Genomic DNA, 72,089 nt, shown 5'->3' with positions numbered 1-72,089 from the left:
GGGTTTTTTTCCCTATTTTTTTTACAAAAAATTCCATTATGATTTTGATAGGGATTGCATTGAATCTGTAGACCACTTTGGGCAATATGTATATTTTAACAACAGTAACTCTTAATCCATAAGTGCAACATGTCTTTCCATTTATTTATATCTTCTATTTCTTTCAGCAAAATTGTAGTTTTCCATGTACAAGTCTTTCACCTTCTTGGTTAAGTGTATTCTCAAGTATTTTAACCTTTTTGATGCTATAGAAAATGGGATTTCTTAATTTCCTTTTTGAATTGTTCTCTTCTGAATTCTTAAGTGGGGAACTTAATGGTCTAATATGAAAACAAGCAACTAACCATCTTAAGTTCTTTACCATGAAGGCAAGAAATCAGAACAAAGGGCATTATTTTATCACCAGTTGGCCTCCTGCTCCTACAGTACTGAATGGTTTGATTTAAACATGGGGAAGACATTTAAAAAAATACTCCCTGGTAGTTGCTGCATACTGGAAGAGAAATACTTTATCATCTTTTTCAAGTAAAAACTGTATTAGGAATCTAATTAAAAATCATTTTTCATTATAACATGGTAAAAATCATACTTTCTAAAAAATATCATATTTAATTTACCATGCTACAACAGCAAAAATTATAAATTAATATGTAAAATAGTGCAACATATAGAAGTGTGCTTTATACTCATTGCATCTATACATGTCAAACTGTTATGTTGTTTTTTTCTGAATTAAGTCTGTCTGCAAACTTGCTTTAATGGCATAAAGACATTTTTAACAAGAGAAATATTCCAGGACTTTATCATACTTATATAAATTATTATTGAGTTTCTATTGCATGCCATTGAATAAGACAGACTAAGCACAATTTGTTTCTAGTGAAGGCAGAGACAGAAAGAACCAGCAAACAAAATATCTGAATAAGACAGATTATAAATTCAGATTGTAAATTCCATGAAAGAAACAATGAAGAGGTGGGGAAAGAGTCATTAGGAGGGGAAAGTAAACAGTTTGGATGGGTAGAAACAGATTTTCTGAGAGTATTCTAGAGGAGACAGAGGGGGGAAAAAAAAAAAAGAAATGGCCATGTCAAGATTTGGGGACAAGATTCTTTCCTGCCCAATGAATAATAAAAGTGTAGATCTCTAGGCTCAAATTACTTGGCATGTTCAATAAATGAGTTGTGTTGCTAAAGTTGAATAAGGAAAAACAATGGTAGGAGTTGAGATCAGAGTGATAAGCAGGGGTCAGTTTATTCAGGGCTTTGTAGACCGTGGTAAGAAATTTGAATTTTATTTTACATGTAATCAGAAGCCACTGAAGGGTTCCTTTCCTTTAGATATGAAGTTATTTGTTCAAAAGATAATGCTGGCTCTAGAACAGAGAAGGAATGCAGGGGAGTAAGAGTGGAAGCAGTTAGGCTGTTATAATAATTCAGGCAAGAGCCAATGGTGGCTTGGATAAAGCTAGGCTATACATCTTACAAGGTGGCAGATTGCCCAAATAACATACAGCAAAATCAATGCACAGAAAAACTAAAGAACATCTGTGACTTATTGGGCATACCAGGACTTTACTAAATGAACTTCATGACTTCCCTTTGAGTTCAGCTTTTATACATTCCATCCTGAAGGTGCTTTATAAATAATTATCAAATTTGTTTTTACAGGAAGACAAGGGAAGGAAAAATCCATTTTAGACAGACCAATTAAAAATATATTTTCTACTTAATGAATAGGAGTTGTATTTTTCACCTGAAATGACTGAAAAAATATTTTTATATGAAATTGATTTAATTGGAGCTATTGTCAAGCACTGCAAATATGTTTGGTTCCCGCCACAGTTCCCAAGAATTTATAAATGGGTTCAGAATGTTGTTCAGGCACCAGAAAATAAACCTCCAAGCTATTTACTACCTCCATGATATATAAAGTTTGCAGTTTTGATTTTGTGTGATTATGTTCAGCAATGGTGACCTTTAGAGGCAACAATATTGAAGTGTAATGAGGAGATGTTTGATCACTGGTATACAATGAAGAGTTGGTGCTACTTCCCCATTTCTTCCTGGAATTCATGAAATTCAACTGACAGGCTTTAACCTTTAGACTGCTGAAGTTATAAAATGTATGGGGATTTAGGCTGTTTATACAACACGTTAGATATATGAAATTTTTAGACACTCTAGCTTCTTTTATCATCTGGTAAAATGATTTTGTATATTTAATAATATCAGTCACTGGTAACCACGACAGGCTACACGCGGGTATATCAGAAAGTATATGGAGTGTAGGCTGATAAGAGTCAAAGTGGGGGCCATCAAGTCAAATAAATAGAAAGTGGGTTTTCTCCCCAGACCAAGTGTTTTCAAAACAGATGAACAAGGCTCCTCTACTGCTTCCTTCCCTTCTAGGCTAGCAAAGAAGCTAGTAGGAGATAACCCCTGGGCTTGGCTGGCTAAAAAAAATTTTTGAACTCAAGAATGCTTTAAATAAAAGAAAGTATGAGGTGTTAATAGATGAGAGGCTCAATTACCAGAAGGAATCTCCTTTGGAGATGTAATCAGTGATGCAAATATTAGTGGGGAAGAAAGGAAACCAATGAGATGCTCAGGATCTGGGGCCCCAACACTGAATTAATTCACAATAACTCAAGCAGGATCCATCCCTCAAATACATTATTCCTAATTCTTGCTTGGTGGTGGTGGTTTAGTTGCTAAGTCGTGTCCAACTCTTGCAATCCCATGGCCTGTAGCCCGCCAGGACATGGGATTCTCTAAGCAAGAATACTGGAGTGGGTTGCCATTTCCTTCTCCAGGAGATCTTCCTGACCCAGGAATCGAACCCAGGTCTCTTGCATTGCAGGCAGATTCTTTACCAACTGAGCTACAAGGGAAGCCTCAATTCTTGCTTAGTAGACATTTTACTAATTCTTGGCTAATGCTATAAACATTAAGTGATAATACAATCAGCATTTCATGTGTAACTACAGTAAATCCCCTACATATGAATGAGTTCTATTCTGAGAGCACATTTGTAAGTTCAATTTGTTTCTAAACTCAACAAAGTTAGTCTAGGTACCCAACTAACACAATCAGCTATAGAGAACTGTATTATAATAAGTTTATAATACTTTTCACACAAACACATAAAAAACAAACACAAAAAATAATGAAAACATTTTAAATCTTGAAGTACAGTACCTTGAAAAGTACAGTAGTACAGTACAACAGCTGGAATATAGGGGCTGACATCAAGTGAACAGGCAGGAAGAGTTACTGACTCTTGCTTGGAGAGAGATGAAGTGGGAAACGGTAGAGTTAAAGGACTGTCAGGAATAGGAGATGGAAGGCAAGCTGCAATTTCACTTATCCCTAATGCTGATGAACACACATTTGTATCTTTGAGAGTTTGCAACTTGATGGTTTGTATGTAAGGGAATTACTGTATAGGATTTTGGTGCTCCAATTAGGAATTTATAGAATATTAAATAAGTATGTGTAATTTCTTTTTTTTTTTAAGTATGTGTAATTTCTAAGTAAGCTCATGATTAGAAACATATCTAATACTGGTAGCAACTTAATCTGTATGAATGAAATAACTTATCCCAGATATTAGATTAACAACACACATATAAAAGAAGCAAATGATTAGAAAATGAAATATAGAACCTATTTCTGAGCATTCAGGGAAATATGAAATTTCCACAAATGCAAGGTCTATGCATCTTGCTTAGATGGTTACTTCAAGGCAACAGAATACATTTATTAAATACCTAGCTACATAAGAAGATTCCAGAGATGAATCAACCAGCATGATCATTGACCACTAGAACCCAGTGCTTTTGAGGACAAGTTCTAATTCTATTTCTCTTTGTACTCCTAGTTTCTTATTCAGAATCTGGCAGACAGACACAATAAATTTTTGCTGAGTGAATAGAGGAATGATTGAAGGTTAAGACTACCATGAAGAATTAAACAAGGTACAAATGACATGATTAAAGAATTGATGGTTTAAAAGGAGAGCATCGTGACATTAAAAGGAGAGCAATGTGACTAATGTAATGTTTCCTAAAGAAAATCAAGTTCATTGGATGTTTAGAAGAACTAGAACCAAGAAGATACCTTTGAAATCTCATTTGTTTGCATCACGAAATGTTTGTAAAGGGAGTGAAATTTAAAATGTAATTAGAAGAAAGTCTCAGTGATATGAAGGGCATGAAGGGTATTTTCTTAGTGTTTTGAACTTGGATTCAAGGCCTTTTAAAAGGCACAGGTTTTTAGAGTCCCATAGGGGAAAAAAAAAAGAATTCACCTGCTAAAACATGAACTATGCTTCTGTGTATTTCCTATACCTTGTAGTTGTCAACATTAATCTTTGACCATTTAGAATATAAACATCTCTGAAAGAAATTATTCTTGTATTATCCTAAGACAGCTGAGAATCAACTGAAAAGAAAGAGCCTTGAAAATTCACCTTGCACAGTGCTCCATGACTCGAGAAATAAATGTATCTCACCCATGAAAGAGATGCTTGTTTGTCCTGTGGGGATTGGTGAATATCTTACAGTCTTACTTGGTAGATTTTTCTACAATAATGCACTTACACACTGCAAAAAAAAAAAATTCACACAGGCCATCCATTCTCTGGTCCCCAGTCATATATCCACTGTGTATTCCCATCTAGATTAGTGATTTTCAAACTGGTGTGGAGAGAGAATCCATCCAGTTCTCTAGCAGTGCTTCAGTGTTTGGGTTGAAGGGGTGGTAAGTGAGCAGGCTCTTCTTGACTATCTTAGGCTAGAGAAGTTCCACTACATAAAACTGCCTTTGATAAAATATTTCTGGTGCTAAAATAAAGTTATGATCCATCAAGATGCACAGAAATACCTGCTTTGGTTCGATCTGGAGGCTGAGAACTATATACAGAGTTATTTTGCTACAGACTACTCTCCATAGCCTGATTTCTTTTAAACTGGAATTGCTTTTAAATTTTGCATGTTACTTTAAATATTAAAGATTTTGAAAGCTTGGAAGATACAGCAACAGCAAGATTTGATCCTGGTTTGGGGGACTGTATACAATTGGAAGCCCTCTTTAAGTGATGTAATACAGAATTATGAATACAAAATTCCCAGAGCGTCTTTCAGATCCTTGGAAGGGGCCTTGTAACTGAAGGGTGTGGAGTCTTCATTAGCCTTATAATAAAGCCTCTTCTGACTAAGATATGTGGGAAGAAAGAACATTAAAGTGAGTCTGTGCTTTTTCACATGCACATGATTTTTGACAACTCCAAGAAAAAGGACAGTGCTGTGCAAAAACAAGCAGGTTCAATTTTTTTTTTAATCTGAAGATTACAAAAGGAAATTGACTAAAGGTGAAATATATTTTTAAATGACCACAAGTCATAGCTATTTATTAAATAACTACATGAAAGAGGTAGAGAAATGTCTGAATTACAGCACATACTAAGGTAGACTTCAGGGCTTCATTGTGGTATGATGATATCTTGAGGAGTGTCTCATGGTCTGAGACTGTTAGAATTCACTGAAGTAAGAGTCAGAATTGTGATGCTGTCAAATTGTGGTGCTGGAGAAGACTCTTGAGAGTCCCTTGGACTGCAAGGAGATCAAATCAGTCAATCCTAAAGGAAATCAACCCAGAATACTCATTAGAAGGACTAATGCTGAAGCTCCAATAATTTGGCCACCTGAGGCAAACAGTCTACTCATTGGAAAAGACCCTGATGCCAGGAAAGATTGAGGGCAGGAAGAGAAGGGGGCAACAGAGGATGAGATGGTTGGATAGCATCACCAGCTCAATGGATATGAGTTTGAGAAAACTCTGGGAGATACTGAAGGACAGGAAAACCTGGCATGCTGCAGTCCACGGGGTTACAAAGAGTTGGACATGACTTAGCAACTGAACAACAACAATAACAAAAGCAAGAATAAAAGCTGTTCACTCTGTGACACTCTGATATGATGAAGGGATCCAAATTCAGTATCTTTGGAGCTTTTAACTTCTGAGCCCTCTATAATATTACTAGAAATTAATTTATAAATTCAGATTTTTGTTATCCAAATGCAATATAACCTAGGAATGCTAAAAGTGACATCACAATTATTTTACAGCTCAAGGTGGTTTATCTTACTCATAATCATGGTAGGTGAAAAAACCCTTATTCCTTTATTATTTTTAATTAATATTTATTGACTACTTAGTTATGTACAAGTACTTTACACATAAATTTCAATTCATCCTCACATTAGCCAATGAGATCGGTACTTCTATTGTCTCACTTTACAAAGAAGAACTATATTAGTCACCTAGGGCTGCCATAACAAAATACTACAGACTAACTGGCTTAAACAATATGTTTATTTTCTCATGTTTTTCAAGACAGGAAGTCTAGGATCAAGGTGTTGGTAGGGTGGACTAAGGTGTCTGGTAGAGCTCCTCTTGGGTTGCAGGTAGTTGCCTTCTTACTGTGCTCACATGACCTCTTTGTGTCTGCAAGAAAAGAGAGCAAGCTCCTTGGCCTCTCTTTTTACAAGGACACTAATCCTATAAGGTCAGGACCCCTTTCTTTCTTTCTTTCTTTTTTTTTCTTTCCTTCACATCATTGCTAAATCAGAAGCAGTTTCCCTCTGGCAGTGTTCCAGTTTGCCTTAGAACGTGTCCATGTGGTGGTGAAGTGAATACCCTCAAGTTGCATCAGGTTCGAAAAATTTGAGCTGGACCAATAGCAATTGCGAACTGCCAGAGACCTCATAAGCTCAGGCGGCCAGGAGGTCCTAGACGGGATCAAGATCCAGCAACACGGTTCATAGGGATACTGTCCTCCCAGGCTAGGGGCCACCAACCTACACGGGTTTTCCCAGAGCAGAAAGCTGGACAGGAAAGGAGGTGCTTATGGGGCGAAGTCCAGCTGCACTGCCTGAGCGACTCGAGGATGGGGCGGGGGTGGGCGCATGCGCAGCCTCAGAAAGGAGGCTACACTAAAGGAGGAGGCGCAAGGCACACTTATGCACTGCACGTATGGATGTTGCTGGAGCTGTGGTCGGCCTGGCTTCCATCACGTCACTGTGGTTCAAGAGACTGAGGTTGAGCAGCACAGAGTCGGTGGAGGCGTTACGTTGGTGTAGGACGGTGGGATGCGTGGCCCATCCTGGAGAACTGGTAGTAGCTGGTGGATGCACCCTGGTGGAGGTGGTTGGATGGCGAGCTGCCCAGGAAGGGGTGTTCCTGCGCCTGTGACTAGCCTGGGGAGGGTAGGTACGTGTGATCTCGCAAGTCCGATCTATTGATGTCTCAGGTACCGGACATGACGAGCCGGGGCGTAGGTGAAGGCACCAGTGTAGCGCAGGCAGTGTGATCTGAGATGGAGCGGCAGCATGGTGAATTGGCACGTGTTGCCGAAGGTCGTCAGGTCTGGCCGGGGCCTCATTCTTATAAGCACTTTAAACATATATTACTTCCTCGAAGCTCCCATCTCCAGATACAGCCACAACGATGGTTAGAGCTTTAACAGACACGTTTTGATGGAACTCAAACCTTTGGTCCATAACAGTATCACCTTGCGTGCTAAGTCGCTTCAGTCTTGTCTGACTCTTAGCGGCACTATGGACTGTATAGGGTTCCTCTGCTCCATGGGATTCTTCAGGCAAGAATACTGGAGTGGGTTGCCACTTCCTTCTCCAGAGGATCTTCTCGACCCACGGATTATCTCTTGTGTCTCCTGCATTGGCAGGCAGGCTCTTTACCACTAACACCACCTGGGAAGCCCCGTATCACCTCAATTTCCTCAAAATAGCTGCTCTCGAAATTAATTACATCTTTGTCAGTTGTGTAAGAGTGACCGTTTGCACGCTATTTTTTTTTTTCCCCTCCAACTCATATGGAGACTGCTTCCAACTTCCATCCAACCGTTTTCTTCGTATATCATTTCCATGGTCCTGTGTACAGGGCCCTCCCTGCTGACTGCTGGGGACACTGTGACCCCGTGATCTTCTCAACCAGCTTCTTGTATCTTTTCCTTCATGAAACAGGAGAAAATAGAGAGCCCTTAAGGGTGCTCTTTTCTGCTGTCTTCCTTCTTGTTTCACTTCTCATAGTTCAGCTAGTTCTGTCAGATGTTTTTGATGTGTACTCACCCACTACCCCATTTTTTCCTTCCTGATATTCTTTCTTATCTGTTTAGCTTTTCTTTTAAAGAGAAATATCATTTCCAATGTTCATTTTTACCTGTGAACTATAAAACAAGCAAAACAAATAAAAATAAAACCTGGATACTATGATGATGGACAAGGAGGTAGTCTTTACTAAAGATAAGCCTACTTCAAGGAAAAGAAGGCTTTAGATCCAGAAAAAATGCTTAAAAGAGAATGACTCAGAATTCTACCTCATACATTCAGTGGTGTTTTCCATGGTTCTAATCTTCTTAGAGGAAACTAGCTAAGATTGGTATCAGTGGAGATGTGGACTAGATAAGCACTAAGGGATGTTCCAGGGGGACTGAGATTTTGGAGCCCTGAGCAAGTCATATAGTCTGGTGGCAGCCTTACATTTATTTTTTGTATATGAAACGAAAGTTTACATAACTGACCTTGAAGTCCTTCTAGGTTTAAGATGCACTGTTTCTCAGCTAAATAAATCTCAGGGCAGGTTTTTGTTATTTTATTCTTTCTCTCCTCTCACACATTCGTTTGTATAGGGGATATTTTGGGGACAAGTGTTATAGCTTCAAAGGCTGGGAGTGGGACAGAGAGGCAGGAGTGAAGCTAAAACCCTCAACATTCTTTCCCTGTCCCCTAGGAGCATCTTGACTGTGCTGCCCTTTATTTTCCATTTGAAATATTCTCCCCTTCTTGTCTCCTGTGAAAGGAAACATCTTGGTTGTATTTGAACTTTCCTCTGCTTCCTCAAGGGCTTGTCTTTCTCCTCTTGCCCCTGAAATAAGAAATCCTCCAGAATTTTGTCCTTAGCTTTGTATTTTCTGCCCTGCATACATGCATAGCAAACTCAGTTCTTTCACATTCTCAAGTCAGAGCATTAATACGAGGTTTTAACTAGTGGGCTGACGTCAGGCTCTGACAGTTGACGCTTCTTCTGCACAACGAGCTGTTAAACCCTGGTAGTCTTCCTAGAGCCCACCCTCACCACATGTCTTCAGAGCCAGTCAGTAGCAAATCCTTGTAATTTTAGCTCTGAAAAGCCTTCAGATCTCTTGCTGCCTAACCTAACTCTTATTAGAACCTCTCAAGGAAAGTTTGCAAAAACTTTCTGAGAAATTTCCCTGCTTTCAGTTAGCATCATAAGCTACCAGAAGGAGATCCCCTCCAAATTTCTATACTCATGTGAGTCCCTTTTTCAAGGGCTGTCAGTATTCTCTGCCCCTGCCCCTCTGTCACTCTGGTCAAAGTAGAGTCCTTAGCATGGCTAAGGTTACCCATAACCTGAATCCAAACCAACTTTCTGCAGTCCCATGTCACACTTAACCCTGAACCAGTCCACATGCCAGCAACATGAACTCTGTGCTGTTGCTTTCCACCTAGGTGCCATTTATGCTATTCCTGGCACCCAGAAAAACTTTCACCTGTTCATCGAAGTTCAGATTAAATCATACTTCTCGTGTTTTTTCTTCAACTACCAAATTTTCTGTCCATCTTTTGAATTTACTGCATCCCTTAACATTTTCCCTCACTTAAGAGAGTATGTGCCATGCAGTGTTTCTAGAAAATATAGATGAACAATTGTTAAGACCAAAAGCTTATTAAAGAAAACACTGTTAGCATTTGATATGTGTATATATATATATATATTTCCAGTGTTTTCCCCTGCATATTGGTATGCGAAAGCAACGTAATAGAATTCCAATTTTTAGTCTGCTTTGATTACTTTTGTGTCTATCTGGAACATTGTTTTTTAGCCGTTTGTTAATGATATGATACTTAATAATCCTTTAATCTTTAAAAATCCTCAAGTTAGCATTTACAGCTTTCTGCTTAGAACTCTTACTTGGTATCAAATCTGTTTTCTGTACTAATATTTTATTTTTTTATGTTAGAAATCATACATCAGGTTATCCCCAAAGCTGTACTGTTATGTGTGCATGGGATGTTGATTAAATAGACTGGTTCAGTCATACCCAGAAAGAGAAAATGGGGTGTTCACCCTTATTATCAGTAAGTGAGAATAGCCACCCTTTTAAAAATTTAAGTTTTTAAAAATTTAAAAATCTAAGATCTGCCCTGCCATGTTCCTTACTTTTCTCTCTGATAGAAATATTTTGGTCATTACATTATGCTAAGGCCTTTTTCCATAACTTTCTCAGTTTAGAGTTTTTATAGAGTCAAATGGCACAGAGGAGAGCCAAAATATAAACAAAGTCTTCTGACAAAGAATGGAAAATTTTCATATTTATTTGAACAAAGATTTTCTTTCATTTTTATACATATTTGGCCTATTTTTTAAGTAGAAATGCATAATGATTATGTAATAACTTGGATAAGAACTGAGACTTCATAAACTTAAAGTTTTGGTTTAAACTAGTTTAAAACTAGATTGCTTCATTTCTGCTTTTAACAACCAATGTGTTCGAAGAAAAAAGTTACCTTAATAAGGTTAAGTTGAATATTATAATCTGGCCCTTAATATTGCTGATTTCTGCTGCTGGTGGGAGCTTTTTAATGTTTCATCAGCTAAGAGTTTGCATTTTGGTTTTGTGCTATTTTAAGGAAGGAAAAAACTTTTCTTCATTGTGACAGATTAACTTATCTATTAATACTCTAACTGGGACATTTTTCAACTGAAGTGACTTTAAATGAGATGGACTTTGGTTTGGGGAGGTTTAAATTAATGTCTTATAAAATTTAATGAAGAATAAACCCAAACATTTGCATATATTTGAAACAAAAACTTACCTGTGCAGGTGACATTTTTTTTTTTTTAGCACTTACAAATTCTGCCATATTTGACGTGTATTATGTGTTATGTGTTATGTATATGCTATTATGCATTTGAAGTCATGCAACTATTCAAATATTAGAATATCTTTATTTTTAGTTAGCAAAAATGTAATTGGTAAATTTCTAAGGAACTCAGCCCTGGCTGAATGGATTTTTTAAATTCCCCAAATTTTCTTCAAACTCAGATATATTTAAGTAAACAGAAATAAAACAGGATGGAGAAAATCAATGGAAATCAAGATAAATCTATTTCAAACTGTTCCAATAAGATATTGGACATTATAATTTCCCAATATTAGACATTATAATACAAACTATTCCAATAAGATATTGGACACTTGACACCATATTTTTACCAGATTAGGGGAAAAAAAAGATATTTATGTTTGTCATTGTGATTCATTTATTTTACTCATTCAACAAATATTTATTATATATCCATTAAGCACTAGATACTACATTGAGTTCTAGGAATATATAACTAAGAACCAGACATATATAGTTTTTCTCATCACAGAACATAAAATCAAAAGTGACAGATGTTGTTTGTACCACTAACAGGAGAGACAAAATCAAACAAAACAAAACATAACAAAAAACTAAACAGCTGTAGCCTAGCTTGGACTGCCCTCACAGAGAGAAAGCAGTGGGCTTAGACATTTTAGAAAATCACTTGTGATTTCATTATTGTTTTCATTTCACCTCAAGCTAATTCTCATGGATGATGTGAAAAGAGACCAATACAACTTGTCAAAATTTTTTGTCTTTGATATACAGATGTTTTTGCTTCTGGATAAGCTTTATACTTGTTTTTATTTTCCTCAACGTTTCATAACTTTTAGGAAATAAAAGAAATTATTTATTTATTTTTATTTTCATTTAATTATTATTTTACTTATTTATTTTTATTTAGGAAATTAAAGAAATGATTTATTCCAAATCTCTCACTTATATGTTTGGAGCAAGTGAGGTTCAGTGGGGCAATATGACTGACCAAATCATTTGGTTTTGATTATTACTAGCAGGGGTCAAGGTTGAAATATTACTTTATATAATAAATCTGGGGTCACTGTTTCAGACTTCTCTCAGCAATCACTTTCTGCTGCTTGAGGTTGCTGGAAATGGAGAGCATCTCCTCCTGTATCCATTGCATCATTATTGTTTCCTGTTTCATCTAGTGGTTGTCCTTCTTTTGCTTCAATACAGACCCTAACTTTTTCTTGATCTAATAACCATCTGATAGCAAAGCTTGTTCAGTCAGTCACATCATCCCTCAGCTTAGTTCAATCATGAAATCCTATTGGTTGGACAAAAAAGATGCCAGGACATGTGAAGAAAATAGGTCTAGCTATTTTACATATGGTAGTGTATATGTTTCAAAGCTACATGTTGATTTATGGCAGAGGCCATCACAATATTGTAAAGTAATTATCCTCCAGTTAAAATAAATAAATTTAAAAAATAAAGATAAAACTCTTTGTGCTCTAACAGAGAAATTAATCTTTGATCATTTGAAAGATGGACAAATATTAATTTTGCAGAAATGGACATATTTTTCTTTCATCTATATTAACAAAAGATGTAACCTTACATATCTTTACATAAATTAAATATTTTGTTTTTTATATAGTGTCTTTAATTTTTGAATTAAGAAGAGAAATCTATCCATGACATAATAGTCATCTTGCGTAAACTCTTTTGAATCATGTTCAGGGTTTTAAAATATTGAGCCAAGATCGTATTTAATCAGAAGAAAAGCCTACCTGAAAGAGACTACTCTTTCTTTTTTCTCATTTAGAGGGAAAATGTATTAATTATGCTTTTATAGGCCAATAACTATATCCTTGGCCTTTTTTGTTTGACCTACATTACCATTTGAAAATCTCCATGTTCAGTAAAAGGAAGAATAAGCAGTGTACTGAAATGCAGATCTGATTTAAGTACTATAATTGTTCTGTGTTATTTTATTTAAAAAAAACATCTGGAAGCATAAGGTTAGTATTCTTGTTTTAGAGAAGATTGCCAAACCTCATGCTCATATATTATTACATGATTGTTCTAGCACTTGAGTGGTAAGAATAGCTTTTGGCTGCTAGTAGTAACCTCTGTAACTATCAGGGGAAAAAAAAAATCACCATTAATTTCCTCCCTTCCACTTCATCCCCACCTAAGATGTTACCTTAAGTTATTCTACAAAGACTTCAAATGCAAACAAGGAAATCAGAAGTTTCAACTGTCAACTTCTCCTGCTTAGAAGATCCTTAATAAAAGCTTCATGTCAAGATTTGTGAAACATCTGCCAAAATCACTGGTCTGAAGTTGCAAACAAAGTGTTAATCAAGGCAGCCCCACTGTGGCTTAATAATCTCAATGACAGACACTTCTTGGCAATCAAGGTTCCTCTGATGATCGTCTAATCAAACAGTACTGATTCTGTTTCACCATCACTTTGGTTGAGGACACATTCATCACCAAACAGATTCAACAGCACCCTGAAAATCAAAGGAATGAGTACAACACAGTGCTTTTAACTTTGAATTATGGTATCCTGTAGCAGTAAATAAAATAAATTCAATAACAACTTCTGTGGGGGCTGAAAGTCTCAGATTTTCCTTGGTCGGAGTATACAGTAAAATGACAACATTGACAGAGTCCAGCTTGTTGGAGTCCAACTTCACCTTCATGTGAAGGTGTGGGTATTAATTTGGTTAATTTCTAATGATCATCCATAATAACTTACAACAGAGTTTGAATAATGAAATAATGTAAAAAGAAATTGGGTTCCAAAAATAAGCTTTTCTAAGACAGAAAATGTCTTAAAAACCTGCAGTATTTAGAGACTTAATTAGTATACTGGGTCATTATGACATCTAGCTCGTTTCATTACCCTCCTAATGTATTATTAGTTGGCAGTTAAATACTGTCTGCTGGGACCTAAGAGTTTTTCCTCTTGTCTTTCTGGTCATACTTATTGCCTAGGCCGACAGCTTACCTGTAGTGAGGAAGAAATGGAACACCAATTAGAAAGCTTTCAGCCCAGCACCCATGGAAAAGCCAAAAGCTGATAAAGGTCAGCGTGAAATTTGAATGACAGGGCTAAAGTCTTTTACTCATAATTTTGTGTTTGCAATAGAATTCAGAGCAATTCACAGCCTTAAAGGCCTTAAGTGAGAACAGCAATTAATTGTAATGAATAATCTGACAAATCTGGTTGACATATGGCTGCTAATGCCCTCCTTTCTAGTGGGAGCAGTGGAGGGATTAGATTAACTCAAATGAAATCTGGGACCGCCATGCCATCTGCATGTTCAGTAGGAAACGGTACACGTTAAATGGTGAGTGGGTAGATATCTGTCTTGTACTCATCTCTCTCTGAGCCCTTGGCAGATCTGGGAATAGCAGTTTTATTACTGCACCAGCTGCCTGTCAATAGAGTAATATGGAAAGGAAGAGAGTACAACCTAGAAAGCTAATATACCAAGAAGCTGTTAAAAATTAACTAGATACAATTAACATGGCTTTCTAAATTTCTCTGTTTATACAATGCATATTTATATTTTGATTTTTGGTTCACCCTGTTGAACATTCACTAACTAAACAATATCATTTCCATCTGCACTGTTTGTATGCCCTTCATAGAGATGTAAGTGGCAAGTAGAGACTGAATTTCACATATTCATATAGGTGAATAAAGCCCAACTTTTACTTTTTCCATTATATTGAGGGTGAGATACAGAATGTTTAAATGAAATCCACAGATAATCCCCCAAACCTCATTTGGTAAGTCCTTCCTCCTTGCCCACCTCTGCCTCCCTCCTTTTTTTTAAACTCCATTGTTAACAAGTAGTGAATTGGGGTGCATCACTCTTTCCCTTCTTTGGCCTCCATGCCTCCTCTGATGAAAGAGGCAATAATCAAAGAGGTAGCTGAAAGCAAAGAAAGGTTCACAAGCATTAGGACTGACTTCTGCAAATTCCATTGTTGTCCATCTTTGTTAAGAGAGGAAGATTGAGGTGCACGCTTATTTCCTCTCACCAGCTTTTCATGTGTGTCTGTCGTAAAGCCAGGCTCCTCCTTGAGCTTGCTGCCTCGCTGAGTGGGGTTTACTTTTTATTTTACTTGAATACCTTGTATTAAACTCCAAGGCTAAACTGTTATTTGAACAAACAACCCATATACAAACCTTCCCTTCGGGGTGTGAGTTAAATCCCTGCCCAACTTGCTCACTTCCACTTCAGCCCCGGTTGCCCCTGCCAGTTATTAGTCCTTGGAGAATATAGATCTTGAAACCTCATTCCACCTCTTTCTCTTTATAGGCTTTTCACTTGATCAAATGAAATCCATACAAACCTTGTGTGTTTGAAAAAGAAAACAAACGGAAATTCTCTCCCCAATCTCTTGTCACTCACAGTTTCTTGGAGGCATTTATGGAACACAGCACTCTCAGATACAAGCTGGCTAGTTCGCCTTCCTGAGAGGACTACTGGTATACCTCTGGTTTATAGGGGACTAAAACTAAAGCATCCACGATCCACTAGCTGGTCTACTTTTTTTTTTTTTTTGCTTTGGTCTCTAACTTGTCTTCTTCTTTTTTTTTTAATTTTATTTTTAAACTTTACATAATTGTATTAATTTTGCCAAATATCAAAATGAATCCGCCACAGGTATACATGTGTTCCCCATCCTGAACCCTCCTCCCTCCTCCCTCCCCATTCCATCCCTCTGGGTCGTCCCAGTGCACCAGCCCCAAGCATCCAGTATCGTGCATCGGACCTGGACTGGCAACTCGTTTCATACATGATATTTTACAAGTTTCAATGCCATTCTCCTAGCTGGTCTACTTTTAATCTCTCAACAGTCCGCACGACTTGACAACAATCATATTTGGACCTAGTAGTTTGTCCAAAATGAGCATTTCTAATCAAGATAAAACAAAGGACCTACCTTCCTGTAGGTACTTACCGAGAAGAGTCAGAACATTAAGAAAGATGAAATTCCCACTGTAAAAAAAAAAACAAACTTGATGTTCAGTTTTAAAGAATTATCGTTGGTGGTTAAGTACAGAGACAGTGAGATGACAGTGGAGAAACCTTTGCTCCCTTTTAGGAAAACTTAATCTTGACTTAGTGTTGTGTGGTCTCAGGCAAGACATTTAATCTCTTTGAGCTTTAGTTTCCTCCTTTGAATATTAAATTGGTTCAACAATGTGATATTGGTGTAGGGATGTGTTCTTTCTATTCCTACTTAGTGTGAACTGGGTGATGTTGGGTTACCTACAACTAATACAGGGTTGCCACTTCCTCTTTCTCTAAGGGGTCCAGTGCCTCAACTGTAAAATGAAATATTTAGATTAAGCCTAAAATTTTTAGAGTTTTCTTCTCAGCAAGAATAATTTTGGTATAGAATTTGAAATGTAAGACATTTCATGGACAGTGTTCAGGTCATGTTTAAAACATTTAATTTGGCTTGGGCATAGAACAATTGAAACAGCCACCATCTGGAAAAAAAATGGTATGGTCATCTAGATGTTTACTGGCTGAATATTCATAATAGTTTATGTAAAGATTGCATTTGTTCAAACCAGTGATTTCATTTGTGGTTTCTGTTTGCAGACTGTGTACTTTTGAATTTTGGGCAGAGCAATGGTTCTCAAAATTGTGATCCAGAATGAGCTGCTTCAACAGTATCTGAGAATCTGTTGAAAACGCAAATTCTCAGCCTCCACCCACTCGGTAGTGGGTCTGTTCAGTGAATCAGAAATTCTGGGTGTGGGCCCAGCAACCTGTGTTTTAATTAGCTTTTCAGGGGGTTCTGCCGTAAGCCCAACTTGAGAACCACTGCTCTGGATGATAAATATTTGGTTACCTACTTCAGTATAGACCAGCTCCCACAGTTAGGCCATTCACTTGTATTAAAAAAGAAGGAACAAAAAAGAGAGGCCAACAAATAAATAAATAAAAGAAGAAAGGAAATGATGGTAAAGTTAAGGAAACTTGACCTTTGCTGGCTGGTACGACTGCCTATTTTATAGGGCTTCTTGCTAACAGGGAAGTCACACATTACCCACCCTAGCTTACAATTTACCTTCTAGATGGTAAGCAAATGACTTCGATGGTTCTTTTCTGGTCTATTTTATTTTCTCACCTAAATCTCCAGGGGATCTTCCTGACCCAGGGATCAAACCCAGATCTCCTACATTGCAGGCAGGTTCTTTATCGTCTGAGTCACCAGGGAAGCCCAAATCTCTGCTAGTGATTATTTTTTCCCCTTCAAAGTGTTTGTAGAGCTCAGCTGGTCCACCTTCTGTGTGAGGATGCTTACAAAGTCATACCACTGTTCATTTCCTACATTCTTATCTGTTGATCATCTCGGGCAAGAACTGTCCCCATCCTCCCAACCCACACTTAGACTCTGTGCCAATCCCATAGTCCATTTGCCTATATCCATGACATATTCTTTGGAAGGACTGATGCTAAAGCTGAAACTCCAATACTTTGGCCACCTCATGCGAAGAGTTGACTCATAGTAAAGACTCTGATGCTGGGAGGGATTGGGGGCAGGAGGAGAAGGGGATGACAGAGGATGAGATGGCTGGATGGCATCACCGACTCGATGGACATGAGTTTGGGTGAACTCCGGGAGTCGGTGATGGACAAGGAGGCCTGGCGTGCGGCAATTCATGAGGTCGCAAAGAGTCAGACATGACTGAACGACTGAACTGAACTGAACTGATGACATATTTCTCTCACCACACTTGCAGATCCTGAACATTCTGCCCTTGTTTTCAGAAGGAACCTCTGTGATTTGTCGTTTAATTTTTTGTCTGATTTTCAGAGACCTCTGAATAACAAATAAAAAGAAATTACTAAAATGGGAAGCTATGATTGTGTGTCCCCTTAGTGGTCCTCAATGGCCTTGAGAAGACACTTGATAATTCTTTGTGAAATTGAATCGCATCATTTAACCCTTCCTCACTAGTTATTTCCCCATCTCTCTCTGACTACACTGACTATACTTTTATTTGAAGAAAGGATTGCTTCATGATTCTCATACAAAAAAGGTCTATCTATGTAGCATGTGTATATATAAATATATAGACACAAGGTCATGCTGAATTTAGGAGTTTTAAGAAAATCTGCTAACCGGATGGATCATGATCAAACTTTTATTAAAACTCCTTAAATCTTTTTTAATGTTTTGGCTTGTAGTTTTTTTTTTTCCCACTAGTTTTGGCTATTAGAAGTATTTCCAGTAAGCTTTATTCTGTTAGCCATTGATTTGGATACTTGCTCACTGGTGTTAAAATGATACACCACTCACTCTGTGTCATTTGCCAATTTAATGAGTCCACCTACTCTGCTACATCCAGTTAATTGATAAAGAAGTTAGAATAGCTGTATCTTTCACTGCCTGGGTGTAGCCTGCTTGACATTTCAGTACTGCTCTTGGAATTGTAGGATGGGTTACATTTTGTAAGGCAGTTTTGTGTAGAATGTGACTGAGCTTTCTAGATTTATGCATGTCACTTTATACTCTCAGGTTTGTCTCACAGAATCATTAGAGACAGTTCAGTCTGTTATTTGTTGCTCTTTATGGTATCATATTGCTCTCATGGGAGTTTAATAGAGGCTTTTAAAATTTATAACTGTGTATTTGATAGAAATTTAGAGAGATTCTCAATTTCCCTACATAGTAAGATATAGAATTTCTTCCTCAGTTTCAGTGATTGTCAACCCATCAGTATTCAAAGATAGGACTTTATACAAAACTTCTGTTTGTTTTTCTGCACAGCTGGATAAAAGCCAGTCGACTATATTTTTAATGCTCTCAGCCTTTTAAGTAGTTACCTACCTCTGAGTTTCCTGCCCTGAATTTTGCATTCACTATATTTGTAAAGATGAAAGAGAAAGAGGCTTTTAAATCTTCTATTGGTAACATCTATTATCAATCTCCTTTACCTGTTTAATAAAGGAGTCATATTTTCTTTCTTTCTACCCATTTGCTTCTTCAAACCTCCAACTTCACTTGACCCTTCCATATAGTCCTAGAAATAGTGTATATAGGAGTTTGAAAGGCTAGCAGTTCTTACAGCATTTTAATACATTTCAATTTTGCAGCACAATGAATACTGACAATATAATTGGGATTTTAAAAATAAAGAAAAGCAAACTATGAATGCAGTAAGAATTTTTAATTTCACAAAACTCAACGGGGTAAGAAAGCATTTTTTAAAAAAATTTTGCATACTAGGTCTAAAAATTTAATTTGCTTGTACAATACGTTGAGTCTGTATTAGATTTTTAAAACGTTTTTTAAAAAACTGATTTTTAAAATAAAATACTGTTTCAGGTGTCTGTGTTCCTTAGAAGACATCTATATATTTAAGTAATATTTGAGTAATATGCTTTGGACTAGTCAAGTTTATTTAAAAATAAAACTGACTGAAACTTATAAAATTAAGTTTTTTCTTAGATGGCTACAATAAATTTACCAGATCCAGGAATTGCATTCTTTTATTTTAATAACTGTCACCTGGATTAAGAATTACGCTTAGTTTTAAAAATGCAAACAATACTACTACTTCTAAATTTATTTTGTTAATGAAGCCACTACATAAATTTAGCACTTTTTTTTTTTATTAATTGCTTACACTGAAAAGGGCTAAATTCAGAATAACTCTCTGTTTCAAAGACCTAATTGCCAAGGACCTAGTCTTAATATTAACTAGGATAATTATTATGCAAAGCATACCCACCCAGAATGTTTGCATAGCTATCACAAGCGCTTTCATAAATGATGCTTTAATTAGTCTTAATTAGAATTTGTTTAAGTCAGCAGGGAATGCAGGGCCCGTGAAATGATGTATGTAATAAGCATCAGGCTCACTTTTTACTTGGGGAATAGAGCTGACAAAATCACATCACGTTAAATTGATTCAGTCAGAATTAAAATTCTTATGGTATTAATTAAATGGGGGATCTCATTAGCAGGCTACAGGGTGACGGAACGACTCTTTGGCGACCAGATGTGAGGAAAGAAGCACGGAAGGAGAGAGTACCATTAGACCCAAAAGTCATCTAATTCTTAAATATAGACACAATGACATTCAACCTGGTTCGAAGTTGTCCAACTATGTATATAAGATTAAGATACCAGGAACTCAGAACAATTTTTTTGTTTGTTTGTTTTTGGTTATTTGATGTCTTTAATCTTCTTCATCCTTCACCTCAGTTTAAAAAAAAAAAAATTCAGAGTATTCAGAAACATCATTTTTATTTGACAAATTAGCTCAGTACCCCTGGGAATCAATAAGTAATTAAAATGGATAAATGTGAGTTTTGTTATTTAAATACATGTTTTTTCTTTTTGGACATGAAATTCATTGAGAAATTTTATCTAAGATTCTTTCTTCATTTCTTACCTACATTTCTTCTCATTGTATAATCACATAAATAATAGGATATCAATCAAAGCATTCACAGAGCTATGGGTGACTTTCCTTCTCTCTGCTGTTTGGTAAGGAAAGAAGGCACACCTTGTTATTTGTAAAGCAGTTCTGAGTTTGCAAGTCTAGTCATGGATGGATGATATTTACTTCCAATTAGCATATGTTTTGTGAATGGCAAGGGGCATATGCTGCGGCTGTGTACATTTTTGGTCAATATTAACAATTTAAGCTTTTGGCTTCATTCCTTCAGGCACGTATGAAAAAGGAATATTTTTCTTATAAATGCTGAACTAGTAGAAAAGGTACGGAGGCTAAACCTTCCTACTGAAAGACATTGAATTAGACAGCTGATATTTAACTACAGAGGAAGTGAGTCTTAATTGTTATTCATAGGAAAACATGAGTCTTTTGAAAACACAGTCACCTCTTTAAAGTAAAAATCAGAAAGTTAATAGTTGGTGGAATTTAAAAATTGTCTCCACTCACATTTTGTTATGTATTAGTAAATAAAAGTGCAATATCTACTGTAGACTACCATCTATTTGGGAAAATGGTTTTGATTTCTTTTTAATTTAAAATGAATAGATTTCTTTGGTATTTGAGTGGTAGAAAATACTCTAAGACTATCAAGGAGAAGGTAGGCTCTGGGTAAACTGTTTCTTGGGAAGAGATATATCTTAGCTTCCAAATAGGACAGTAGGTTTTAGCCTCAAACATCAGTTTCCTCTTTCCAGTACTTTTTATTTTTATGGAAGTAATCTTATGTTGTCATTTCCTGTTCCATTTAGATTCTTTTCCCCCCAAAATGAGGTATCAAGATTTAAAGGCACAATATAGATGATTAAAAAACAGCTTAAGTGTGTTTCACTCTACTTTGAAATGTTTTGTATATTTTATATCTTGACTGTTTCACCCCTTTCTGACAGGTTGTTGAGAGTTTAAGTAAAACATAACAACAATGACCAGCCTTTCAAATCCTGAGAACATTTTAAAAAGTCAAAACACACTATGCCAATGCCTTTTTAGCAGAGTGTAACAAATGAAAATATACTTGTGTAGGCATCCACTTTTAAAAGCCTCATTCTGGAATTAGTTTAACAAGGACAAAAACTGATCTAACATTGGGCCATTTCCTTGACAACACAAAGAAAGAAAATGCAAGTTCATTCTGAGCTGATCCTTTTTGCAAAGATGCTGCAATGCAGAATAAACATTATGGAGTATACTTCTTTTTTAACATTTCCAGACACAAAGTCAAGTGCCTTGTTCTTCCATGGTGTTATATAGCATATGCCAGATAAACCAACAATTATATTGGTGACAAGGTATTTTGCATATCAGTAACTGAGTAATTAAACATACATACTAAGATGGTCAGCCTTGAAATGAATTCTGTGTTGGCTCCTAGGAATTTATATGAGATCTGCTTGCTTCCATGTTCCTCTATAATATATTTCAGACTTTTTTTTTTTTAAGTTTAAGATGTCTAAAACAATAATCCTAGTTTGTTGCCACACTCAATCATGAGTGGAAAAAAAAATTCCCAACACATCCTGTTTAGGAAACTGCCTTTCTCATGGCTATTTTTCTTCTTGGGAAAAAAAAAAATACCATATTTATTTTATAACTGTGCCTGGAGCCAACTCCTGTGTTCCTTGCCTTTAGCAACAGACAAACCTCTACTGAGGCTTTTTTTACAGCCTAAAGGAATATAGTAAAAGGTTACATAAACATTCAGAAAAATAAATTAATAACCCCAAGCCTTCTGAATGTACTGAAGAGGGACAGGCTATGTAGTATGCAATGGTTTTGATTTAGGTAAGGTCTGCTGTCCAATATTCAATTCCATTTGTAAAATTAATAGCTCCTCCATGAATTGAATGCATTTAAGCTTAGAAACATCTCCTTGCTACCTCATAATGAAGGGTATGGGATTTAGAATAACAGAGGCATATATTTGCATATTGCCTCTTCCATGTCCTGGTTTAAGACATTTGGGAGATTACAAAAATTCTGTCTACCTTACATGAAGGATGAATGCTTGCCCCATATCCTAAGCTGTACTCCATGAGAGCAGAAGACTAGGTCTGTCTTGCTTTGCCCAAGCCCAAAATATCATATCACTCAATATACTTTTGTTGAATGAAAAAAAGAATAAGTCAAATCACCTTACTTCCCTAGTGATAAAAGAAAGTTTTATATTTAGCAGTTATCAGATCATTTCTTAAGAGCAGTTTGTGATACATGAGGAGAGAGGAGAAACACAGGCACTGAAACAGTAGGAAGTATTCATCTGCAGCCATGGGTGAACCAGAACAGGATACCAAGAATGGATGTATAAGCCTGGAGAGAAATGTTCCCTGCTACATAATACTGTCTAACTTGAACCTAAAAACAACATCAGAGCTCCTGTTATAACATGAGGAAACAACAAGAAGCTTAGAGTATTGAGAAATTTGTTTTGTTCATGGAATGTTTGTTGGGAACATTTCATTAATTCAAGCAATAACTTCAAAATTTTCCTTTGTATAGCTTTAAACTTTTAAGATGACATGGCTAAACTCTTTTTACCCCTTTTTAATTTAGATTAAATTGTACAACAAAATTAAGACCACACAACATGGTTTTTAGAAAGCTTGAAGGGAAAGGAATATCATACATTTATGATTCTTGAGATTATGACAAATAATGGGAAGAGACATTCTGCTTTGGTGGATTAATGCTAAATCAGAAGTCATATGGTCTTTGTGACCCTGGGTTAAGTCCTTTAGTTGCTACCACTTTCACTATTGTTAAATGGTCAGAAAGAGTAATACCATGATATTTTAAATGGCAAAGATAGAATTAGGGCCAAAAAAGAAGGCCAGGAATACAAGGAATCCACAGAGGAGCCTGACCACATTTCATTACCATTTATCAGAAGAGGTGCCTTTTAATTCCTGGTACCACAGGCCCTACCAACTGTTACTGACTGTGCTTATAACATCTCAGTAAAAAATCTTAAAGACATTGAATTATTTATTTATATTATATCTCCCCAAGTGCTCCCTTAACATGTAATTCTTTCATAGAGTAATATGCATACAACATCTTTGTGCGATCTGGAATTTTATGCAGTGTTGAGTAATAAAGAGTGACTGATTTTTTTTTTTTTTAAGAGTGAGGAAGTTTTGGTGTTTGAGTGCTGACAGCTTTCCTGCCTCACCTCTACATCTTTCCCTCGGCTTTAAGAATGCCCTCACTTCTTTGACCGTGGTGTGAAGAAAGTTCAAACCATGCCAGCCCCCATCAGTGCCTGTGGGACCCTCACCTCAGTCTTACTCCTTAGCCACGTTTAATAAACTCCCATGGCAGACACCTTTCCTTGCTCTCATAAGTCATTTTTGGACCAGCTTGGGAGCCAGCCCTGCTCTTTCCGGGGGTATTCACTGTGATGAATAAACCTTCGTTATATTCTCTTGTGTATATCATCAGTCTCAACATGTGAACCAGATTGCGAGCATATGAGTCCATCCTGCCTCTGAAAGGTGATCACAACACCCATTCAATATGTGACCTTCCCACAGACAGAAGTTAACTGCTGAACGTAGAAGGATCTGTTTGTTTGTTTGTTTTAATACAGTGTACATTTTGTCTGTGATTTCTTTAAGACCCTGGATGCCCTGTGGACCAACAGCTCTGTAATAGGCCAAAAAGAACTAGATATTGATATGATTAAGAATATCAACAGCAGGGACAGAGGTTAGGATGAGAACTTGAAGGGCTATTAAGTCTCATTTCTTCAGGGCACAAGTTGGTCTCCAGCTGGGATCAGAAATTTTCCCTAGTGGTGTAGCACTGCCTAATTAGCTGCATTAGGGAAGATTCTGCCTTTCTCTGAGCACTGGCCTCAGTTGGAGACAGGAAACTCACCTACTTCAGTGGTAAGGCTGGAATACTTAATTAATTAATGATTGCAGCATATTTATGATTTTGGGATGAAAGGGCTTTAGGAGTGAAAATATTACTATATTTCTTCCTATTGCTACTGGGAAACATGGGTCACTTTTGGCAAATTAATGAATCCAAATTAAATACATTTTTTTTTACCCAAAGATTGGTAAATTGTGAATACCTTCAGAATCTCTTTCCTCTCTGTTAATCTTAAAAGCTTGGATCAGTTTTGTAAAGTATGACATTTTTACTATAGAATTTGATGCTCTTGGAATAAAGCTTCACTGTAAGAGTACATGCTTGTCTTACAGTAAGCACTGTTATTTACTATAAGTGAATGTGGAGAGGAAAATGGAGAAAGAGCCTGGATCCAATAATAAAAATCCTCTGTTCCTATAGATAAAGGCTCAAAGTAATGATGACTTGACAGATCGACATTAGGAGATAAGTCTAACTGGTATTAAGTCAGAAAATCTCTCTCTTGGTTTTCTATAAAGTAAGTGTGGTGATAGTAGGAAAGAGCTCAACTAAATCACTGAAGAAATAAAGGTGAGCAGGGATAGATCCAATACAAGCTCTGGATTCATAACAAAGGCAGGTAGGGAAATAAGTCCTTAGGAAACAATGAAGGAAGAAATCAGGCAGTAGTTCTAGCACATGGAAGTATTAGCAGGATGGCAATAAGAATCATGCATACTCTTTGAAAAGGTGGACCACTTATATTGTCTTTCTTAATACTTCATAATGATCTTAAATAGAAAACAAAAAGAGTGTTAAAGTTTTTTTCTCCTTTTAAATTTTCTCTTAAGTGTCTCATCTCTGGTATATAAACTGATCTTCAAATCTCAACTACTTTATGACTGCACCAAACTGCAGAAAAAGAATTAAGTGTTCTACTCACTGCTTTCTCACGGAAATCTAGCATAGAAAATATTAGTGTATTTGCACTAGGCTACTTCAGTGAGTTTTAAATCATGAAATTAAAAGACACTTGCTCCTTGGAAGGAAAGTTATGACCAACCAAGATAGCATATTCAAAAGCAGAGACATTATTTTGCCAACAAAGGTCCGTCTAGTCAAGGCTATGGTTTTTCCAGTGGTCATATATGGATGTGAAAGTTGGACTGTGAAGAAAGCTGAGCGCCGAAGAATTGATGCTTTTGAACTGTGGTGTTGGAGAAGACTCTTGAGAGTCCCTTGGACTGCAAGGAGATCCAACCAGTCCATTCTAAAGGAGATCAGTCCTGGGTGTTCTTTGGAAGGACTGATGCTAAAGCTGAAACTCCAGTACTTTGGCCACCTCATTCAAAGAGTTGACTCATTGGAAAAGACCCTGATGCTGGGAGGGATTGAAGGCAGGAGGAAAAGGGGATGACAGAGGATGAGATGGCTGGATGGCATCACTGACTCGATGGACGTGAGTCTCAGTGAACTCCGGGAGTTGGTGATGGACAGGGAGGCCTGGCATGCTGCAATTCATGGGATCGCAAAGAGTCGGACACGACTGAGCGACTGAACTGAACTGAACTGAATACAAGAAAGGGACTTAGCAGGCAGAGGGCTCCAAATGTGTTGATCTACAGTGTGAAGCACAATTGATAAAAGACCCAGCAGAAGACAGCTTTAGAGAAAATGATAAGTACAGAAAGAAGACCATTTTCTAAAGTGCCAAAAGCAATTACCACTTTCACTTTGACCTTTGCAATTTTTGTAAACACTAATAGGAAGGAAATGCATGAACAAAAGCTTGCAGAGTAAGACTTGGGTCAGATAGGGAATTCAGTTAGAGAATAATCAACTATCAAGATGCTTTCTGGGTATTAGGAAATAGGATATTTCTTCTGAGATGGTTTTGTAATGCTCACTATCACTTGGCAGTTTAGGAGGCAGTTAGAGCCTATGTAAGAAAATGCTACTCATTTAAAAAAGGAGATTTCTTGCTCTTCTGCATTACTAAGACTCTGCCTCCATAAAACATGAAAAAGGTGGTACAATAATCTGGCTTATCCAATCAAAACCCTCCTTTAAGTATAAAGGAAATCTTCCCTGTGTAGAGGGCATTGTTATCAAGCAAAGTATTGACCCTTAAAAGCCCCAAGCATTTCTTTCTCCACAGAAATGATTTAGAATCCTCTCATATTTATGTTTGTACTTGTCTTAGTTTCTGTGTTGTCTACATATTTTCATTATGAAAAAGTATGAAACACTTGTATATGTAACATATTATGTATTTATGAGACTATCATGGATATGCATACACATATGTCTCTTTGGCCCAGTTAAAATTCAGGAAGTGATTCCCACATCTTGAACAAAGTATGTATGTTGGAGGTCATTTTTGAAGTTTAGCATTGAGCAGACTTTGTAGAGTGAGAATTTTCTATGTTTGGGAAAGAGAACAAGAAAATACTGTGAAAGAACCAACTAACCTACCATCCCATGAGTAATCCATAAAATCCTCTCAGACTCATTGGTTTACCTCACCTTCATTCTCAGTGTTTGAAAATATTTAGAAATGTACCAACTAATGCTTTATCAGTATTCAGTTTTATAGCCAGAACATGTGGGAGAAAGAATAGAAATCTAAGAGCCTAAGGAAAGAAGATTAAAAAGTAGCCTAGGCCAGGGTCTCTGTTTAACTCACTTTCTTATCTGTGGTTCAGGTCTGTCTTGTATGTTAGTCTCTCAGGCGTGTCCAACTCTTCGTGACATAGTGCATAGGGGCCTGACGGTCTCTTCTATCCATGGGATTTCCTAGGCAAGAATATTGGAGTGGGTTGCCATTCCCTATTCCAGGGGATCTTCCAGACTCAGGGATTGAACCCAGGTCTCCTGCATTGCAGGTGGATTCTTTACTATCTGAGCTACCAAGGAAGCTCTCAGATCTATTAAACACCTTTATATTTGGATAATGTCACCAGCATCTAAGAAAGCTGTGATCCTAAATTTCATGTAAGTCTTGGTGGGGGAATGGAACAGCGCCATCATGAAGGAATCTCCCATGATGGGAAGAAGTGAAAATAGGAATATGAGACATTTGGAAGAAGACAGTTAAGGATATAGGGACTCTAATATTAATAAAAGAAAAAAAGCTGATAGAAAAGACATTAATCACTGTTGAGAAAGCACTCCTTTATAATTATGATTATTTGCTTATTAAGCCCAGTCCATGAGATGGAATAAATAATAAATAGCATCCTTTAGAACCCTAGGAGAACTTTAGCCATCAATCTATGAATTAATCATCAAATATTTGTGAAGGAAACACATGGTCCTGCAAGGATTTTATAGTCTAGTTAGAAGAGATACACAAATAGTTATAGGCATTATGTGATAACTTCTAGGGGAAACTGAGTTTTTCAAATTAGCTCATACTACAATCCATGATGAATTTCATTAATTCAGCAGTTTTACTCCTTCCTACCTCTGCGTCATGACTCAGGGCATAAAACCAGTCATCTCTTCCATACACGAATGTCTGTAGACAGTTACTCATGGTGCTCACAAGTTGTTCATTCATGTTTTCTCTCCAGCTTCCTCAGTGATGCCTATGAGACTCTTGAAAAATACTCACCTCTTCAGTGGCTGCCAGTGTCCTCTATGAGATTGCTCGAACTTTGGATAACCACCATCCCTCCTTGTTCGAGTGCACAGGCTGCACAGTGTTTTGTAAAACAGTTGAGAAGAAGACACATTCCATGATTTGTGTCACTGGTGTTGCATTAGCCCCAGAAGCAGCGCTACTTGAATTGTAAGTATCATAAAACCATTCTTGAAAATGTTGCTTTCAAATTTTTGTTCTAACTGCTGTAAAGGTTTAGGGGGTTTCTGGTACCACTCGAGAACAGAATCAGTGTCACTACCTTTCTGGCTTATTGTTTTTCGTGTATTTTTATGTCCTAGATACTGTGTACCCTCCCTTCTTTTTTGATGCAAAATGAAACCCCCATGCGTCATGCAAAAAAAAAAATAAATATTGACTAAGTTGAATGGGATTGTGTCTCAACATCTACTCTCCCTCTGCCGTGCTTGGAAACAGCTGTTTCCTGAGTTGTCATGATACTAGCAAGGAGTTCAGGGGTGTGGAAACTTTTCTCTGGCCAGGGTAGTCAGAACAGGAAAGAAATAACAGGTGGCACTTGACCTCTGCTGTAAGAATAGTTAGAGTCCTATGGGGGTGGCTTTCCAAGTAGAAGAGTGGTATGGGGAGTGCTGTTGTGCCGTGCATCTCCCTGCTTCAGACCTGGGCACTCATGTCCTCACCACTAGGAGTGATTGACTGCTGAAACTCACAGCTGAGTCCAGGTCCAGGAATAGCCCTCAGCCCAAGGGACCTGTATCACCCAAGGTTATGGCCCCTTTCATGGGGCAGCCGCACCCAATGCCTGGTTAACGTGAAGGTACAAAGCCCAGTCAGTGTGACACCTCTCCAGGTCAGCCAGCTCTGAAGTTCCTCATGGATTTCATGGTGGGCGCTGTTGCAACAATGCCAGAGTTCACATTCTGCTTTTGCCAAGTCCTTCTCCCATCACTTTCTTACAGGTGTTCCACAGATCACTTCCATTAAAAATCCTGTAAGTAAAGCTCCGTGTCACAGTCACTTTTGTAAGAAACCCATCTAAGAAATGTGAGGAATAAAACAATGTTTTAGGGGACTCTGAATGTACCTGCTTGGCTAGAGTGGAAATTTCATGATGGGTGTTTTTTGGGGACATAATGCTCGGAAACAAAGTTTCCAGAGAGGTCCTTGAATGCTAGATTGTAGTGCTGGGACTTTAACAGACCAAAATCAGTAAACACCTGGCACGTGAGCTCACAGCAGCTTCTGCATCTCACATCTGGAGTGGACATCGGCAGCCAATGACCACTCTCTTCCCTACAGAATTCCAGTTGGATTGGAGAATCCTCCTCTAGACTGAGAATCAGTCTGAATCGTGTGTGAAGAAGCCTGCACCCGACATAGCAATACATTTTTAGGAGCAACTTAAGCGTCTGCCTCCCATGCGGGAGACCTGGGTTCGATCCCTGGGTCGGGAAGATCCCCTGGAGAAGGAAATGGTAACCCACTCCAGTATTCTTGCCTGGAGAATCCCATGGATGGAAAAGCCTGGTAGGCTACAGTCCACGGGGTTGCAAAGAGTCAGACATGACTGAGCGACTTCACTTCATTTTCACTAGTATCTCTCTAACTTCTAAAAAGGACTCCTTACTCTAGTCTTGAGGCCTGTTTATTAGTCAAGAGTATTTATCTAATAGTAATTTTTTTCCAAAATATTGGGATACAGTTGCTTTACAGTGTTAGTTTCTGCTGTGCAATGAAGTGAACCAGCTATATGTATACACATATCCCATCACTCTTGAGCCTCCTCCCTCCCTCCCCACCCCTCCCTCCTCCTCACCCCTCCCCTCTAGATCACCACAAACCACGGAGCTGAGCTCCCTGTGTTATACAGCAGCTTCTTGCTAGCTATCTATTTTACACATAGTGGTGTATACATGTCAATACCCATCTCCCAGTTCATCCCACCACTCCTTCCCCCTGACCCCATGGCCACACATCTGTTCACATATCTGCATCTCACTCCTACCCTGAAAAAAGGTCATCTGTATCATTTTTCTAGATTTCACATGCAAGCATGCTAGGTTGCTTCAGTCACGTCAGACTAACTTTGGGACCCTCTAGACTATAGTCCGGCAGACTCCTCTGTCCATGAGCTTCTCCAGGCAACAATAGTGGAGTGGGTTGTCATGCCCTCCTCCAGGGGATCTTCCTGACCCTGGGATCTTCCCCACCCAGGGATCTATATGCATTAACATACGATGTTTGTTTTTCTGATGTTCTTCAGTCTGTATGACAGTCTTTAGGTCCATCCATGTCTCTATAAATGACCCAGTTATGTTCCTTTTAATGGCTTAGTAGTATTCCATTGCGACACATGAGTGGATAAAGATGTGGTATATATATCCAGTCGTCATTTAATTCACTTGATTCACTTGACATGTCAAATAGTCATTTGATTGACAAACTTTAATGCTACCCTGAGATGGAAGTTAGAGGCACAAAGAACAAAAGAATGCATCTAAGTATTGAATATATATCCACCATTAGGGAAGAAATTTATTTTTGAGGACCATATCTCTGGGAATGTATTAAAATAGGCAGCTTTCTTATTATTAATATGCTAATTTTTAAAATAATCCTATCAGATAGGATAACATACATTCAAGGTAAATAAATAGAATTTTTTAAATGTACCAAATAATGATATATGGTCAAACAAAATACCACATTTTCAATTTTGAATTTTCTCCAATATTTCTGCCACACTTAACTCTGATGTTTTAGATAGTCTTGCTAAGCATGTCTTCAAAGTGGTCAGTGAGGGTCTGTGCCTTGACTCAGTATCATATGTTACTTGAGTAGGATGATCACACACCCTCTGTCCAGGACTCGTCGTTATTATGAGTAGTTCCCCCTTTCACTGTGAAAAAGGGTAGAGGGACTTCCCTGGCAGTTCAGTGGTTAAGATACTGTGCTTCCACTTCAGGGGGTGATAGTTTGATCTCTGGTTGGGGAAAAAATAAATAAAAATGAAAAAGAGATAGTCTATTTTAAATAAATTTGCACTGATATTTCTGATATAAGTTGGATTTCAACCAAAGAAATGAAGCAAACATTTATAATTGCATTCAAATTTCCATGGCCTAAATGAGATTTTCTGCTTAGTGAATTTTCATCCTTCTCTGTCATGGAACTCTAGCTGGAGGAGAAAGTGGTAAAAGGGTCAGCAGCTTCAGTTTATTCAGAACATCTGTCATGATTTTATCTCTATTGCTTCATATTGTACACGTGGCCTGACATGTAGAAGGAATCTGGGCAGACCATCAAGAAAAATTACTATTAAAAAAAACAAATAAACATAGAAAGAACATTCTTCCTTACCCTCTATGCAAGAGATGTGGGTGGTGGATGGTATGTATGGTTGTATGCATGAGAGAGAGACACAGAGACAAAAAGCATATTCTCTAAGATATTTCCACCAGTCCCCATCATGTCAGTTGACCAAAAAAGACCAAAAACAAAGCCAGTGAACTGTGAACAACCTTGTATCTTTGACTCGGATTTTCATTTAGAACTTTATTTTTATTTTATATTGTTAGGAGTCTCATAGTTTCCTACAACATCAAACACCTAATTTTTTCAAATGTAGGTATTCTAAATACCTTGTTGATTCTATTTTTATTACTTATTTGACTTATAATATTATGCTAGATTCCGGTGTAGTGATTGAATATGTTTATAGGTTATACTCCACATAAAGTTTTTATAAAATATTGGCTATATTCCTTCTGCTGTGTACATTACATCCTTGCAGCTTATTTTATACCTAGTAGTTTTACCTCCTAATCCTCTTCATCTATCTTGCCCCTCCTCACCCCTCTGGTAACCAAGAAACTAAAAGTGAGCCCATATCTGGGTGCAAAGAGATGCTGTCAGAATTTGTGAACTAAAAACTTTCTACTTTGCCATTTTTTATGCACACTATTTTGATAAATATGATGGTTTGGTTTCAGGTCTTAGCAAAAGAGAACAAACAACGATGGAGGGAGTATTACTACTTGGCAGCCTTAATGATTAACAACAAAACTATCAGTAAACAACTCAAAACACATGGTATATTGGGGCTTGTTAGTGTATAGTGAGCCTTGAGGACATCTTTGTATGACAGAATCAAATAGTAAGCATTATTGATGATACTGATTGAGAGAGTCATAGAAAGATGTAACTGTTAATATATCTATTCCATTCAAGAAGGCAGGGATTTTTAAAGATTTTAGAAAACTCTAAAATTATTAAAGAAAAATGATTTGGTGCTCAGAAACACAAATATTAGTATCTGGAAAGCTCAGTAAGACAGAAAGATATAATATCCAGGAAATCTCATTAGCAGAGCCAATATTGTCCAGAAGTAAATGCTAAAAGTAAAGACATGCATAAGCACCATCCATTTCTCTGCGTTTATTGAATAGGACAGATGATATAATTAGCAAGATACACAGAAGTACACAGCGCCACAAACACAGCCATACTAATACAAGAAGAAAATGTGTATTTTCTTCTGAATTTGATTTCAGGAGTGCTCACTGCATCTCAGTGTTTGTCATTGGACACTGCCACCTGCTCTCTTTTAAAGGGAACTATTAGAGAACATTGCACTGAAGCTGATGATTTCATTTTCAAAAAATCCTTTCTTGTCCAAAATATTCATAAGTGCAGAAATCATCTTTTTCTAAAGTTCTAAAATCTGTCTGTAGTTACATCAGAGGCTCCATCCCATATTACTTTTCAGTAAAAAGCAAACATTTATTTACCAGCATTTCTGCCTGACTCTCCTGCAGAAACCAAGTCTGCTTAGCCAGCATCAAGGTTGTTCATTGAGAAAATGGTGATAGTATGTTGGGTTTTTTAAATCTGTAGTTAAAAGTCAGTATATTTTTAAAAATAATATTTTACAGAAATATATATTATGTTGTTGTTTGCTGTTGTTTAGTCACTAAGTCATGTTCAATTCTTTTGCAACCCCATGGACTGTAGCCTGCCAGGCTCCTCTGTCTATGGGATTTCCCAGGCAAGAATACTGGAGTGGGTTGCCATTTCCTCCTGCAGGGGATCTTCCTGACCCATGGACTGAACCTACATCTACTGCATTGGCAAGTGGATTCCTTACCACTGAGCCACCAGGGAAGCCCATATATTATATAAAATAATAAATAAAATAAATATATATATATAATATAAAACAATAATCATGACATTTATCTAATTATACATGTAAAGGAAGAAATGGGTTAATTATTTTTTAAGAATGAACATGAGGAATTGTTTTTTTCCACTAAATGTACAAAATATCACCAGGAAGTTTAGGTTTTGCACATCTTCCTCAAGCACATGTTTATTTGGCTTGCTTGTACTGTTTCTTTCTCTCTTTCTCTTCTTCCCTATTACCACCTTCTCATTTTTCATTCTTTTCAGTAAATAGTAGTGTGACAAAGACTTGCCTTTAGTCTCTGAAAAAAATGACTAGCCGTAAAAAGATGAGGAAAAGCTATCCCATTCTAGGCCATTCTCCCCTACTGTTCTCCACTGGCAGATATTTTAAGACTACAGAAACTGAGTATTTTTTTCTTTTCTTTTTTTAAAAAAACCTAGTCCAAACCTACTAAAACTTTCACCATCTCTGCTGCCTAATTCATTTATTCATGGCTTATATATATATCCTCCTCTATAACCTCTTTCTTCTTGTCTTATTGCTTATATGAGTATGTTCAATAAATTATTGTTTTTCCTACTATCCAGTATACCTGCAATAAACTGGTAATCTAGCTATTTAAATACATTTATAATAATTTGAGTTAGTCTTCTCTTTGTATTTGCCTAACTGCCTGTCAGTCTTTATCTAGCTCTTTATACTCCATTTTCAAGCCTTTGCCTAAGATGGACTTCAAGTACTTTGTTTCTGTTTGTTATATAATGAAGACAACCTGCTAAGTAGATGCAAATGCTAATTCTGTAGTTACTTTTCATTTCAAATGAAATTTCATTAGTGTTAAGTATGGAAAATTAATTGCTTCTTATTCACAAGTCTGCAGAACATAACCGCCAACTACAAATAACTATGTTAAAGGGTAATGCTATGGATTAACCATAAATCAACAAAGCAGGCAAATTCTGCATTAAGGGCAAAATCCAGGTGTATACTCATGACCTCTGCTGCTGCTGCTGCTGCTAAGTCGCTTCAGTCGTGTCCAACTCTGTGCAACCCCATAGATGGCAGCCCACAAGGCTCCCCCATCCCTGGGATTCTCCAGGCAAGAACACTGGAGTGGGTTGCCATTTCCTTCTCCAATGCATGAAAGTGAAAAGTGAAAGTGAAGTCGCTCAGTCGTGTCTGACTCTTAGCGACCCCATGGACTGCAGCCTACCAGGCTCCTCCACCCATGGGATTTTCCAGGCAAGAGTACAGGATTGGGGTGTCACTGCATGACCTCTAGTTGCTAATAAAGAAATAGATACAATCTCTTGGGCTGGAACAAGATTTTTCAAGGATTTTTTCTTTCATTTAACTTTTTTTTTTTTTTTTAAATTTTCTTTAGGGCAGAGTCAGGGGATAAAATAGCAATAAGATAATCTCTGCCCTCAGAAAGTTTACAGTTGGCTAGTGAAACTGGTCAAGTGAAAATCAGGGTGGGGAACACATGTATACCTGTGGCGGATTCATTCTGATATTTGGCAAAACTAATACAATTATGTAAAGCTTAAAAATAAAATAAAATTAAAAAAATAAAAAAAAATAAAAAGAAAATAGAGGGAGATTAACACTTTGATCTGTCATCACAGATATTTTGAAAGGGCGACAGAAGAAATAGATAGCCAAGCTACTTGTGAAGTTTCATGGGACCAGAGGATGTTAAATAGAAACCCCAAAGTCAGTATTTACTCATATTTTTCCTTGTTTATCTTTTCTCTACTCTCTTCAGTGGGACTTAAATTTCACTGAATGGCTAACGCAGTCTTCGTACTGGTTGGCAGCTGGTGGAAAACCCATTGTTAGCATCTCTTCCAACACTGTATCCAGTGACATCATGTTGGTTAGTCACTTGAATTTGGTGATGGGAATAGTATTCATACCACGGGAATTGACAAATGCTACCAAGCAAGTTTTTTTTTTTTTAATTCCTCCAAAGAGCAGGTGGTTAAACATTTACCAGCCCAGGGAAAGAAGTACTCCTTTGCTGACTAAAAAAAGATGCACAACATGGAGTTGTGAGTGAAGTTGTATGTAGCGCAAAATGGAGACTACAGCTTGGGAGACAGCACCTCAGATAGGTCTGAGAGACTGCTCAAAAGAGGGAGTTGGGGGAGGTCAATATATGATATTTTGGTGAAGGGGGAGTTCAATGCAATCAAGCACTTCTTTTACAAAAGGGTTTCTGCTAGCCATGAGGAGCCGATGTCACCATGAAGGGATTTAGTGCTTTTCTAGATATGAACAGTTGCAATGATTGGGATCATGAAATCAGTTCCTGAAAGTAGCTGACTATCTAAAGACCTGTTCCACCAGTTTCTCCGGAGCACAGAGTGCCTCACTCTCCACCCAAATTACCCTTAGAGGGTGTTGAAGGTCAACAGCTGCAGCAGCACAGGGTTCAATCTCTGCAGAGGCAGATGGCAAATGCCCTTGTTGTTGTTGTTTAGTCTCTGGCAAATGTTCTCGGTGAGTGCCAATTTGTAGTTGACACCTTAATTCCACTGGAAAATTTAGTGGAGGATAATGAGACAGGATTGTTTTTTTCCTCTACTATTAGAAAGATATGGTCCAGATAAAGCAGAGATGAGAACCATAGTAAGATACTATCCCTACCTTCTTAGAAATTACACAAGGAAGGATAAGCCAATTGTCAGTCACTATATCTCAAGACTAAATCAGCAAAAAAGTTCAAAGGAGGAAGGGAAGACTAGAAAGACTGCTCTAAAAGTACATTTCAATGGTTTGGTCCATTGATTGCCGAATAATTAGGGCCCCACAATTACTGTCATGTAAGATCACTCAGACAAAAGTGGTGTTATTTTGGTGTATGAAGTTTCTTAGAGTTTATCATCCTGTTATCCTTCTGTGGAGATTCCTATTCAATGTCAGCAACAGAAACAGACAAAGTAACATAGTGTTACAGAGGGTTGGCATAGGCCTCTTAGTGTCTTGGTTTATACTTTATTACTCTGCAATACTGAGAAAGTAACATACACTCACAGTGATTCAGATTCCTCATTCTTAAAATTTGATTAGTAGTAGTACTCAACTCATAGGGTTTTTTTTTTTTAATTAAATTCATTAAAGATGTGAAAACATTCAGGGCATGCCATATCATGTACTGTGCTCATGCTGTCGTGTCTGACTCTTTGCAGCCTTGTAGAAGGCAATGGCACCCCACTCCAGTACTCTTGCCTGGAAAACCGCATGGATGGAGGAGCCTGGTAGGCTATAGTCCATGGGCTCGGTAAGAGTTGGACACGACTGAGCGACTTCACTTTCACTTTTCACTTGCATGCATTGGAGAAGAAAATGGCAACCCACTCTAGTGTTCTTGCCTGGAGAATCCCAGGGACAGAGAAGCCTGGTGGGCTGCCGTCTGTGGGGTCGCACAGAGTCGGACATGACTAAAGCAACTTAGCAGCAGTAGCAGCAGATTGTATTCCACCAGGCTCCTCTGTGTCCTCTAGGCTCCTCTGTCCATGGGATTTTCCATACAAGAATACTGGAGTGGGTTACCCTTTGCTCCTCTAGGGGATCTTCCTGACCAAGGGATCGAACTTGAGTCTCCTGCATCTTTTGCATGGCAGACAGATTGTTTACCCAATGAACCACTGGGGAAGCCGCATATCATGCATACGTAGATGCTATCTGTTTTCTTTATTAAAACATATTCACAAGGACTGGCAGTTTCCATAAAATGGGTTAGATGTGGTCATTTCTGTCTTTCCAAACACTTTTAAGAACTCCCAGAAATCATTGCTGACTCTTGACATATGAAAGTTATCCATAGAATCTTGGGCATTCACCCAGTTTCTCTACAATTAACCCTGAATATTTGTGGTAATATCTTCATCGTTTTCTGATATTATGAACACATAGAGTAGATATAGTTTCTCTTTACAGTAGGTATTATTTCTCTTATATTGTTGTTAGATTTACCTAATCAATGGTGGGGCTTCCCAGGTGGTTCTGTGGTAAAGAATCCACCTGCCAACATAGGACACATGGGCTGTATCCCTGAGTCTGGAAGATCCCCTGGAGAAGGAAATGGCAACCCACTCCAGTATTCTTGTCTGGAAAATTCCATGGACAGAGGAGCCTGGTGGGCTACAGTCCATGGGGTCGCAAAAGAGCCAGACACGATTTAATGACTAAGCAACAAAACAAATCAATGATAAGGGAAAGTCACAGATCTGAAAATACTGTGAAGCTGGCCTCATAAGATGTTGTTCTAAAGAAAGATAAAATTTAAACAGGTTTTTGGAAAGATAAACACTTAAAAAATAGACGTAAGATTTTTCCTTCTTCCTACTGGCCATAGAATTATTCACCACCTGTCAGTTCCTATGAACTCTTTGTTCAAAAGCAATAGAGAAAAGGCAACCTTTGAACACAGATATGCTTACTTCACTTACAGGCCTGCTTCTGGTTTTCCAGGAATCCCATGGTAAGGCCTTGCTCCTGGCCACAGATATGATAGGACCTGGAATCATCTCTGAGATATAATGCAGGCATTTGCGATGATTAGTTAATCACTTATACAACTTCTTGAAAATGAAAACCTGCTGCAGAGGGACAAAATCCATAAGACCCAAGAGCCATAAATCACTTCTGTAAAGTGCTAAGTGCCAAGTGTCAAGCTGTTCACTCTTTCATGGAGTGATACTTGGTTAGAGAATGGGAAGAAGAATAAGTGAGCAGAGTTCTTTTATGTGGTTTTAAAAACTCCTGTACTGTCACAGTAAACCCAGATTAGCCCTAGGGATATGTATGGATGTCATGGCACAGACACTGGTGTGAAAAGCAGAGCACCTGTGTAGTGTCCCAGAGATGGCGTTGAGAGGGTGCCAATATCTGCCAATATCAGGAGTCCAGGCTACCCTTCCCTGACCACCACTTCAACCAGTCAACACATTACCACTGCAGTAGCTCTCACAGATGAAATATTTACAAGTTTCCATGTTGGCTACACGCATTTAAAAAAATTATCTTATTTATTTATTTTTGTTGGCACTGTGTCTTCATTGCTGAGCTCGGGCTTTTCTCTAGTTGTGGCGAGCAGGGGCTACTCTCTAGTGGCCATGCTGGGGCTTCTCATTTGCAGTGGCTTCTTTTGTTGCAGAGCACAGACTCTGTGGCCCAAGGGCTTCAGTAGTTGTGGCATGAGCGCTCATGAGTTGTGGTTCCCGGGCTCTAGAGCACAGGCTACACAGTTGTGGCACACGGCCTTAGCTGCTCCATAGCATGTGGAGCAGGCGTGGAACTTCCTGGACCAGGCATGGAACTCATGTCTCTTGCATTAGCAGGTGGATTCTTTACCACTAAGCCACCAGGGAAGCCCTGCATTTTAAAAAAATGGGTCATTGGTTAAAAGTTGAAAACCATTAGACTAATTCAGCCTTAAAAATTGAAGACTCAACACCTTTCCAGTCGCTAATTTCAGATATGATATTTCTTTTAATCTTCAAAATTAGTTCATACTATTTCAATTACTTAAACTCATAATAGTTTAGAGCATAGATTACTATATAAAACTCTGATGAAATACAAAGAATAGGAGGTGACTATTCAGTCAGATTGAGATCTTTTTCAATACTTTAAATGTTCAGGTTAGCAAAGGGAAAATATTAACTCCTATAGTTTTAAGGGATCATTCATTTCATTCCCTTTTTCCATCTGAGCTAGTTAATAATAGCAGAAATTTATACTGGAAAGTACCTTAAGAAACCTGTCATTGTACAGATGACTGACCAGAGGAGGGTTATTCAGAATTGCTTAAGGAGGTATTCCATGTCCAGGGCATTTTCTTCGGTGACATATGGTTTGGCCAAAGAGTAAATATTCAATCTAACTGAAGAAACTAACTGGAGATTTTTAATCACAATTTTTGTTTCTTTCTCTTAGTGTTTGTCTCTCTTTCTTTCTTTCTTTCTCCTTCTTTCTTGCTTCTCTTTCTCCTTCCCTTCTTTCTTTCTTTCCTCCTTATCTTTTATTTATTCATTCACTAAACAATTTTTTGAAACTCTACAAGGAGCCCAACACTCTCTACCAGCACTAGAAATCTGCAGTTATATAAGATCTGGTACTTATCTCTTTAAAATGTATAGCCTGGAAGAGGAAATAGAGTAAATTGCTTTGTGAGTGTGGAGTGTTAGGTCCTATGGAAGATGTATTCAAGGGTGTTTTTTTTTTTTTATAGAATGTAAATCTTTTATTAAACAGTTGTCTTTCCACAGTAGTAAAGCTTTGGCACATACAGTATAAAAAATAATCACCAACCATAATTAGACCAGATTCCTCTTATCAACTGCATACTAAGTATCTTCAATACAATTTTTTTTTCCATCAAGGATGTTGTTGAAGCAAATGCCAAGACTTTTAAATTGGAGAAGCAATTAGTGATGGTCATAGAAGAAGTGGCAGTTGGATTGTGTGTTTTCAAGAATGAATAGAAATTGAGTAGACAAAAGGTGTGTATGGGCCTGTATGTGTGTGGGTATGTGAGCTGTGGAGGGAGTTTTCAAGTAGAAGAAAAGAGATGGATGTCCAAACAGATGATGCATTGGAGGATCTGCAAGAATTTCAGTAAGGCTGGTTGGAGGGATACGTGTCAGAAAGGAGTGTTGGGAGATGAGAGCTGTAGAAAGAAACATCCTAAAGGATCTTTTAGCGAAAGTTTATAAGTATAAATTTGACCTGAAAAATGTTATGATGAGCTGTTGGTTATGGGGATGTGTCATTAGGCCTGTATCCTGGAAAATAACTGGCAGGACTGTGTGGAGAGACTGGCCAGTTCTGAGGCGGCAGAACCATTAAGGATATGCTTCCAGTAATTCAGGAAAAAGAGATGAGGGCTATAGGGTGTGCTAGGGAGAATTGACATAAGGGAATAAATCTATGACTAATCATAGGTTTTATGATTTTAAAATCTGACTTTACCTGAAGGATTTAAGAAAAATGCATGCTAAGAAATAGATTATTTAGGTCCTCCCAGGGACTTGGCTACACTAGACAGTAAAGATCAAAATCCTAATTCAACGTTTCTACATCTAACAAATAATCTCCCAGATATTTCCATGACATTAAATTCAGCAAATGTTTCCTAGGAGAGTTAAATATAGTATTGTGTTTGGTTTGTTTCTTTGTTTCTTGGGCAGAGTAATAGAGTAATTGTGATACTTTGACCTTGCTCTAGATGTTGGGTATGTTTTTATCATACTGGAGTCAATTTGATACTATCTAAATTAAGTTTTGCAAAAATTCCCTGGAAAAGGATAAAAATTAGTTCAGAGAAGAGACTCATATCCATCAGATTAATCAAAATGTTCAATATATTTATTGTTTAGAACCAGCTGCATGTGCAGTGAACTAGGGGGAGTGCATATGGATGTGGGAAAGGACCAGTATCATATATCATAGAAAAAGAGCTCATTTTGTTAAAAATAAATGATTATGGCTATCACATACAAAAGTAGATCTGAACATACTTATATTTATTTTACTTGAATCTCAGGGTCTATGTTTCTCAAATTGTGGTGCCAGGATCAGCAGTTTCAGTGGCACCTGGGAACCTGTTCTTCTTCTTCCCTTCGCTCAGTCGTGTCCAACTCTTTGCGACCCCATGGACAGTAGCCTATCAGGCTCCGCCATCCATGGGATTTTCCAGGCAAGAATACTGGAGTGGGCTGCCGTTTCCTTCTCCAGGGGATCTTCCCAACCCAGGGATCGAACCCGGGTCTCTTGCATTGCAGACAGATGCTTTACCGTCTGAGCCACCAGGGAAGCCTGTTAGGAAAGCAAATTCTGAAATTCCATTTCAGACTTACTGAATCAGAAACTCTGTGGGGCAGGAGAGTTAATAACAAGGATTTTAACAAGCTTGAAGGAGGTTCGGAATCACAACAAAGTTTGAAAACCACTATGATTGAGCTATTGTCATCATGGTTGAAAGCATGGACTCCAGAATCAGACAGATCTTCAAATTCTGGCTCTGCCACTAAATAGATGTGATCTTGGTCAACTTACTCAATTTCTCTAAACTTTAGTTTGCTCATTTGTAAAATGGGAATAAATATATTTCCTACTGCATAGGCTAGTTGTAGAAATTCAATGAGATAATGCATTCATTGACTCATTTATTCATTGATTCTGTACTTAGTCACTGAGCATCTGTCTCCTCCCAGGCACTCTCTCAGGCAGGGAGATTCAGTGGTGAGTAAAAAAAGATGAGAACTTCACTTGAGAGAGAGAGAAAGAGAGAGAGAGAGAGAGAGAGAGAGAGACATTCCAGTGGGTTACATGTTGCAGGGACTCAACATAATATCTATCTCATTCACTGCAGGCTCTCAATAAATATTATTTGTGATGAGTATTAGATAATTGTTCCTTTGAACAGAAATTCAAAAGCCGTACCATTTTCAATTTACCTTTTCCAAACATTGTTAAGATCAATGTGAAAATGAAATTCTCTCAGTCGTGTACCTGTCTGTAACTCCATGGACCATAGCCTGCCAGGCTTCTCTATCCATGGAATTCTTCAGACAAGAATACTGGAGTGGGTTGCCATTCCCTTCTGCAGGGGATCTTCCCAACCCAGGCATCAAACCCTGGTATCCTACATTGCAGGCAGATTCTTTACTGTCTGAGCCACCAGGGAAGTCCTAAGATCAGTATAGGTCTGGCTAATTGCATTGTGGTTTAGTCTCTAAGTTGTGTCCAACTATTGCAACGCCATGGATTGTAGCCCACCAGACTCGTCTGTCCATGGGAATTTTCCAGGCAAGAATACTGGAGTGGATTGCCATTTCCTTCTCCAGGGGATCTTCCCGACCCAGGGATTGAAGCCACGTCTTCTGCATTGCAGGCAGATTCTTTATGGATTGAACCACCAGGGAAGCCCATAGGTCTGGCTGGTGAAGGATAAATAAAAACAACCACCACCACCGCCACCACAGAAAACATCTTGACACTTGAAACAGAGAAAACCTGGGGACTGTAATTTGTGAAAATAAAGCTACCATAGAATCTAAAGACAGCATTTCACCCTAATGAAAATAGAGGTAAACTCAAGAGCTGGTGTTTAGACCATTTCAAAATATTAAATTTGTGAAGGATTTAGAACGCCCCTAAGTTTCTGTCCTATTGCTTGCTAACACATTAAAAAAATGCACTGTTCCATTATTAAATGATGCTTGAAAGCTCTCTGTGTTTGATGGAGGGGAGCAATCTTCTGGGTGTCCAAGAAAAGCTGCTACAACTTTCTTAACAGCCGCTCACATCTGGTGATGGAGGCCTAGTCATTTAAATAAAAAAAAAGAGAAAACGCTGAGAGGCAGTTTGATCTAACTCAACCTTTTCAAATGACTACACTAATTTTGAACATATGAATTTAACTGTATGTTTGCCCCTCTATAAACAGGGCGAACAAACAGTATATCATTTTTACACTTGAACTGTATTATGAGTTTAATGCAGGCTCAGGTGAGGTGAGGTCAGATGATACAATTAAATGGATCTGGTACCAGCTGGAGATTAGGCTGTCTTTAACCATGCTTGGGTGATTTATCCATCAACAACTCATGTACAGCTCCATAAAAATTGATATGTTTAAAAATAGGTATTAAAATACAGTGTACTTTTAAAATTAGAGACTAAAATATTGTGTAGTTGCCAGCAGGTAGTTTATTTAATATTCATGTGCAGTATGAAACAGAAAGATCCCTGTTCTTAGAATAAATATCTATTAGAATAAATTCACCCTAGTTGCTGATATAAATATATAGAGCTTCTGTGCTTGGTCAAGTCCTTGGAAACAAATGTGAAAACAAACAAACTTTTAAATCATTTACAAGCCCCCAGCATGTGGAATAATGACATATAATTACTTCACTTGTTAACCGACTCTATCTGTTCCTCAAGGATTTATTTCAGTGTTGTTCTTTCATGAAAATCTGCTTAAAAACAGGGGGAAAAAAAGGAAACAGAAATGCCAAGTAAATGGATTTGTTAAGAAGAAATACAAAATTTGGGTGTTTTTATGTATTTTACTGTGGATTATGAAAGGTAGACTTCAATCTTGTGATTGCATTTGGTTCCTAATAGACGTAAATTCAAATATTTGGATTTTCAGCATCTAAAGCCAACTTGGAGCTCTAAGTAAAGGGCAATCATTTGTCTACAAATATGCATATCAAAAACTTAAACAAATGAGCATTTAAAAGTAATATTTGATTAACCATTCACTGAAAGAAAAGTAATTCTGCCTGTCTAATCCAGTAATTTATATAGTTTAGTGATTTGCTTGTCAATAATGAACAAATTGCCCTAATATATTACTGCAATGCTTCATTTTCATTAAGACATCTGCCAACTTTTCAAAAAACCTTTTCCAGTTGGGACTTGACTTATAATTGTAGAGTCCCTTGGGGGATTTTCAATATTATTCTAATCAATTTTATCTACAATACACAATATGGATGATTACATTGCAATGCAATTTCCAAAGTTACCTTCTCACATTAGTCATTTGCAAAAGAGGAGACACTGCCGATGACTCCAGAACATATTTTAGAAAAGAAACTCAGTGCAGCAATGGAGCAAAGAATATTTTTCATCATTTGAATGCATCCCAACATGAATATGTATAGTACAGATATGCTTATATAATTTACAACCACACTTCAAGCTTTATGGTCTATAACATTTATGTGTTATTTTTATGCAATCGGATGATAATGGATTTTACAACCACAAGATTCAAAAGTTGAAAAGTCCTCTGAGATGATCTTGCTTGTATGTGGACCCCTGTGATAATGCCATAGTCTTTTCTTCTATTTTTTTTTTAATAATAAAAGAAGGTGAATCATAGTTCTAGGGAAAGCTGGAAAAATAAAAATGCTCTTAGTCTCATTCAAATTTAATCACAGCTCCAAAAAATCATTCAATTAGCCTCTATCCATAACAAGTGTAATATCTTGGCTCCCATATTTACTCTTTACTTCATTTTCAAACTTCTCCTGACCCAGGTGGGGAAGAGTTATGCTACTTATTGCGGATCCATTCTAAGATCTTCTCTGCAAATCTTCATCACTGTGGTCTTCCCCATAGTCATCTAATCTGTCTCTAAGAGTATAAAACCTACTCCTAATATCAAAGACATTTATTAGTTTCAGTTTAACATTGAGTACTCAGGGGCATTGAAAAGGAGACAGATCTTATGACTATCTAAAATGTATAGAAAGAAAAGGAATACAGAATGACAAATAATCAACCTTCTGAGGAAGAGCAAGTCAGTGGTAGTACCAGGAAAGTCTAGGTTTTTGTGGATTTTTTACTGCCTGTTTTTACCAAATTTTTCTGACTATTTTTTTTAAGCACTAGCTGAGAGTAGTAAAAGTGAATCCCAGTTCTCAGAATTTACATCCAAGGCACTTTCCTTTTTTAAATATATTTATCAGTGGTTTTAACCAATCATTTTCATTTTAAAGTTTTTTTTTTAACTTTAAATCTTAGTATTAGGTTGAATGAATTAAAATGAACAGCATATCAACCAAAATAGGTATGAATTCATCATTTAAAGTTAATAAATTTGTCCTTAACAAATACTTATTAAGTGCTTACCAGATACAATGTGATTTCCTGGAATATATTTGAAGAAAAATTTAAAAAACTACCAAGGAGACATAAAAGAAGGCTTGAAAACCTGGAGAGACATGTATTGTTTGTAGGTTAAAAAGATTTAATATGGCACAGCTTTCTGTCCTAAATTAATTTTGTCCTCATCAAAATAATCCTGATCAAAATGTTACCAGGCCTTTTCTTCAACTTGCAAAATGAGCTTATCTGGAAAAATAAGCTTAGGATACCTGTAAGGGGGAAAAGTATTCCTAGCTGGGAAGATGGGTGGGGCCAGTCTTATGGCTGGCAATTTGGAAAGGATATTCAGGAGATGATAAGTAGATAGATTTGATGAAACCCAGAGATTATATAGAACAGTGTAGGATTAGATTATAAGGATAGGGAGGATGTGGATGGGGAAGAACTTTTGATCCTAAGTACAGAAATTTCTTCCAAAAGGAAATGATCTAAGGATTCTGATCCAAGGAATCACACTTGGAAACAGCTATATAAGAGCAGTCTAGAAGTAGTGTACATGATGGATTGGAAGGGGAAGAGACTCTAGGCAAGGCAATAGGTAGAAGGCTATTGAAATAATCTGTTCATGAAGTGGTTCAGTTCAGTTAAGTCGCTCAGTCATGTCCAACTCTTTGCAAACCCATGGACTGCAGCATGTCAGGCTTACTTGTCCATCACCAACTCCTGGAGTTTGTTCAAATTCATGTCCATCAAGTTGGTGATGCCATACAACCATCTCATCCTCTGTCATCCCCTTCTCCTCCTGCCTTAAATCTTTCCCAGCATCAGGGTCTTTTCCAGTGAGTCAGTTCTTTGTATCGGGTGGCCAAAGTATTGGAGTTTCAGCTTCAGCATCAGTCCTTATAATGAATATTCAGGACTGATTTCCTTTAGGATGGACTGGTAGGATCTCCGCAGTCCAATGGACTCTCAAGAGTCTTCTCCAACATCTTCAAAAGCATAAATTCTTTGGTGCTCAGCTTTCTTTGTAGTCCAACCCTCACATCCATACATGACTACTGGAAAAACCATAGCTTTGACTAGATGGACCTTTGTCAGCATGAAATGGTAAAGGCCCAGAATAAAATCTTATAATTTATCAGTGGAAGGACCTTCAAACCATCTAGTGCATTGGCTTTCAAGTTTTTTTTGTTTTGTTTGTTTGTTTTTACTGTGAGCCATAGATAGGAAATGTTTTACATACACACATAATTACAAAACAAAAATGTTTAATAGAACAGTGTTTATCCTTAGTATTTATGATGACATTTGACATTTTTTTGCTCTGCTCTTTTTAAATTTTAGAGAGGCTGATGGAAATATATTGTATTTATTTTAAGATTTTCTAGTAAGTTGTGACTTGCTGTTTGTAAAACATGGATCAGGTGTAACCCCTTTACAGTCTGGAAAAGAAACTCACTATAGAAACCAACAGACTTGCTCAGAGTCCCACTACTCATAACTAGGGTCTAGGTCCATGAACATCCATTGTACACACTACAGTTAGGATGGAACCATGGTAGTTAGACCTGAGAGTGATTTTAGAGGAGAAATAAGACAAAGTGATTGGGAAAAATAAAATTCAACTGAGGTTTTATTCTTGGTTAATTGGGTAAACTAATTTTCCATTAAATACAGGTATCTGAAGAAGGGATAATTATCTTGGGATAAAGTTATGAGTTTGCATTGAAGTTAAGAGGGGAGTGTGTATGTGTACGTGTGTGTGTGTGTGTGTGTGTATGCTCAGTCATGTCTGATTCTTTGGCATCCCATGGACTGTAGCCCACCAGGCCCCTCTCTGTCCATGGAATTTTCCAGGCAAGAATACTGGAGTGGGTTGCCATTTCCTCCTCCAAGGGATATTTCTGGTCCAGGGATTGAACCCAAGTTTCCCATGCCTCCTGCATTGGCAGGTAGATTCTTTACCACTGTGCCACCTGGGAAACTAAGAGGGGAAAAGGGTAACCAAACTGCCCAGCAGGTAGAGAAAGCTACAAGAATGAAAAAAAATCTTGTCAATCATCTGTTTGACTAGATGGCATTTGACCTAGTAAATGTACATTAAACATGTCTCCTATTCATGGTTGTATTATAGATATTAGAGATTAAAAAATGAGCCAAATCAGATCCTTGTACAAGAGAACCTCTTATTCAAAATTTATTGATAGTATTACACTTCCTTGGAATTAAATTAATTTTGTTGCTAAAATTCAATAAAGTTCATTTTCAAAACTTTAAAATTAATTTTAAAAACCTTTAAATTTTTTAATCTTCTGAAGTTTAATACAATAACTTTACACCTGCCTTTTTATCAACTTGAACTGTTTTTCCCAGCAATAATGCTTTGCGGGTGTGTGTGTGTGAAGTGTCTTTCCTTTTGACATCTACCAGTATAAGGTGGCAAGTTGCCTCTTACCAGATTATATCTGAAAAGAAACAGCTTCTGACAGGGAAATGAGCAGCTGGGTGGCAGCCTACAGCATCTCTGTTATTTTGCACTGATATAGCATTTTAATATAAATGGCTGAAATGCAATCTGAAAATAGTTATTCATCACAAACAACCACAAAGCTGGTTAGCATTTAAGCTGTTATATTTGTGGGTTGGCTTCTTTCTCAGTGCTTCCCTTCCTTTAGTGATAATGATGATGATTTTTTGCTCAGCCCATTGGAGGGAGAAAACAGAGGTAGTGAAACCAGTGTTCAAGCATTGCGGTGTTGAGAAAAATCTGTCAGTACCGGAAGAGAGTTCTAGATCCCTAATGCCCAATCCGTTGGAGCTTTTTTTCCATTTTACCCAGATAACTTAAGAGTTTTATTCTTAGCAAAAATGAAGCACAGAAACTGGCCATCATGGAGTCAGAATTTACATGTATGGTTACACATAATTCCTGTTCTATATTTTATTCCAGGTTTAGAGAATCTTAATACTTTGAACTCTTTAAGTTTGTATGGTATTTGAATCTGTAGTGCTTTCCTCGTAGCTCAGTCGGTCAAGAATCTGCCGGCAGTGCAGGAAACCCAGCTTCAATCCCTGGATCGGGAAGATCCCCTGGAGAAGGAAATGACAACCCACTCCAGTATCCTTGCCTGGAAAATCCCATAGGCAGATGAACCCTGTGGGCTGCAATCCATGGGGCTGCAAAGAGTCAGGCATGACTGAGCGACTAACACTTGAATCTGTAAAGTCAATAGTACTCGGTTGTGTCTGACTCTTAGCGATGCTATGGACTGTAGCCTGCCAGGCTCCTCTGTCCATTGGATTCTCCAGGAAAGAATACTGGAGTGGGTTGCCATTCCCTTCTCCAGGGGATCTTCCCAACCCAGGGATCGAACCCAGGTCTCCCACATTGCAGGTGGATTCTTTACTGTCTGAGCCATCAGAGAAGTCCTAAAGTCAATGTACTGCTTCCTAATATATCAGCTTCCCAGAATGGTGGAGAAATTTTCTAGAATTTATCTATGATCCCCTAAGAGATCCTTGACTGTGCCTTTTCTCACACTACTCCATGGGTCACTCTTGTGAACTATCATGTTAAAGGAACATTTCAAGTCCTTTAAAGTACACCTTTGGAGAAGGAAATGGCAACCCACTCCAGTATTCTTGCCTGGGAAATCCCATGGACAGAGGAGCCTGGCAGGCTACCGTCCATGGGGTCGCAAAGACTTGGATACGACTTAGCGACTAAACAACAACAAGGGTTCTAATAAGTTTTCAAGATATAGTGATCTGATATCAACAGTACTTCAGTTTTTTTCATTTATTAAAAACAAGTTTTATAACTGTGTTTTTCAGGATGCATTGAAGTTCCATACATCAAAGTAAAAAAAAACCTAAATAAATAGCTGTGCCAAAGTATCTTTCATGTTAAAATGGTTGACTTAAAGAAATGTAGTATAGTGGTTTACCCCTAAGGGACATTTGACACTATCTGGAAACATCTTAGATTGTTACCGTTTGGAAGGAGTTTGTTTGCTACTGGTATCTGGTAGGTAGAGTCTGGGGATGCTGTTAAATATCCTGCCAGGCACAGGAAAGATCCCTCCCCCGCCCCTCACCACAGAAGAATGCCAATAGGTGAGGAAGCACTGAGGTAGAGTGATAAAGGTGAGAACTAAGACACTGGCCTATGAGAGAGTATAAGGGTAAAAACAGAAAAGAGAGCAACATAGATTTCTCTTCCCAAGGCTTCTTTTTTATTCATTTTAGTTTTCCATGTACAATAAACAATTCGTCTTACTGCAGCAAGTCTCTTATTGAACTCTTGCCTTCCATCTGACTCTGACCCTGACCTAGTGAGCCCACTTCTGGGAATTTATCTTATGGAAATAATCTAGAAGAAAGACATGGTCCTAGGCATGTTCTTTGCAGTGTTATTTATAACCTAAAATCTAACCCCACTGTAAGATAAATTGATTTAGAAGTCATAATGTAGCATGCGAGAGAAAATGTAGATTCTGCAATCAGAACTGAAATTCAGGAGAGAGGTCAAAGCAGGTAATATAAATTCAGAGAATTAATGTTGCCCTGAGAGTCAACATAACTATATCTCTAAATGAAATTTAATCCTCTCCGATTTCTCATCTGTCTGGTGGGCAGAAAACTCAACCTCAGTTACTACTGAGGCTTCCCAAGCCCCCCTTTAATGTCATTGTAAAAGAATCATGAGCATATTTCCCCTGCAAAACTGGGGAGAAACTAGGCTCTTAATTTGAGAGGGTCAGTACTACTTCTTTTCTTTTTCTGCTGTGTGATGCAGGCTTCACAGGCAGCACTGGTGGTAAAGAACCGCCTGACAATGCAGAAGATGTAAGAGATGCAGGTTCAATCCCTGGGTTGGGAACACCCCCTGGAGGTGGGCATGGCAATCCACTCCAGTATTCTTACTGGAGAATCCCATGACAGTGTAGCCTGGCGGGCTACAGGTCCATAGGATTGCAAGAGTTGGACACGACCAAAGTGACCTAGCACACTCACAAGTATGCATTATATGATGCTGTTCTTGAGCCCTGATACCCACAACACAAATGCACTCAGAGATGCCCTCTCAGCCTTCATCCTATCTGCTTATCATGGGCCTACGAGGGGGTGCCATCTGGAAGCAGGGACTGAGTCTAGCCACCTACAAGGCTTGCTTTGAGGTGCTTCAGCTTCCTTCTGGTCAGTCCTGCTCCATCTCCTTTTCTCTCAAAAAATATCTTCTTTGTGAGCAGGAAACACCAAAGCTACTATTCCCCGTTTCTGTTGAGGTCAAAAAAGATATTTAGAAACACAACAAAGCACTTACTTAAAGGATTAGAAGTTAAAAAAAAAATGAGAATCACAGTTATCAGTTTCTTTCTTAATAACTTGCTTTTTACATTAACAGAATGCACCTAATAATAAAAGATGTGGGAAGACAGTGGAAAACCATGCGCAAGAAAAATAAGACAACACGCAGCAAATAGTTGAAGATACTTTATTTCTAGTGAATTTTGAATAGAAAGAGATGCCAATGATTATAGAGAGGTGGGGTAATATTACAGAAGCAGAAGACACTGGTTATAATCAAATCTCCCAGGAATTTCAGAAAGATGGAGGGTTACAAAACCTGAAAGCTTACTTGAATTTGATCAGAAAGAGAGCACCAAGACTCTGAAATCTTCAAGAATGCAATTTCAGGAGTATAATAGAAGCTAGGGGATTATCCGTAGGAATAAGAGGGTAATTTAAAAACAAAGGCAGTTTGATCTAGCCATGAAAAGAAGTTCAGAAGCATGACTTGTCCATGAGAAACAATACAGGATCAAAGTGAATTTGTTGGATAATTCGATGTATACATAAATTAATAAGCAAAAATAGGGGGTATCCTTTGGATAGGGAGAGCTTGAAGACAAGGTAGAGATGAGGAAATTGACAGAGGAGAGATTGAACAAAAGAGAAAACTATTAAGAGAACAAGTGGAGGGGATGACCTTTGAAAGGAGGAGAGACCAGTCTTTGAGACTAAAGAGTAGGCATATAAATATATTTTAAAGTGAAGCTATTGAAAAATGAAGAAGATTCCCTCTAATAATGCCCACACTTTACTGATGTATTAGAAGAGCCTTTGTTGAGATGGCTAGTAGCTTGGGGACCTGATTCAGAGACTGATGATTTGCAGAGGTATTTTTTTTCCCAAATTAAAAGTTTAATGTAGTACATTAAATAAAGTAACAGTGAAACAAGCTTAGCTTTGTGTTAATTTTTTGTTTATATGCAAATGCATAACTATCACCTCACCTCCTTGTAAATGCCAGGACATGCTAATATAAAATCATTCTTTTTAAAAAATGAATTATAATCCCATCCAGAAGTACAACCCATGTATCAACTTGGACTGACACGATTGTTTTTATTTCTAATAAGGGCCTTCATTTACTTAAAATGTCACTCCCTAGGTATTCTGTTTCTCTTTTAAACATGTAAGACCACTGCTGTATAAAAAGGAAATTACACTGAATCAAAAGCCATTGAAAGTATTACTTGGAAACTTGATAGGGCTACATAGAATCTTAATCTTGAAAATGCAGTAAAATTTGACTCCATCATAATAACCACAAGAGGCAGATCAATATGACTGAGTTAAGGTCTGTTCTATAAATCATTACCTAGTGAATGAATTAGGAAAAAGATAAGCTATAACGAAAATGGTGAAGAGTGAGACAAGAACACTCCTCTCTGGGATTAGCTTCCAATAAAGTTCAGCTTGGGGATGCAGTAATGCAGAATATATGTTGTGGGCTGTGGGCAGTTGGCAAATCTACTGAAAAGAATGACCTGGACGCAGGATCCTAGGTTTCTAAGGCAAAGTTCTTACTCTGTAAGTAAAATAGCAGAAAATGGAAAACAAATCACAAATATAAGCTGAAGTTGTATATGTGACTATTAAGTGTGAAGTTTACTATGTGGCATTATACGTTTATGATGTAAGGGCTTTGTATATGTTAGTTATTTTTATCGCCAAAATTGTTCAGTTCAACAAAATGTTTTTTTTAGCATCAACTACATATCTTGATGAAAGTGAAAGTGGAGAGTGAAAAAGTTGGCTTAAAGCTCAACATTCAGAAAATGAAGATCATGGCATCCGGTCCCATCACTTCATGGGAAATAGATGGGGAAACAGTGGAAACAGTGTCAGACTTTATTTTTCTGGGCTCCAAAATCACTGCAGATGGTGACTGCAGCCATGAAATTAAAAGACGCTTACTCCTTGGAAGGAAAGTTATGACCAACCTAGATAGCATATTGAAAAGCAGAAACATTACTTTGCCAACAAAGGTTCATCTAGTCAAGGCTATGGTTTTTCCTGTGGTCATGTATGGATGTGAGAGTTGGACTGTGAAGAGGGCTGAGCGCCGAAGAATTGATGCTTTTGAACTATGGTGTTGGAGAAGACTCTTGAGAGTCCCTTGGACTGCAAGGAGATCCAACCAGTCCATTCTGAAGGAGATCAGCCCTGGGATTTCTTTGGAAGGACTGATGCTAAAGCTGAAACTCCAGTCCTTTGGCCACCTCATGCGAAGAGTTGACTCATTGGAAAAGACTCTGATGCTGGGAGGGATCGGGGGCAGGAGGAGAAGGGGACGACAGAGGATGAGATGGCTGGATGGCATCGCTGACTGGATGGATGTGAGTCTGGGTGAACTCCGGGAGTTGGTGATGGACAGGGAGGCCTGGCGTGCTGCGATTCATGGGGTTGCAAAGAGTCGGACACGACTGAGTGACTGATCTGATCTGATCTGACATATATGCCTAACCTAGACAGCATATTAAAAAGCAGAGATATTACTTTGCCAACAAAGGTCCGTCTAGTCAAGGCTATGGTTTTTCCAGTGGTCATGTATGGATGTGAGAGTTGGACTGTGAAGAGGGCTGAGCCCTGAAGAATTGATGCTTTTGAACTGTGGTGTTGGAGAAGACTCTTGAGAGTCCCTTGGATTGCAAGGAGATCCAACTAGTCCATCCTAAAGGAGATCAGTCCTGGGTGTTCGTTGGAAGGACTGAAGCTGAAGCTGAAACTCCAATACTTTGGCCACCTCATGCGAAGAGTTGACTCACTGGAAAAGACCCTGATGCTGGGAGGGATTGGGGGCAGGAGGAGAAGGGGACGACAGAGGATGAGATGGCTGGATGGCATCACCAACTTGATGGACATGAGTTTGGGTAAACTCTGGAAGTTGGTGATGGACAGGAAGGCCTGGCGTGCTGCGATTCATGGAGTTGCAAAGAGTTGGACACGACTGAGCGACTGAACTGAACTGAACTGAACATATATGCTTCCTCAGTGGCTCAGCAGTAAAGAATCCACCTGCAATGCAGGAGCCACAGGAGAAGGGGGTTCGATCCCTGGGTTGGGAGGGTCTTCTGGAGGAGGGCATGGCAGCCCACTCCAGTATTCTTGCCTAGAGAATATAATTGACAGAGAAGCCTGGCAGGCTACAGTCCATAGCATTGCAGAGTCATACACTCTTAGGGACTTAGCATGTGTAAAATATTGCCTAAAAAATTCTAAAGAAATTCAAAGAGAAGAGACTGGTCCTGATCATTGAGTATTTAGAGTGTTGTGGGTGGAAAAATGCAAACATTTTTTGAAACTGGACATAGCACTGAAGGCTGTGCTTAGAATTATTATGAAGATTTAAATAAACTTTTATTGAAACATGGGAAAAGAAATGTTTATATTCCATTCACCTTATTAAAATATACTGTTAGCTTTTTAAATATTTGTTTTTTATCTTTGCATTATTATAGATTGATATAGTAGCTGCCTGATTCAAATTAGGTATTAATAATGTTTCATTAAATAAAAATTGAGGGAGGAGTATTTTAGAGAGAAAATGGGATCTATTGATTTAATAAAAATATTTATGGATTCTTTTCTGCTAAAGATAACAGCACTTGACAAGATCATATAGTCACAGCCCTTGTCCTCATATAGCTTCTGGTCTGGCAAAATTTGAATATTGAAGACTTTAAATACAATTTTAGTCACTGCAATACAATGAAAGTTTGAAATTTAATGTTGAGTAATCCACCACAACCTTGAGTATTAAATTGAGCAAAGAAAGAAACAAAATGTTTAAAAAATAAAAGGTGGTTTATGTGTGGCAGAAACAGTTCCAGGAGGCATTGATTAATATTCAGTCTTGTTATGCTAGAGAGAAGACAAAAAGCTATCTAAGAGAAAGAATAAAACCCCATTTGTGCTTCGTTCATAGTTTTACATTTAAAAGTTTTACATCAACACTAGCCAATTTTCATTTCTGATTAAGGTAGTCTTTTTTTAGGATTTAGAGATGGAGGACCAAAAGATATAATCATAGGAAGCAAAGTAGATAAATTTGTCTGAAACAGAGTTACAAGTGAAAGGGTGGAAGTACAGTAATAAGAGAAAATTCAAAACGGATAGTCTTGGATTAGATCACAAAAAGCCCTAAATGCCATGCTAAGGAGTTTGCAGTGGATCTGATCAGATGTAGTTTACAAACACTTTATCCCATTCTTTAGGTCACCTTTTCAGTTTTTATTTTTCCTTAGGTTTTTGAACAAGAAAATGTACTGATAAAAATAGGGTTCAGGGAATACTAATGTGCAATTCTTGACAGGATAAACCGGAAGGAACTTTGAGAGTAGTAAGTCAGGATCATTTTATAACATTCCTGAATCACAAGAGTGCCAGGTTCCGTGGAGTACTGGCTATCTGATTTGTTCACAACTCTGGGTTGCGAAGATCCTTGGAGAAGGGAATCGCTACCCACTCCAGTATTCTTGCCTCAAGAGTTCCATGCAGAGGAGCCTGGTGGGCTACAGTCCATGGGGTCACAAAAAGCTGGACATGACTAACTCACTTTCTGGATACTCTGTGGTATGCAATAAATAGTTGTTGAATTACTGAATGGTCATGTTTCCCTTATTGAAAAAGTCTCTGATTATCAATTTTAAGTTCAAAATAGAGCTTTTTGATTAAGAGTTGTAATTTATGTACTAACAGTACTGTCCATTTAGAATGCTTTGGGAAATTTCAAGTCTATTTATGATCCCTGATGTTAGTGAGAAGAAGAAAAAGCTAATTTACAATTCATCATTTAGCCATTATTCTACCCCAAAGGTGGGACTAATAAACGTTAGGTTATAGGTGGCAAACGTGTTGATAAAGGAAAGAATAGCAGATGATTTGTGGCTCAGCACTGTTATTAGTCTCAATAAATAATCTTGAAATAATTCAGAATTCTGAGTTGCTATAAAATACCAGGAAAAAATAAACATTTTTAATTTTTGGTAGAAAAATTAATTTTTTTCTAACTTCATTAAGGAATAATTGACAAATGTAACTGTATGTATTTAAAGTGTATACTGTGATGATTTGATATACACATACATTGTGTAATGATTACCAGAATTAAGATAATTAATATATACATCACCTCACATAATCAACTCTTTTCTGTTTGTGTGTGGTGAGAATGCTTGAGATCTACTCTCAGTAACTTTTAAGTATGCAATACCGAATCATTAACTATAATCACCACACTGTATATTAGATCTCCAGAACTTACTATTCCTATAACAGAAAATTTGTATCCTTTGACTTATATCAACCTCATTTCCTTATCTCCCCAGTCCCTGGGGTCCACCTTTCTTTCTCTGTTTCTATTGAAGTTGCTTTTTTTTTTTTTTTTTAAGATTCCACATATAAATTGTACCATATACTGTTTGTCTTTGTCTGACTTATTTCACTTTAGCTTAGTACTCTTCAGGTTCTTCCGTATTGTTGTAAATGGTAGGATTTCCTTCTTTTATATGGCTGGATAATGTTCTCCTGTGGTATACATACTTTTTTACTTATCTGTTCATCTGTTAAGGGACATTTAGGTTGTTTCCATATCTTGGCTGTTGTGAAGAATGCTGCAATAAACATAGGTGTGCAGATATCTCTTCAATATACTGCTTTCAGTTTCTTTGAATATATACCCAGGAGTAAGATTGCTGGATCATGTGATAGTTAAATCTTTAATTTTTTGAGGAACCACCACACTGTTTTCAATAGTGGCTCCACCAATGTACATCCCCACCAACAGTGTACGAGGATTCCTGTTTCTCCACATTCTCACCAACATTTGTTATCTCTTGTCTTTTTGATAGTCATTTTGATAGGTGTGAGGTGATAGCGTGGTTTTGTTTTGCATTTCCTTGATAATTAGTGATATTGAGCAATTTTTCATATACCTATTGGTCATTTGTATGTTTTCTTTGGAAAAATGTCTGTTCAAATCCTTTGCCCATTTTTAAATTGGTTTATTTACTCTTTTGTTATTGAGTTGCATGAGTTCTTATATATTTTGGATATCAACTCCTTTTCATACGTATAGTTTGCCAATATTTTATCCCAATCTGTAGGTTGCCTTTTCAGTTTTTGTTGTTCCTTAGCTGTGCAGAGGCCCTTTAGTTTGATATAATCCCATTTGTTTATTTTAGGTTTTGTTCCTCTGTTTTTATCTTATTAATAATTTCTTAATAATTCCTTGAAGAAATTATCACCAAGATCAGGGTTAAGAATATTTTTTACTATGTTTTCTTCCAGAAGTCTTACAATTTTAGGTCTTACATGTTAAGACTTTAACAGATCTTGAGTTAATTTTTGTGAGTAGTTTAAGATAGGGGTCCAGTTTCATTTTTTTGCATGTGACTATCCAGTTTTCCCAACAGAATTTATTGAAGAGACTGTCTTTTCTCCACTTTGTGTTCTTGGCTCCTTTGTCAAAAATCCGTTGACTGCTTATGAGTGGGTTTATGTTTGGGCTTTTAGTCTGTTCCATTGGCCTATGTGCCTGTTTTTATACCATACTATATTGTTTTGATTACTATAGTCTTATAATATACTTTGAAATCAGAAAGTGTGATGCCTCCACTTTTGTTCTTTCTCAGGATTTATTTGGGTAGTCAGGATATTTTTTGGTTCCATACGAATTTTAGGATAGTTTCTTCTATTTATTTCTGTAAAAAAATAACTTTAGAAGTTTGATAGCAACTGCAATGAATCTGTAGATTGCTTTGGGTAGTATGAACATTTCATAATTATTTCTCCCAATTTAAAAACACAGTATATCTTTCCATTTATTTGTGTCTTTTTCAATCTCTTTCATTAGTGTCTATAATTTTCACTGTACCTGTCTCATACCTCCTTGGTTAAATTTATTTCTAACTATTTTATTGTTCTGATGCAATTGTAAATGGGATTGCTTTCTTAATTTCTTCCTCAGATAGTTTAATGTTGCTGCTGCTGCTGCTGCTGCTGCTAAGTCGCTTCAGTGGTGTCCGACTCTGTGCGACCCCATAGATGGCAGCCTACCAGGCTCCCCCGTCCCTGGGATTCTCCAGGCAAGAACACTGGAGTGGGTTGCCATTTCCTTCTCCAATGTATGAAAGTGAAAAGTGAAAGTGAAGTCGCTCAGTCGTATCCAACTCTTCGCAACCCCATGGACTGCAGCCTACCAGGCTCCTCCGTCCATGGGATTTTCCAGGCAAGAGTACTGGAGTGGGGTGCCACCGCCTTCTCCAAGTTTAATGTTAGTGTATAGAAATGGAACTGATTTCTGTCTGTTGATTTTATTTTTACTCTCAATAATATATCCAATATGCTATGCTATGCTATGCTAAGTCACTTCAGTCGTGTCTGACTCTGTGTGACCCCATAGACGGCAGCCACCAGGCTCCCCCGTCCCTGGGATTCTCCAGGCAAGAACACTGGAGTGGGTTGCCATTGCCTTCTCCGATGCATGAAAGTGAAAAGTGAAAGTGAAGTCGTTCAGTCGTGTCCGACCCTTAGCGACCCCATGGACTGCAGTCTACCAGGCTCCTCTGTCTATGGGATTTTCCAGGCAAGAGTACTGGAGTGGGGTGCCATTGCCTTCTCCGATATCCAATATAGTCAAGATAATTAAATATTCTGTTGCTATTAAAGCAGTAGGAAAAAAATGTATGTTTTAAAAATCTTTTGTTAAAGAAAGTAATCTTTTTAAAGTACTTCTGTTTCATGTGTTTGAACTTTGTTCTCTCAGTAGACTAATAGCTTCTGGAAGAAGTCATGGTGTCTTCCACATCCCTGTACAGAATCTATAGTTCCAACTAAATGTTTCTTATTAATGTTTATAATACCAACACACCCATGTGAAAATTCAAATACTTTTGCCATCTGGTTACTTTTTATAGATGGAAAGATCATATTTGTTTCATTATTATGCATATTTCTACAAGTAAATCCAATTTCAGAAAAACACAATAAAAATAACTAACATTTATTGAATGCTTACTATGTGCCAGCGATTTACACAGATCAGTACATTTATTGTTCACACCAATATATGAAGTAGGTGCTACCATATCCCTATCTCATAATGAAGGAACTGATATAAAAAGAGGTGAAGTAAATTGTCCGAGAGAACACAGTACTAAAAATGGTGAGGAGGGATTTGAACACAGACAGTCTGATTTTAGAGTTTTACTCTAAACCAGCAGTTGGCATTCTTTTTTTCTGTAAAGGGCCAGATAGTAAATATTTTAGGCTTTGCAGGCCATATGGTCTCTGTCGCAACTACTCAACTGCCGTTTAGTGCAAAGCAGTCATAGATAATATGTAAATGAATAAGCATGGCTGTGTTCCAATAAAACTTTATTTATGGACACTAAAATTTGAATTTCATAAATTTTTATGTGTCACAAAATAGTATTTTTCTTTTGATTTTTTTCCAACCATTTAAAAATGTAAAAATCTTTCTTAGCTGTGGGCCATACAAAAATGGGGAGAGGGGTGACTGGTTTTGTCCCACAGGCTATATAGTTTCCTGACCCCTGTTCTAAACCATAGTGCAGTAGCCCCTAGGAAAAGAATGCAGAACCACTTAAGAATTTATTGATACCTAAGTTCCATTATTCATGAAGGGAATTGGGACATTACATTTTTCTGCTAAAGTGAGGAAGAACAGGAGAAACTGCTAAGTGATGAATTTGGGATAGACTTAAAAATAATTTATTGGAAGAAATAGTTCCTGAGGATGAGTGTAGCATCTTTTTTATGCCTATTACTGTTTTCCTCAGGAAAGATAATTTCTCAAAGAGATGGCTCTTTCTTGGGATTTAATAAAACAAGGATTGCAGACTAATGATAATCTTAACCACAGTTGACTAACCATGGCTGAGCCAAAACTGGCCTGCTTGCCTGTTTTTGTACTGATTGTGGGCATTACCCCAGCAAACTACAACTAAGAGCCATGAAGACACAGGCCCAGTTAGGAAGCATGGAGGATTCTTCCCCATGCTTGTTTCATACCCAGCAGCTACAGTCACACCTTCTCACTGCCCAGGGTCTGTGCCCATTGCCACCTACATTTTGGGGACTCTGCTTTGGCAACTGGTGTGCACCAAGTGGTCAAATCTCAGTCTGGTGAATGACTTCACCTCTGAGCATCTGTCCAAGTTGAGGTGGTGCACAGGATCCAGATTTCACTAGACTGATGGTGATGGTGACCATGGAAGCCACCAGCCCCACTGCCTGCTAGGTCCTTCCCCCTTAGTTTAGTCCATCATCAACCTATGAAAGTCTTCTTTAGACTGCATCTGGCCACAGAGTATCCTCATTACCTGAAATACCCACCCCAGGCAAATGGAACAGGGGTTTTCTCTCTTGTTGTATAAATACCTGCATTATACTTTTGATTTTGCCTCTTGGCCTGCAAAGCCTAATATATTTAATATCTGCCCCCCCGCAATCTCCAAATTGCTGACTTTGATCTAGATCATGACAGGGACTACAGAAACGAAGAGAAGAAGTGAAAGTACAGGAAAATTGTTTGAATTAAAAGACAAGATTTGGCAACAATTTAGCTCTTTTAATATTTCAGTAGATGGAAGGAAAACAACTGAAGCTTAAGTAAAATATGTAACTAGAAAGCAATAGGACTGACAATCTTTTTCCACAATCACGTGTGACAAAATGTGATTGTCTTTCAAAATGGCGCCCTCCAGATGCTCTTCATGAAATTTAACAATGTTGCCATTGCTGTAAAACGTTTTGGCACTCTTCCTTTGGAATTGCTCTCTGAATTTATAAGTTGCAGAAGATAATTTCAGGGAATGTCATGTAGAATTTTAGAGTTGAAAGGTCATTTGAGATCAGCCTCATTGTCTTATAGTGACATATGTCCTTCAACCGAAAAGGTTAGTTCCCAACTGACCACCCTTCTCATTAGCAATACTTGCCTCAGTTTTACTCTTTTCTGAATTAATTCATTATTCCAGGATGAAAGACATGTTTTTTTGGGTTTTTTTTTGTCAAGGATAGTGAAAAGAATAAACCATATGTTTTGAAAGTCACTTTAAAAAAAGATAAAAAATGTTCTGAGTAAAAAAATAATCATTTTTAGCAATGGTTAGTAATTTGTTTGGCTATTTAAATTCTGGTGAATTTTCTTAAAAAAAAAAGTCATCTTACTCTATGATTAACCAAAATGCCTTGATTTCCTTAATATCAGAAAGCTTTTGGAGTTTAGTAATTTTCAATGACAAAATAAGTCTGTTTTAATTCATGTTTTCTCTGAATGTTCTACATTGCCCAATAGAATACATGTTTTAAGATAAGTATATATGTATAAATATTTGCCTGAATTATGTCAAATTGATTTTTAATAAAGATAGACAAAGAGGGAATGTCAATATGATCACTGTATTATTTTAACAGTAATTTTTCTTAGAAAAAGATAAGGACACTCCTTTTTTTCCCCCACCACAAGGATGGTAGATGAGCTTTTTTTTTTTTTAATTTCACAGAGATGTGCCACAGAGAGCAACCAAATATAACAACTCCCTTTCACAACCATGTGGAAGCAACTTGCTTCCTGCCATTTCTCTCTCTTGTGATATTCTGAAGTGAAAATGAAATACAGATACTATCAAACTGTGGCTATGACAGATGAAAAAAAAAGATACTTCTGTTTTACTGAAGTGCATTTGTTTTCCTCCTCTATTCTACAGGAAGCATTACAAACCCACAGAGTCCCTGAGAGATAGATTTTACTGGGAGGCAGAATGCTAACTTTGCTCAAAGATGTGTAAATGCCACGTGCCCAGATGGTCCTTTTGCCTATTCATAGGGAGAGGCTCAGAAACACACATGCAACTTTCTGTGGTCAGTCATAACAGATTTGTTCTAAATAAGCCACACTGTTTTGCAAGATGGCAGGGAACTGTCAGGCTGTATTTTAAGCACAAATGTTTCTGCCAGACAGACACAGCGTATACCATGTGCTTCAGGAACACACACACATGTGGCATTGATCTGAGGACAGAATACAGACCTTGTGTTGTCATTTTACAGCTCAGATCAATAAGCTTAGTAGTATTTCGTGCATTGACCTTCAGTTGACTCAAGCATTTCATGCCAATCATCAAAATTATAGATAAACATAAGTAGATAGGTAGATAGATGGGCTGATAGTCTTTTGCATGGTAATGTCCCTTTGCCAAGCCTGGTTCTACATATTGCCTCTCAAGAGGAGGGGTCGTCATCGTGCTTGGGGAGGGGTCTAATAGTCTTTTACCTAATTTATTTTACTTCATTCCTTTTTTCCATTAAGAGTCACTTTCTATTGACATTTTAATAAAACTTACTAAGCAACTATTTATACTTGACATTCTGTGTGCTTTCAGGTAGGTTATCATTCTTAGAAATTTACAATCTAAAATAGATATTCCAATGTAGAAAACTAGTTAGTTAACAGAGATTTATTTGAGAAATAAGAGACAGCAATTTGTTACAAAAACTATCTTTCATAAGTTAACAGCAATTTCAGGTAGGGAACAAGAATACTTACTTCATAGCTGAGTTGGTGAACATGTTAGGAAAGAGCCCTAAGACTTTTAATTCCAGATATTGTGTGACTGGTGATTCCAGTCACATTTGTCCTGACAGATGTGCTTCAGAGGTGGGCAAGCTGCCGACATATCACAAGAAGACGTGACTAAATGTGAGGAGTGAATGGAAGTGAGCATTGGACTGAGGAGGGGAAAAAAGCATTTTGCTCAGTGCATCTAGTAATTAATTAACTAGTTAATTGCATCTAAACGGAATTAGCAGGAGCTGACAAAGGTACATATTCTGAACTTGGTGGTGAATAAAGGAGGAATATAAATGAGGATAGGAAGAGGAAGACAAAGTCAGAGGTAAAATTGTATTCAAAATATCTGCTCTAAGAATTTTGCCAAAGCTGGCTTGAAAATTTGATATTATGCTTTCTAGCAGTCAAACAAAAGAAATAAGACCAGTTGCAAATTCCATAGTGTCCAACAGGTTAAAAAAATATACTGGTTTCTTAGGTTAATTCCAACTATTTCTGATATGAAGTCTCAGAGAAATTTTTCTCTTGGCTCTCATAAAAAGAACACAGGCATGTGTTTTGTTGAAAGTTTTACTTTCATTTTCAGTTCAAAGGATTTGTTAACAAAAGAACCCACTCGTTACACACAAATAAACAATTTCAACTTTCAATAGAAGATTATTTAACTTAATTTCAGTATATAGTCATTAGGGGAAAAAAGACAGAAACAATAGAAGTAACAGCATATACATCTCCAAATTGAGCCAACCACTACATTTAGACTTAAACAGCTCTGGGAAGTCCTATGTTAACAGCAATCTGGAGTCCTGGTTGGGAAAGGGTTCCACACCATGGGTGAGACTTCAAATTGCAGTTTGGGGGGCTCCCACTTATTAATCCTAGGCTGCAAACTGATCATCATCAGTTTGTGAGCAAAAATACAGCTCTGGTTTTCCTTTAACTATTACAATGCTGTTTGTTTCACCATGTGAGTCATAAGACTTCTTAGATCCCGAGGGGCTGGCCAGGCCCACTCCAAGAAACACACCCTTTCTTATCTAAAGATCCTGCTTGAGTTGCTGGTAACGACTGGTGTGATTGTAGGCAAGCATGTAGAGCAGGCAGGGTCCAGGCAATGTCAGAAGTTGGTCAGAGTCTGAAGTCTGAAGAAGACTACCTCCATTTTAATTTCCCTAACAGCATGGAATGGACTTCCCTGATAGTTCAGTTGGTAAAGAATCCACCTGCAATGCAGGAGACCCTAATTCGACTTCTGGGTCAGGAAGATCCCCTGGAGACAGGCTAGGCTACCCACTTCAGTATTCTTGGACTTCCCTTGTGGCTCAGCTGGTAAAGAATCCACCTGCAATGTGGGAGACCAAGGTTCAATTCCTGGGTTTGGGAAGATCCCCTGGAGAAGGGAAAGGCTACCCACTCCAGTATTCTGGCCTGGAGAATTCCATGGACTTTATAGTCCATGGGGTCGCAAACAGTCAGACATGACTGAGCGACTTTCACTTTCAACAGTATGGAATAAGTAATAAGTTATGACCAACCTAGATAGCATATTGAAAAGCAGAGACATAACTTTGCCAACAAAGGTCCATCTAGTCAAGGCTATGGTTTTCCCAGTGGTCATGTATGGATGTGAAAGTTGGACTGCAAAGAAAGCTAAGTGCCGAAGAATTGATACTTTTGAACTGTGGTGTTGGAGAAGACTCTTGAGAGTCCCTTGGACTGCAAGGAGATCAAACCAGTCCATTCTAAAGGAGATCAGTCCTGGGTGTTCTTTGGAAGGACTGATGCTAAAGCTGAAACTCCAGTACTTTGGCCACCTGATGCGAAGAGTTGACTCATTGGAAAAGACCCTGATGCTGGGAGGGATTGGGGGCAGGAGGAAAAGGGGACGACAGAGGATGAGATGGCTGGATGGCATCACCGACTCGATGGACTTGAGTTGGGGTGAACTCCAGGAGTTGGTGATGGACAGGGAGGCCTGGCCTGCTGCAATTCATGGGGTCGCAAAGAGTTGGACACGACTGAGTGACTGAACTGAACTGAATAACATGCTTGTAGTAAAAAACTTCTGTTAAAATTTTCTAAAAAATAAATTTTTCTAACTTAATACAGAAATAACCTCAAGGTACTGTTTAGCAAAAACAATTCTATTCCAAACTTTAGAGATCCTTTATTGAAAGATAAAGTGGAGTGTCTAAAGGAATGAATGAACCTGCAAGTTTTAGACAGCTCTCATAAGTAGAATTTCTATGACCAAGTTTTGATTACTTTCTAACAAAAAGTATTTATTCTTTCTGAGCAGATTTATATGCATTAGATAACAGACAAAATTCAGAGATGTGTTCAACACCTTTTCTGAAGGTAGGTGATATCAGCTAGAACATGTTAATACTACACACAGACCTGAAATACCAGTCACTGTCATGGCCAAGATTTTCACTAGCAAATAACATCATAAGGACAAATGGCCCTTTGGTTTCAAATTTTAAAATAACTTTAATTTGTTTTGACTATTTCAAAGAAAATGTGCAGTATGACCAAAGAAACCGTTTCAGTTATATTGCTGCAGTCAACACTGAGGGATGGAGAACCAGGAATGGAAATTTGGAAGTGTTGGGTACACAGGGCAGAAATTAAAATATGACATCTTAATAAATTATTTTCAAACCAATCAAGAAATCCAACAATATATTTGCAGATGGCAATGCTAATATCAAACCAGGCCTAAGGCATTTCCTGGGGGACTAATGACCAGAGGGAATTAATGGCCCTTGGCTTCAGCTCAAGCCATTCACTTTCCCAGCCAGTCATTAATCCTAAGAAATGTCCCGAGCCTCAATCATTACAGCTTAATTGAGATGTCATGAAAAGGGTTAAAGAAGTTTTGACTACTTTACTACGTGAATACCAGCAGTGAAATGCATTTAGAATCCCTGTTTAAAAGACATGTAATTGCCTCGGATTCTTTATATTATCATAACTCTTCAAAATTGATTGGTTTTAGGTTTATGGAAAAATATGCAAATTAACAGAGGATATGACACACATTTCTCATTGTGGGAATAAAAGTAGTTCACACAGAATTCATTTGATTGAGTTTGATTACTGAACAAAATCGAATTATTTTAGATACATGATCAGACTTTTCTGGAGATGCAGTATTGTAGGAAAGAAGTATTTGGCATGTGTTATTGTCAGTTCAAATGTGTTTTGTTAAACCATGGTTATTTTGGGAGGGTCTATTACTGCTGGGAAGCACAGGTATCAGAAATTACTTATTCAAGGTAAACAGAAGGAAAGCAAGGACAACTTTCTTACTCAGGATGAGCCTACAGTTAAGCTATGTGAAATAGGGAAAAAGACCAGCAACTTTTGTCTCAGCATTTTGGAATCCTATTTCCTAAACAAGGTCTCAAATCAGCTTATAAGGATGCTTCCTTTGCATAAGAGTCTGATGATACCAGGAAAGTGAGGATAGGTGGAGAATGATTGAATAGTGAGAGTAGCCAATCAGAATAAAAAAAACAATTCAAAAGAACCATTTTTTTTAAAGGCAAATATGCTTCCCAGTGTAGAAATGGGAAAAAAAAATTCACAACAGATCTTAAATATATATCTGATTGTGTTCCCTGTAGCTCTGACTGGCTGCCTGCCAACCAAAGGATCCCCTCCTAAATTCTGATCATTAATGATCACGTGTTACCCAACGGTGTTAAGAGCTGAGCAGTTTGCAGACTTTTCATATCTTCCATTTCTAAGTCTTTCCCTGGGGACCAGAGTACAGTCATTTTTCAAGAAATTGCCATATTCCTTCTCCCATATCCTTGAACACTATTTGTCTCAGGGTGGTGATGGTGGTGGTATGTGTGTGTGTGTGCATGTGAGCATATGATAGAAGAAGGAATATTGACAGTGGCTTTCAGCATTGCTCTCAACAAGTCATCTTCTGTAGTGGCTCTGATTCAGTCAGTTGCCCACTCACTTCTGGAATATCTGTGTTTCAATAACAACATGTGGGAAGGTTTCAGAGTTCTAATCATGTGTAGTTGTCTTAAATTGCTAACTTGAGCCTAAAACTGAGGAAATAGAGATATTAGGTATCTCAGCTCTCTCCAAAGAGAGCTGACAAGGTAGGGGCCAGCCCACTCCTTCAGAGTTTATTACTAAAGAGGTCTATTGGCTAATTTTGCTGTCTCTGTTCAACACTCAGTACCTCAACTCCACACCCACCAGGCTATTAGAGGTATTAAAGAATACCTAAAAGACAAGGTGGAAGAAAAGGCAGGGAGTGGTCTGGGTCATCAGGAGGGCTGTGATCCTCACAACACTAAACCAGGGAAAGAGAGTCAGGAGATTCATCACCCTAGAAGTGAAGGTTTTTGCAAGGCTGCCATCTGATTCCCTAGTAGTCATCTGCTTGGTCAATGGACTTGTTCATCTACCCTGAGCTAAACTGAGCAAAAGAGAGGACTGGAGAGAAGTCCTGGCAATGCAGAGAGAAGAGTAAGCGAGGTGTGGCAAGAATATAGGAGTTTTTCTTTAAGGGAAACTTGAGGGATGCCCTGAAGGAGATAGGCTGAGCTGACTGGGTAGTGTCCAGCCATAAGGAAGTTTCCTTATGATTGTGAGGTGATCTGTTGCTTATTGGTGGCATACATATCCACATATTTGCCTGGAGCCAGCTGGCAATGTGAGAAGTGAAAGCTTTGACTCAGATATGAGATGAGAATTTTAGAGTGATCTAGACTGGATTTGGAATATATTGAAAGGCAAGAAATTAGCTGGATCTTTCCAGAATACTTAACTAGTGTGCAAGAGAAATTTGAATTTATTTCATGCTTATCCTTTGTCATAGTGCAATAGATTGGTTGCTCATGTAATAGATCCCAGCATGCCAGCTGATCACCTCTTTGTGTCCTGGATGCCTATCACTCTGTAACTCATAAAGTCATAAGTTCTTATATTAATAGACTATGTAGTTAGCTTGTGGAATCAGAACATCAGACAGTTTATTAAAAGATTTGTCTAATATCCTTTGTTTAGAAGATTCAGTAGGTGATCTTTATTAAATCCTTAGTACATTCACTAGTATCCAGAAGATACAGATGTATAATTAATTTTAGCTATAACAAATGAAATTACTAAAGTCATTATTAATTAATATTATTATTAGTCATTTATCTTGCTCTTCAAGTTGCTCAGGCTAAAATATTAGAGTCATTTAAAAAAAATTTTCCTTCTATCATTCTTCATGTTCAATGTATCAGTATATCCTTTTATGTTATAATCCAACCACTTGTTTTTCTTAAGTCTCTCCACTGTTATAGTGCATAGGTGCTAAGTCACTTCAGGCATGTCGAACTCTTTTTGACCCCATGGACTGTAACCCACCAGGCTCCTCTGTCCATGGGATTCTCCAAGCAAGAATCCTGGAGTGGGTTGCTATGCCCTCCTCCAGGGAAACTTCCCGACCCAGGATCAAACCCAAGTCTGTCTCCTGCATTGGCAGGCAGGCTCTTCACCACTTGTGCCACCTGGGAAGCCCATCCGCTGTTATCATGGTGTAAAGCATTGGTGTTTCTCCTTTGGATTGCTGCAAGAGACATTTAACTGGTTTCCCTGCTTTACTTTTACCTTCCTTCAGTTTATTTCTATCTAGCAGTCAGTGCAATCATGAAAACTTGAGTTAATCATGATACTTTTCTTGTTAGAATTCTCCACTGTCTTTACATCACACGTATGGTGAAGACCAAAGTCTTTACAATGGCCTTCAAGGTCCTACAAGATTTTTGACTCATCTCTTCATTTCTCTAATATGATCTATCACTTTCCCTCCTTGCCGTGACCTGACCTCCTACTCAAGTCTGTGTATTCTTAAAACGTGTGTGTATGCTCAGTCGCTCAGTCGTGCCCAATGCCTCACGACCCCAGGGACCATAGCCCACCAGGCTCTTCTGCCCATGGGATTCTCAAGGCAAGAATACTGGAGTGGATTGCCATTTCTTTCTCCATTTAAAGCAATAACAGCTATTGTTTATTTAGCTCCTACTATGGGCTGGAGACATTCTAAATACTTTCTCAATATCATACAGATAACAAGTGTTACAGGTAAGATTTTATCTCAGCCAGACTGAAACCAGAGCTTGGACACTGAATTTTAACACCATATTGCCACCTGGTATGTGTCTACAGGGATGGTCTATGTCTAAACAGTGTTTTCTAGTAACTAAAACAGGGTTTAGGAGGTCAGTAAAACTAGGTTCATATCCTGGTTCCTCCTCATCTTAGCAGTGTGATGTTAGCAAATTAGCTTCCCTGTACTTCAATTTCCTTATCTAAGGGATGGGAATAATAATAGTTCCCTCCCGTCTGTACTGTTTTTCTAGATTCCACATATTTGCATTAATGTATGTTATTTGTTTTTCTCTTTCTGACTTACTTCACTCTGTATGACACTGTCTAGGTCTATCCACATGTCTGCAAATGGCACGTTTTTGTTTGTTTTTATGGCTGAGTAATATTCCACTGTATTCATATATATGGGCCACATCTTCTTTATCTATTCCTCTGTGAATAGACATTTAAGTTGTTCTATGAACCTTTTTGCAAAGAGGAGAGACATAGACATAGAGAACAAACATATAGACACCAAAGGGGAAGGAAGGATGAGATGAACTGGGAGACTGAGATTGACATATATTCACTACTATGTATAAAACAGATATGAGAGCCTACTCTAGAGCCCAGGGAACTCTACTCAGTGCTTTGTGGTGACCTAAATGGTAAGGAAATTTTAAAAAAGAGGAGATATATGTATAATGTATACATATGCCTGATTCACTCTGCTGTAAGCAGAAAATATCACAACATTGTAAACCAACTATACACCAATGAAAAATTAAAAGAAAAAAACAATAGTTGCCTCACAGATAAGGCTTAATTAAGAATATAAATAAGTATTCTTAGTTCAGTCCCAGAGTTAATGCTTTGTAAATTATTATAATAGCTATTTAAATATATATTTCCAAAGAAAATGAATTTTCCCATTCTCAAGGCTCTTCAGTTCAGTTCAGTCGCTCAGTCGTGTCCGACTCTTTGCGACCCCATGAATCGCAGCACGCCAGGCCTCCCTGTCCATCACCAACTCCCGGAGTTCACTCAGACTTACGTCCATTGAGTCAATGATGCCATCCAGCCATCTCATCCTCTGTCATCCCCTTCTTCTCCTGCCCCCAATCCCTCCCAGCATCAGAGTCTTTTCCAATGAGTCAACTCTTTGCATGAGGTGGCCAAAGTACTGGAGTTTCAGCTTTAGCATCATTCCTTCCAAAGAAATCCCAGGGCTGATCTCCTTCAGAATGGACTGGTTGGATCTCCTTGCAGTCCAAGGGACTCTCAAGAGTCTCCTCCAACAGCGCAGTTCAAAAGCACCAATTCTTCGGCGCTCAGCCTTCTTCACAGTCCAACTCTCACATCCATACATGACCACAGGAAAAACCATAGCCTTGACTAGATGAACCTTTGTTGGCAAAGGAATGTCTCTGCTTTTGAATATGCTATCTAGGTTGGTCATAACTTTCCTTCCAAGGAGTAAGCGTCTTTTAATTTCATGGCTGCAGTCACCATCTGCAGTGATTTTGGAGCCCAAAAAAATAAAGTCTGACACTGTTTCCACTGTTTCCCCATCTATTTTCCATGAAGTGATGGGGCCAAATGCCTTGATCTTCATTTTCTGACTTTGTTTTCTGAATGTTGAGCTTTAAGCCAACTTTTTCACTCTCCACTTTAACTTTCATCAAGAGGCTTTTTAGTTCCTCTTCAGTTTCTGCCATAAGGGTGGTGTCATCTGCATATCTGAGGTTATTGATATTTCTCCTGGCAATCTTGATTCCAGCTTGTGTTTCTTCCAGTCCAGCGTTTCTCATGATGTACTCTGCATTTAAGTTAAATAAGCAGAGTGACAATATACAGCCTTGACGTACTCCTTTTCCTATTTGGAACCAGTCTGTTGTGCCATGTCCAGTTCTAACTGTTGATTCCTGACCTGCATACAAATTTCTCAAGAGGCAGGTCAGGTGGTCTGGTATTCCCATCTCTTGAAGTATTTTCCACAGTTTATTGTGATCCACACAGTCAAAGGCTTTGGCATAGTCAATAAAGCAGAAATAGATATTTTTCTGGAACTCTCTTGCTTTTTCCATGATCCAGTTGATGTTGGCAATTTGATCTCTGGTTCCTCTGTTTTTTCTAAAACCAGCTTGAACATCAGAAAGTTCACGATTCACATATTGCTGAAGTCTGGCTTGGAGAATTTTGAGCATTACTTTACTAGCATGTGAGATGAGTGCAATTGTGTGGTAGTTTGAGCATTCTTTGGCATTGCCTTTCTTTGGGATTGGAATGAAAACTGACCTTTTCCAGTCCTGTGGCCACTGCTGAGTTTTCCAAATTTGCTGACATATTGAGTGCAGCACTTTCACAGCATCATCTTTCAGGATTTGAAAGAGCTCAACTGGAATTCCATCACCTCCACTAGCTTTGTTCGTAGTGATGCTTTCTAAGGCCCACTTGACTTCACATTCCAGGATGTCTGGCTCTAGGTCAGTGATCACACCATAGTGATTATCTGGGTCATGAAAATCTTTTTTGTACAGTTCTTCTGTGTTTTCTTGCCATCTCTTCTTAATATCTTCTGCTTCTGTTAGGTCTATACCATTTCTGTCCTTTATCAAGCCCATCTTTGCATGAAATGTTCCCTTGATATCTCTAATTTTCTTGAAGAGATCCCTAGTCTTTCCCATTCTGTTGTTTTCCTCTATTTCTTTGCAATGATCTCTGAAGAAAGCTTTCTTATCTCTTCTTGCTATTCTTTGGAATTCTACATTCAGATGCTTATATCTTTCCTTTTCTCCTTTGCTTTTTGCCTCTCTTCTTTTCACAGCTATTTGTAAGGCCTCCCCAGACAGCCATTTTGTTTTTTTGCATTTCTTTTCCATGGGGATGGTCTTGATCCCTGTCTCCTGTACAATGTCACGAACCTCATTCCATAGTTCATCAGGCACTCTGTCCATCAGATCTAGGCCCTTAAATCTATTTCTCACTTCCACTGTATAATCATAAAGGATTTGATTTAGGTCCTACCTGAATGGTCTAGTGGTTTTCCGTACTTTCTTCAATTTAAGTCTGAATTTGGCAATAAGGAGTTCATGATCTGAGCCACAGTCAGCTCCTGGTCTTGTTTTTGCTGACTGTATAGAGCTTCTATATCTTTGGCTGCAAAGAATATAATCAATCTGATTTCAGTGTTTACCATCTGGTGATGTCCATGTATAGAGTCTTCTCTTGTGTTGTTTGAAGAGGGTGTTTGTTATGACCAGTTCATTTTCTTGGCAAAACTCTGTTAGTCTTTGCCCTGCTTCATTCCGTATTCCAAGGCCAAATTTGCCTGTCACTCCAGGTGTTTCTTGACGTCCTACTTTTGCATTCCAGTCCCCTATAATGAAAAGGACATCTTTTCGGGGTGTTAGTTCTAAAAGGTCTTGTAGGTCTTCATAGAACTGTTCAACTTTAGCTTCTTCAGCATTACTGGTTCGGGCACAGACTTGGATTACTGTGATATTGAATGGTTTGCCTTGGAAATGAACAGAGATCATTCTGTCGTTTTTGAGATTGCATCCAAGTACTGCATTTCGGACTCTTTTGTTGACCATGATGGCCACTCCATTTCTTCTGAGGGATTCCTGCCCGCAGTAGTAGATATAATGGTCATCTGAGTTAAATTCACCCATTCCAGTCCATTTCAGTTCACTGATTCCTAGAATGTCAACATTCCCTCTTGCCATCTTTGTTTGACCACTTCCAATTTGCCTTGATTCATGGACCTGACATTCCAGGTTCCTATGCAATATTGCTCTTTACAGCATTGGAATTTGCTTCTATCACCAGTCACATCCACAGCTGGGTATTGTTTTTGCTCAAGGCTCTTACAGTGCTTCAAATTTAGATATTTGAGAATCCATATTAAAATGGCTTCTACTCATATTAAAGATTTGCAAACATTCGAATTCATTTACTACATTGTTAAACTGAAGGTCGGAAAGTGGAGTGATTATTACTTGTAATTCTTCAAAGGATATGCAGGGAAACAAACTCTTCCTTTTACTCATTGCTGACATTTTTTTCCCCTAAAATAATAGTTTACATTAAAGCTGACAAATATACTCTAAAATTTTATCTTGATGCCAATTAAAGGTAATAATTTATAATCTGGAATACCAAAATTTAAAATGGAAACAGCAACTGAACCTTAAAAAGGGCGTTATGAACTCAAAACTGACTTTTCAGAAAAAGTGGTTCTAGGGCTACCCAGGAGGCCAGCGAAGGTCTGTG

The 72,089-nt window shown here is 37.9% G+C and overlaps 1 long non-coding RNA gene across 1 annotated transcript; it reads left to right on the top strand.

The window, feature by feature from the left end:
* Positions 1-24,207: 24,207 nt before the first annotated feature.
* Positions 24,208-57,252, top strand: LOC129647722 (uncharacterized). Its single transcript, XR_008712459.1, has 3 exons — positions 24,208-24,337; positions 27,881-28,098; positions 57,075-57,252. It is a non-coding gene; the product is annotated as an uncharacterized LOC129647722 (long non-coding RNA).
* Positions 57,253-72,089: the final 14,837 nt, after the last annotated feature.

This window comes from Bubalus kerabau, chromosome 3, assembly GCF_029407905.1.
Source record: "Bubalus kerabau isolate K-KA32 ecotype Philippines breed swamp buffalo chromosome 3, PCC_UOA_SB_1v2, whole genome shotgun sequence".
NCBI classification, from domain to species: Eukaryota; Metazoa; Chordata; class Mammalia; order Artiodactyla; family Bovidae; genus Bubalus; species Bubalus kerabau.
This window is presented reverse-complemented; position numbering and strand designations above follow the sequence as displayed.